Below are 72,089 nucleotides of genomic sequence, written 5' to 3' on the forward strand. Positions count from 1 at the left end.
TGTGCACCAACATGAGCATCAGAAGGCAGAAGGAAGGCAGAGGGCAATACTGCTGGCGAGCAGGGTGATGGGAGACGAGTAGACTGCAGTCATGGCATCCGACCTGCATTTCAGTGGTTGATGACTAGCTTCAGGAGTGTCCGGGGAGATGAGGAGTGCAATGACACTGAGGCATTTCAGAGCCATAAAGATAGCAAGTGCCTTATAACTTGCTCTTAGAGATTGCACACAACTACACTGGCTGTAATTAGTACCTCTGTTTCTCTCCTATTTGGGACCTGGACTTGGTTTGGTAAATGTAAACTCCCTGTGATGCTTCAAAGCACCCATACTTGATGGGCAACTAATACATCAGAGATAGAAAAGGATAGAATATTGACCCCTACACTTAGTAAGTGTTGTGGTGAAATATGTTCGGTGTGTGAGGGGAGAAGTAATTCCCCCACCACAACCACAAAAACAGAAAAACAGAAAAACCGTGGATTCTTGTCCTAAGCTAAGAATAAATATGCATAGTTGGATACTGGCTGAAGATTTAAAGAAGTTTATTAAAAAGATAGAAATACAGGAGATAGTTACAGCCCTGTGCCCAAGAGAGGGGCACAAGGGGGCAATTTGAATGAAAATTCCAAAGAATTCCAGTATACTGTTTTTATCCAGACCAATTCTGTGGCAGGTCCTTTGATCTGTATTATGCTGCCCTATCTCTAGCCCAGTCTTTCTGCTATTTCCAGGCAGATTTGCCCGGAAAGGGGGGACAGTCCTGTCTTCAAACACAGGCCTCTACTTTTGTTCCCCTCCCCAGAAGTGTTAAATTGTTTCTTCTCTGGGATCTGGGATTTTCTCCCATCCCTCAGGCCATTTGTTTTTCCTTAGAAATGTAAAGAAACCTCTTCCCTGGCTTTGGTTTTCTTCCTTCTCTTTAGAAATGTAAATTACAATTCCCTCCTTCCTACCAGTCCTGGTTTTTCTAGTACAAATGATATATTTTTAAAATTGGAAATCTTTCCCAATACTGGTACATTAATATATTTTAAAACCTCTTCCCAATACTAGTACAGTAAGTGCATTATCTGGAGACAGAAAGGCACCACCTGCCTAAGAAATAAGTTACTAGCCCATTGCCTTGGTAATGCTGATAAGAACATACCAGAAGTACACTTTATTTAAGGGCTAGGTTAGGAAAGAAGGGCAGAGATCCATTTTCTGGCTCTTCAGTGTGTCTCCCAGGCACACTGTTTTTCTTCTTTTCCCTCTCTATTTCCCATTGACTTTGTAAAAGATTTGTTGAAGCTACAACTGAGCATTAGTCTTAATTTCCCAATTAAATTATACCTTTTTGAATAAAAAAGAGCCCACAACAATAGCAAATATCTTTTTCCTACATTGGCAATATAAACTACCAAAGCAAAAAAAAAAAAAAAATGCAAGCATAATATGTTACTACATGTTTTTGGAATTTATTTGGTTTTGTTTTTACAAAATATCAAAAAGAAAAAATAAAATATCAATTGAACAAGCAGCAGCACAGATAAAATACATTAACCTGATTCAAGTAACATTTCTAATCTTATTTGTGTGTATACACAACTTGTGCATATTCACCTCACAGGTATAATTAGGAGCATTAAAAATAACTTTAGAAACGTGATCTTTATAAAATCAATCATTATCATAATTTCTTAGTAAATTTCATTGGTGTCTTGAGAGTACATACAGGAAGTTCACATGAACTAGATATCCCTGACTAATTTTCTCTCCCTGTTTATCATTCTAGATATATGCATCTAAAAATTATAATTTAAAATAGTAATAGGGAAGAAACAGGGAGAAAAGAGGTTATTTCAGCTTTCTTATCAAACCTCATTCACAAAATGGAATTTCACTGTTTTTTTTTTTAACTTTGAAAACAATTCTAGAAAGAGTCTGGACATGATCAAATAATAGCATCTTACCAAACACTTCTTTTTGGCAGTCCAATGATCACATTATCCTAATGCTTTGTCAGTGCAAAAAAAAATACTTTATATAAGACATCATATCACACAAAATTTTATTTAGGTATCTATTTATCTGTCTATATACATGTATCTTGTAATATATCCATCTATCTGTTTGTCTTAATAATATGAAGGTCAAATGTGATTGTTATTCTGACAAAAAATATTTAAAATTTTCTATTTAAATCAACAAATCAACTTAATATTTATTCACTGTACAATTATGAAATGATTAAACAACAGTTAGAAGTGTCCCTTTATTTACAAAAGTTGTGAAGAAAGAGAAAAATAAGTTTCTCAGAAGTCTGAATTAATATAAAAATCAGAGCAATTTTCCAATGAAGTCACTTTCATATTCTAAGTTAATCCAGATATACATTTATTTTATAAATGCATATATAAATGGGTATTTTATATTTATTTATTTATTCATTCATTCATTCATTCATTCATTCATTTTGGTGGTACTGAGATTCCTGGAAACCCTTCTCCAGGCTACACTCCCAGACCTATTTTATATTTTTATTTGGAAACAGGGTCTTTTAAGCCAGCGAGGCTAGCTTCAAACCTGCATGATCCTCCTGTCTCTGCTTCCCAAGTGTGGGGATTACAAGCGTGTGCCACCAATGCCCAGCACTAAATAGATATTTTAAACTTATAAAATTTACCTTTCAAATTAAAGTCAGTTGCTAGCTCAAGAAAACAGAGTGTTCTTTAAACAAAGATATCTGCGCTTGATTACCCAAAGTTGTATAATAAAAATACAACTATGTGCTTTTTATTATTTGCTTTCTTTATTCTTTAAATAATTTGTAGTGTTAATACCATTATTATCTTATTTTACAGAGATATAGAAACTGATGCTAAGGGATATTAAATATTTAACCCAAGTTTATACCTCTAATAGAACTGGCACTAAACACTGGTTGATTAAAAAAAAAATACCTGAATCTAAGACTTTAATCCCCACACTCAGAGTTGACAGAAATTCTGCAGAGTCTAAATCTTACGTAATCTTGGGGACATCTTCAAGAGAAAGAAAATCAAAAGTATTAAGAAGAGCTTATTAGGCCCATTCTAGGGCCTTGGAGGAAACCCATACAAAGGAAGAGGTATAAAATAAATTCAATGACATCATGCTGAATCCACCATCATTGAAATATACAATATTCTGAAATTTTCAAATATCTTTAGAAACAATATAACAGTTTTTATTGTCAGTACATGTACCTGATTCCCTCATATAGCACAATTTATATTTTGTGTTTTCATCTATATCTAATTTTAATAGGGTTTTCCCATCTGCATTCAATTATTCTGCTTAATTTTACAAGAATTTTTACAATTGGCTCATTAAATTTTTTCAAAGCTCATAGTTTAATATTGTCAGTCTTAATGTCAACACATTACTACCTATCCTCTGTATCTCCACACTCCCTTAATTCTGCTACTTGAAACAGTGCAGACCATCTAAAACTACCCTTGGCCTGGATGTTGATGTTAGCTGTCTTCTATTCATTCAACATGCTTTGCAAAACATCATTTCTGCCTTAGGGCATTCTCATGATAAATGGCACCATTCTTCCTACAACTTTAAAAATCCATGGCCATGTTGCTATAGTTATCTTTGTTAAAGGAGTGCCTGGAATTTGTCAAGGAAATACAATAATTTTAAAAAATGATTTTAAAAAATGATTTAAAAAAATACAATGATTTAAAAAAAATTTATCTCGAGTTGATTCCCAGCTTCTGGGAAGATAGCAACTGAGAAAAGCAGCATTTACAAGTCCTGCTGACAATCTATCTCTATTGCCACAAAATCAGCACTTTACATAATCAGAAAACACTATCATCAGAGAAGTAAAAACTATAAATACAAGGAACAGAGAAAAAGAAGACTTGAAGAACAACCAGAGAACAGAAAAGAAACCAGCCTGCATTGTGAGGGTGGACACCATGCTGGCGCCATCTTGCCTCACAGCACCAGGCTCCAGAGAGGAAAGGTAAACAAGGAGCTGACGTGAGCAGCTGCAGATCATTAGGGTTTCAGCAAATTTTTTCAGTGCAATGACCATCTAAAACTTCCAGCAGCCAAGCTCATCATGCCCTCCAGGGATTCAGAGTACAGCTCAAAACAGAAAAGAAATACGAGAGCCTCATGGCCAAGCACAAGGCAGTGGTGGCATCATATTGGGAGCAGCAGTGGTGAGTTCACCACACCCACAAAAGCTCCAGATCAGTGTGCACAGCAACTGTAAGTGCAGTTATGGCCCCTACAGAAGAAATCCCAGCACTGCACTCCCAGAAATTTGCACAGCTTTGATAAACTCTGTGAGCCTGAGATCTTGTAGTCCAATCCAGTGAAGGAGTAGCAGTGGCAGAGATACCACACCCTACTTGCAGCTCCCTATGGGAAAACGTCCAGCCCAGTGCCCCCAAGGTCTCATGCAGCCCAGTAAAGAAGTAGTGGCAGCTGAGATTACCACAAACTCCAGAGATCCATAGCACCATAACTGAAGTCATGGTGACCCAGAAAAAAAACAAGAGAAGGCACAAACTTCTGAAATCATAGGAATGAGGAACAATAATGGAGCAATGAGCTCCCACAATCCCACAATCTCAGAATCTGATAACACAGAAATGCAGAGATCCCAAAAAGATCATATCAGGAATGTAAGTATAGAAATAATACAGGACTTTCAAAAATAATTTAGAGAGAATCTGAAAGAAATAAAGGATACAATAATTGAAGTAAAGGCATCAATTCAAACTATAAACAATCAATTAGACCACATAAAGAATAGAATCTCACTCCTAGAAGATGATCACTCCAAAAATGAATGCATAGTTTATAACTTAGAAGAAACAATTTGACAGCAGGATTTGGACATTGAAGAAATATGGGTCCATTTTAAGAGAGCTAACCTCTCTTATAATAATCTGAATAATCAGAATAGATGAGAAAGTAACCTCTCTTATAATAATTGGAATAATCAGAATAGAGGAGGGAAAAGAAGGTGAAACCAAAGGGATTAATAATCTCTTCAAAGAAGTAATAGCAGAAAATTTTCCAAACATAGAGCCAGAGGTCGATACACAGGTACAGGAAACTTATAGAACTCCCTTTAAGCAAGATCAGAGAAAAGGTTCCCCATGCCAAATAATTGTCAAAATGACCAATGTAAAAGCCAAGCAGAGAATCTTAAAGGCAACAAAAACAAAAGGCCAAGTGACATTCAAAAGAAAACCAATTAGAATCACTCCAGACTTCCCAAACCAAATCATGAAAGCCAGAATGGCTTGGAGTAACATATTCCAAACTCTGAAAGAAAACAACTTCCAGGCAAAAATTCCCTACACAGCAAAACTATCTATTAAATTAGATGGGGAAATAAGAAGCATCCATGACAAACAGAAACTGAAGGAATTTATGTCTTCAAACCCAGCACTAGGGAAAATACTCAAAGAGATTAACTACAAGGAAGAAATAGGTAATACACATCAGAACCAGAGAAACAATATTTTCTATCCAGGAGACAACTAAGCAAAGAAGAATAAATAGTATTTCAAACAGAAGAAAAATCTCAACATATTAGAAATTAAAAAATGATCTCTCAATAATCACACTAACTGTAAATGGCCTCCACTCCCCAATAATAAGACACAGTTGTAAAATGGATTAAAAACCAGAACCCATCTACCTTCTGCTTGAAAAAAACACACCTTACAAGTAAAGGTAGTAACAAACATAAGATAAAGGACTGAAGCAAGGTAATCCATGATAACAGAACATATAGACAAGCAGGAGTAGCAACTATGATATCAAACAAGTTAGAATTCAAGCCCAAACTTTTAGAAAAAACAAAGAAGGTCATATTTTACTCTAAAGGAACAATCCAGCAAAAGGAAATAACAATAATCAACATCTATGCCCCAAACATAGGTGAAGCTACTTTCATAAAACAAACTCTTTGTGACATGAAGTTACACATAAATACCAATACAATAATAATGGAGACTTCAACACTCCTCACAACCCATTTGACCTATCTTTCAGACAAAAGGTCAGTAAAGATACCTCAGATCTAAAGAACACCATTGATCAAATGGACCTGGTGGACAAATACAGAATATTTCACCCAACAATAGCAGAGACCAGATTTTTCTCAGCTTCTCATGGAACCTTCTCTGAAACAGATCATATCCTGGGCCATAAAATGAGCACTAGCTAATTCAAAAAAATGTGACATACTTTCCTGTGTCTTTTTATAACATAATGGAATGAAACAAGAAAAAAAACTATAAGTAGACACACAGAAACCATGTGGAGACTGAACACCACACTTCTGAAAGAATTGGTTATAGAAGACATAAGAGGTGAAATCAAGAAATTTCTAGGAACAAATGAAAATAGATATACAATATATCAAAACCTCTGGGACACTTTGAAGGAAATATTAAGAGGAAAATTTATAGCACTGAGTGCTCATATCAGAAAACAAAATCTTCAAGTAAATAACCTAATGACACACCTCAAAGCCCTTAAAAAACAGGAACAATCTAATGCAAAAGCCAATAGAAGAAAGGAAATTATTAAAATCAGAGCATAAATTAACAAAGTAGAGAATAAAAAACAGTACCAAAAATAAACAAAACCAAAAGCTGGTTTCTCAAAAAATTAACAAGATAGATAAACCACTAGCCTACCTAACTAAAAAAAAAAAAAAAGAATCAACCCAAATGATGAGGCTAAGAGATGAAAAAGGAGACATTACTACTGACATTGTAGAAATCCAGAGAATTATCAGAAACTACTTTGAAAAACTATACTCTAACAAAATGGAAAATCTGGAGGAAATTGACAACTTTCTAGATAAATACTCCTAAACTGAGTCAAAAAGATATAGAATAGTTAAACCTACCAATAGCAATCAAAGAGATTGAAACAGCAATAACTATTTTGTGAAATAAAAAAACTGGGATTCCCCAAATACATTCTATGAAGCCAACATCACACAAAACCGAATAAAGACAGTTTGAAAACTATAGGCCTATATCTCTGATGAACTTGGATGCAAAACTACTAAACAACATACTAGCAACATGCATTCAAAACCACATAAAGAAAATCATACATCATGACCAGGTAGGGTTCATCCCAGGGTTGCAAGGCTGGTTCTACATACAAAAATCAATCAAAGTAATTCATCATATAAATACAATCAAAGACAAAAACCACATGATCATTTCAGTAGACATTGAAAAACCATTGAAAAAAATCAAACATCCATATATGATAAAAGCACTGCAGAGAATTGGAATAGAAGGAACATATATCAACATAATAAAGGCAATCCACAATAAGCTAAACGCCAACATCATATTAAATGGGGAAAAACTTTGAAAATCCCCCCTAAAAATAGGAACAAGACAAGGATGTCTATTATCACCACTTTTCTTCAATATAATACTAAAGATGCTCGCCAGAGCAATAAGGCAAGAAAAGGAAATCAAAGGAGTACAAATAGGAAAAGAAGAACTCAAACTTCCAATATTTGCAGATGACATGATACTATATTTAGAAAACCCAACAAACTCAACCAAAAGGCTTATAGAACTGATCAACAAATTCAGCAAAGTGTCTGGATACAAAACCAATCTTAAAAAAATCAGAAGCTTTTCTGTACACCAACCATAAATCCACTGAAATAGAAATTCAGAAAACACTTCCACTCAGGATCTCCCACAAAAAAATAAAATACTTAGAAATAAACTTAACTAAGGAGGTAAAAGACCTCTACAATTATAAAATTATAAAGCATTGAAAAAAGAAATCGAAGATCTTAGAAGATGGAAAGATCTTCCATGTTCATAGATAGGCAGAATAAATACCATTAAAATGGACATACTTCAAAAAGTGATCTACAGATTTAATGAAATGCCCATTAAGTCACCAAGATTATTCCTCACAGACATAGAAAAATCAGTCCTTAAATTCATTTGGAACAAAAAAAAATCCAGAATAACCAAAGTAGTGCTCAGCAACAAAAACCATGCAGGAGGAATCACAATACCTGACTGTAAGCTATACTACAAAGCCATTGTAATAAAAACAACATGGTATTGGCACAAAAATAGATACGTAGATCAGTGGAGCAGATTAGAAGACCCAGAAACAAATCCACACACTTACAGCCAATTGATTTTGACAAAGGGGCCAAAAAACATACACTGAAAAAAAGACAGCCTCTTCAACAAATGGTGTTGGCAAAACTGGTTAACCATATGCAGAAAACTGGAAATTAATACCACTTTCTCACCTGCACAAGAGTCAATTCAAGATTTATCAAAGACTTGGAAATTAGACCAGAGACCTTGAGGCTCCTTGAAGATCTAACACTGCAACACATAGGCACAGATAAACACTTTCTCAACAAGACCCCAAAGGCACAAAAAATTAAAAGGTGAATCAATACATGGGATTGCATGAAACTGAAGAGCTTCTGTTCAGCTAAGGAAATGGTCAAGAACCTCAGTTGAGAGCCAACAGAATGGGAGATTTTTGCCACCTGTACCTCCGATAGAGGACTAATATCTTGAATAGAGAGAGAACTAAAGAAACAAACACTAAAAAAAGAACAAATAATCCAATCAAAAAACAGGCAAGTGAACTAAATAGACACTTCATAAAAGAAGAAATTCAAATGGCCAATAAATGCATGAAAAAATGCTCAACATCATTGGCAATCAGAGAGATGCAAATCAAAACTACCCTGAGATTTCACCTAACTCCAACTAGAATGGCAATCATTCAAAACACAAACATCAACAAATGGTGGCATGGTTGCGGAGAAGTGAGACCTCTAAAAAAATTGTTGGTGGGATTGAAAATTAGTGAAACCACTTTGGAAAATGGTATGAAGAATTCCCAGAAGAATGGGAACAAATTTACCATTTGATCCAGCAATACCACTTCTGGGTATCTACCCAAAAGATAGGAAGCCAAACTACCAAACTAATGAATGTATATTGATGCTCATAGCTGCACAATTCACCATAGCCAAACTATGGAACCAGCCAAGATGTCCATCAACAGATGAGTGGATTACAAAACTGTGGGATATGTACACAGTGGAATTTTACTTAGCAATAAAAAATTACATCATTTACAGGGAAATGGATGGAACAGGAGGACATTATGCTAAGCGAGATAAGTCCGTCACAAAAAATTCAAAATCAGATGTTTTCCTTAATATGTGAAAGCTAAGGAGAAATGGGTCATTGGAAGAACAGTAGATGAAAAAGGAAATCCTATAGAGAAGCAAACAACACACCCTAAATGAGGGGATTGGAGGGGGAAGAAGGAAATTCTCTAAAGCACACAATGTACTTAAACATATTGTTAAACATATTGAAGTCAACCTCTAAACCAAGTATGGGCAGGAGGGATTGGGAGGGAATAGGATGGGACTTGGGTAGGGGCTAAATGGGTGATGCCTACATGTATGTCCACACAAGTTTTTTACCTCAATATGATGTATGAATACAGTGTACCTATGAAAAATTTTAAAATTGAAAAAATTGCTATTGGCTGTGTAAATGCAGTGATGTCATGAACAATGACTTCTTGTGATGATTCTTCCAAGGAGGTGATAGGTAGGTACCTTTATATAGAAAAGTCTTCCAGAGGTTATCTATAGTCCTTTTCATTCTCAGAGTTTTACACATCAATCCAACTATTCAACCACATTAAGGACTTGTTTTATACAGTTGTCTGGTGATCATTTAGACTTTATAGGGGTTTTGACAAATGTTCTTCTTGAGTTTTAAATGCACTGAACCATAGGCACTGAAGCTCAATGGCATCATTTTCAAAGATTTCATGATTTTACATTGCAGAAAGACATTTTTTTCCAAGCATTGTCATGCACGCTTGTAATCCCAGTACTTGGGAGGCTGAGACAGGAGGATTTCAGGTTCATGGCCAGCCTCAGCTACTTAGTGAGGTCCTTTGAAATATAATGAGACTGTTTCAAAATAAATAATAAAAAATAGGGCTGGGGGTATAGTTTGGAGGTAGAATGCCTCTGGGTTCGATCCCCAGTACTGCAAAAGAAATTATTTTTAATTATTTTCTGAAAAAATAAATATGACAACTAAAGTAGTCTATGTAAACAAAGTCCTTGAACCTACACATACAATTGCAACAGAAAGTATGTTCACACATGGCCTAAATTGATATATTTGTATTTCTATTACAAACCAAATCATGCTATTATTTTTCTGATGTTTTATGTTTTATTTTTATGTTAATACTGTGAAAATTTTTAACAAATGGCTCATAAATTGCTTATACCTTAAACATAATTATCACACATTTTAAAATTAAATATAATATATTAATAAAAATTGCATACCAATAAAGGAAATACATTTCTCTTATAGTTTGGCTTAAAATAAAAAAGTTAAAATTTCTCCTTCTTACTTGATATCTTGTAAATAATTTTTAATGAATATGTAATTATTGGTTTTCCTCATTGACTCAATTATTCCAGAAAAAATAGTGGTGTGATATTTATGAAATACTGTGGTGGCAATGTATATTTCTTATTTTGGATACAATCTGGGTAACATACTTTATACCATCTTTATAAATGTTAGTAAATTCTAAATGACAGCAAATTATTTAATTTTTTCATAACTTAAATAAGATAATTTGTGCAAGCAAATACCTAGAAGAATTACGGTGTTTCTCATGACTTTCAATACTTGAAATTTGAGTAGCTACCAGCAGGTGGTAGTGATACTTTGTGCACCTGAAAGCTAATATTAAAACAGTAACAAAACCTACTTGTACATAAAACATGCTTATTGCATTGACCATGTATTACTATGTACAAATTAATTTTTATCCATATACTAAAAACATACAGGTCCTTGGCCAAATTTAAAGCAATATAACACTTTTTAAATTAAAGCATAGTACACTGGATGTTGTGGCATATTCCTACAACTCCAATACTTGGAGGCTGAGACAGAAGGATTGCAGGCTTGAGACCAACCTCAGCAATTTAGCAAGACTCTGTTTCAAAGTAAATATAAAATTTTCTGAGGGTTTAGCTTAGAGGTAGAATATCCCTGAGTTCAATCCCAGCACCACAAAAATAAAATAAAATAATAAAGCATGAGCTTTCCATAAATTTCACAATTATCATGAGATATTTTTAATTTAATTCTAATTTTAACTTCCCGCGCATTAAATTTCTATAATGTCTGTATGAAAAGTCTACTTCTTTGCCATTCATTTCATAATAATTTCTGGTTTGTAGAATTCTTTAGTTCTGTACAGTCTGCATTATCAGAAGAAGGTATCAAAACATTTGTTTATTGGCTAAAATTGGTTAGTGAAGACTTTACACTTAAATCATTTTTTTAGATGTGCCCAGGACTTTCTTTAGTTAAAAAAAAAATCAGGAAATCATGTTGAAAAACTATTGCTTTCCAGGCAGAAATTAATTAATTTCCTACAGCAGTTTGAAAATTCTAATGATTGTACAACTCTTACTAATTTAACATGCTTTCAAAGCAACTCTCTTAAGTAATTCACTTGCTAATTATATGTCATTATCATTGTCTCTTAGTTTGTCTTTAATCTGTACTTACTCTTCTCACTCTGCTCTTCTTTTGCAATGAATCTATTATTATATTGAATGTTCCTAAATGGACAGTCACTCCTGATATTTTTGTAGGTAAACTTGTTTCTGGGAGAAATTATTTCTATTTATTGCTTTCTTAAAATTTCAAATGTAATTTGAACATGTGCAAGAAAAATGGCTTTAAATTGCACTGTTCTTACAAAAATCCTTGACAATTACAATTTGACAAGTAGTTCAGGAACAAACAAGAGCCCAACACAACATCATGACCAATGCTATGTGTCACAAAAACATGAAACTTAATGCCTAGAATGCTAAAACTAAAAATAACGAGAAGGAGTTGCCTTGTTGGAATTCAGAAATTTGTTCTTCAGTTTCCCCATGGCTGTCTTTACATCTTGGTTCCTCAAAGAGTAGATTACTGGATTCAGAATGGGAGTAAAGATGGTATAAAACACAGACAGGATCTTCTCTACCAGGAAGCTGTTTTGTGGCCACATGTAGATGAAGATGCATGGCCCAAAGAACATGAAGACAACAATGAAATGGGCTGTACAGGTAGAGAGGGCCTTAGATGACCCTTTGGAAGAATGATGCTTGATAGTAACCAGGACAATAATGTAGGAACTAAATAGAAGAATAAAGCAAGACAGAGCAATTATGCCACTTGTTGAGATCATAAAGAGGCCCAAAACATAAGTATCCACACAAGCCAGCTGAAATACCACAGGAAGGTCACAAAAAAAGCTGTCTATCTTATTAGAACCACAGAATGGTAACGTGAGGGCATATATAACCTGGCTCATTGAATGCATAATTCCCACAAACCAGGAGGTTATCACAAGGGCAACACATACCTGGGGACTAATAATTGAAGAATAGCGCAGGGGCTTGCAAATTGCAATGTACCTATCAAAGGACATAGCCATTAGTAAAATGATCTCAGTACCAGTGAAAAGGTGTAGAAAGAATATTTGGGTAATACAGCCATCAAAAGAGATGGTTTTGTGACCAGTTAGGTAGTCTGTAATCATCTTGGGAGTGGCAAAAGAAGCAAGAGACATATCAATGATGGAAAGGTTGGTAAGTAGGAAATACATAGGAGAGTGTAGGTGAGTGTCAGCTATCACCGTGATGACTATGAGGCTATTGCCCACCATCATTGCCACATAAAACAATGAAAAGAGCAGAAAGAAAAACATCTGCAGTTCCCAGGAATTAGACAGCCCCAGCAAAACAAATTCAGACACAGTAGACTCATTGGCCACCTCCATTGTCTTTATGGATAGGTAGAAGCCTGCAGAGAAAATAAAAATTAAGAGAAAGCATGATTTAACTGAAGTGAAAGCTCCATTTCCAAGCATATACTTTCACAGAATATTTTCTCTAGAAAAACTTCTCTTTACTATATTTTTCATCTTGTTGGTATGATAGTTTGAAAGAAAATTATAGAACAATATATATAAAGTAAAATACTCTTAAAATCATATGTATTGTGATGACATTCTTTTTTAGTATTTCACAATAATCAAATGGAAATAAGATGAGACATATTCACATATTTGTCTATCTGCCTATCTATATAATTCTAATAATAGCTAACATTTTGTAAGCACCTACTTTCATGTTGACAATGTGTTTAAAAGACACAGAGACACACATGTGTGCACATATACATGTTTAGTAATATAGATTTCATTCATAAAGTTATCCTTGCTAAAAAAAGCATGTAAAATATATAATATATGTAAGTTCTTAAGAAATATTATAGTAAAACTTTAAGTAAGAGTTATAGAATAGTTGTAAATTTCCAGAGTAGAATTGTTAACACATTTACAAATAAAATTCTTTTGGCTGACACCAACAAAAACACACAGAAAATTAGTTTTGCTGAGACTTGTGGGAGAATATTGTTTATCATGTTAACTAAAATATAATCATGCATACAAAAAAAACACTTAACTTCTGTTTGCCACAACTTCTTTTCATTACAAAATGAGCCTAGTGCTCCTATAAATAATTGTAATTTTATAATTTTAAAATATACTCTTGTCTCCAAAGGATATATCACATCATTTTAATGATAAAAAGCTAAAAAATAAATCTCTTGCCCCACCCCTGTTTGAATTCTCCAACGCTATATGCCAATATATGTATAGTTTTATTGATCTCAGCTTCATGGAATAGGGATCAGATGATGGAGTAGAAAGGGAAAACACTTAGTCTTTGAATAGAAATCATTTCATAATGTCTTTACTTACCAGATCTAGAGCAGAATCATGAATTTGGGTTATTCAGTGTTGAGTAGGCTTCTGACATAGATAATAGGAGGTAATTTTAAACATAAATAAGTGACCTACATGAATCATTACTTGTTTAGCAGTTATAGGTTAAATGGATACTGCTGGGACTGGGGAATTGACCAAGAAATCCTCTTGCAATGGGATTTATTAAACAAAGATGATATTCATGAGTTCACAAAAGGAAGATATTTCAAGAATCTTATGGGAATTTACAATGATTGCTTTCACCTGGACCTGAGAGATTCTGGGAGTGAAAATTTTAAAAAGTCATCATTTCAAATGGCAACAGGAAATCAAGTCAATAAATCTAAATAAACAGTCTTTTCTCCTTATCAAACCCTGTACTAGATGTAATGGAGAGTAAAATCCAAAATCATATGCCTCTGCTTCAAGCAATTTAGAGTTTTGGGGGGGACATTAAACATTCACAAATAAAACAATTGATGAAAAATGCAACCAAACAAATCTAGTTTTCAAGGGTCATGAGAACTATACTTTAATTAAAGGAAAACTTATAATGTGATGAATAAATCAAAAAAGAGTTTTGCAGAAGAACTGTCATGAACATACATACCATAGCAAGAGAGGTAAAATATCTTGTCATCCAGTGTCCCTTTCATGTTTCCCAAAACCTAGCCAAATTAGGGAATAAGAACAAGTCTGGGCCAGAATGTCCAGATGTATATGTTGAAGAAAGCTGGCTTTCTCTCATGCACACTGATAATTAGGGCAAGCTAGCATTATCTGTTGAAAGCTACTTTCTTGCATGTATGACAGGATACTTGCTCCTTGGGATGCTGGTCACAAAGGCAAACTAATCATGCTGATGCCAATTATGTCAACTGCTTCTGCAGCCTTGCACACAAAACTCCTCTCTCAGTGGTGACTGGGGTGGAACTGAGGGCACTGTGGAAAGTATATGTGTCACTTGTTTAGAAGGCTGCCACTGAGCAAGACACCATCAGAGACAGGAAACCCTTTTTAGAAACCACCTTCAGGGAAGAAGGTAATATATGTTTAGCATGTCACCACTGAACTCTTTTTATATCAGTCACTAATCTTTATTAAGTATTCACCAAAAAATCATATGACTCACACACCATCTCTGGACACCCACTTTGGCCTCTCTGCAACCTACTCCACAGTGCTAGCACAATTGGGTTGTAAATGTAACAATGATTTAAAATAAACCTAAAATTTTAATTGTAAGAACCATAAAAATAATGTACATGGAGAAAAACAGCATGGCCTTTTGCAGTGAAACAAGATATTTAGTAGAGTTATGAGGAATAAGAATATCATTCTAAAATATATAACTTGATATTAAAGACAAGAACGGACCACCATAAAGATTTTTGGCAGAGTTATGCTTTGAAAACAGTATTTTGTAAAGATTTACCTGGGTAATTTTTCCATATTAGTCTATAAATTTTATGTATGTGTTTATCATCCCAACACATATGCTGCTAGAATTATAGCCAAGTAAATGCTATGGTTATAATATATAATAATTTTCATGTATTCTAAAATAAAGCCAATAGTTTCAAGCTTTAAAAACACATGAAGTATACGACATATGAAATTAAGTTCAAAGACAAAGATTAGATAGCTGGCATATGTATCAATGTAAAAAAAAAAAAAAACTGAGTGAAGGGGCATTGCAGCCTCCATTCTAATCCTTCCACAATGGGATGCTTTCTCTTCCTGCCTCATATTGTGTATTGACAGTCATGTACCCAACCATGTTCTTCAATCTGTTATTATCATAGCATTAGGGAAGCAGCCTAACATTGAGTGACAAGAGTTCACTGTAAAAGTTGAACCAGGCATTTAAGAGAACCTAATCCCAATTTGAACATCAAACTTTTGAATGATGTCATAGAAGAATTAAAGGGTGAAATTATAAAGTTTCTAGAAACAAATGAAAATATAAATGCAAACATAGCAAACCTCCAGGACACCTTGAAGGCAGTATTAAGAGGAAAATTTATAGCACTGAGTGCCCACAAGAAAACAGAAAATCACCAAATAAATAACTTAATCACACACCTCAAAGCCCTTGAAAAATAGGAACAATATAACCCCAAACCTAGTAGAAGACAGAAAATTATTAAAATCAGAGCAGAAATCAATGAGTAGAGAATAAAGACAATACAGAAAATCAACAAAACCAAAAGCTGATTTCTCAAAAAAAAATTAAAAAGATAAACCACTAGCCACCCTAACCAAAAGAAAGAATCAATCTAAATTATGAAAATAAAACATAATAAAGGAGATATTACCACTGACAGCATAGAAATCCAGAGAATTATCAGAAACTATTTTGAAAAACTATACTGTAACAGAATAAAAAATCTGAAAGAAATTGACAGCTTTCTGAATAAATATAACCTTCCTAAACTAAAGAAGATAATAAAAATTTAAACCAATCAATAGCAATCAAAGAGATTGCTGCAGAAATAAAAAGCTTATCATCAGAGAAACAGCCCAGAACCAGATGGTTTCCCAAGTGAATTTGATAAAACCCATATAGAAGAGCTAATTCCAATACCCTCAAACTATTTCATGAAATAGAAAGAAATAGGACTCTCCCAATTACATGCTATGAAGACAACATCACATTCATACTAAAACCAAATAAAGATAGCTCAAATAAAGAAAACTACAGGCCATCATTGATGAACTTAGATACAAAACAACTAAACCAAATACTAGCAACACACATTCAAAACCACATCAAGAAAATCATACACCATGACAAGTAGGCTTTATCACAGTAATGAAAGACAGGTTCAACACACAAAAATTAATCCATGTAATTCATCACCTAAACATAACCAAAGACCAAAATCACATGATTATTTCAATAGATGCTGAAAAATCATTTGACAAAGCCTAATACCCATTTATGCTAAAAGCACTGCAGAGAATTGGAATAGAAGAAACACACCCTAATATCAGAAACGTTTCTAAATAAAAATCAATCTTAAAAAATAAAAAGTTTTCCTGAGTGCCAGCCATAAATATACTGAAAAAGAAATCCAGAAAACAATTCTACTCATAATATTACACAAAAATTAAAATACATAGGAATAAACTTAAACTAGGTGGTAAAATACCTCTAAAAAATAATAAAAAGTTGAAAAAAGAAATCAAAGAAGACCTTAGAAGATAGAAAGATCGTCCATGTTCTTGGATAGGCAGAATAAATATCATCAAAATGGCTATTTTTCCATAAGTGATTGACAATTCAATGCAAACCCATCAAGTTATCAAGGTCATTCCTCAAAGACTTAGAAAAAATAGTACTTAAATTCATTTGGAACAATAAAAACCCAGAAGAGCCAAACATCAAATTCAATCAATCACTAAGCCAAACATCAGAAGGAGGAAGTGGGGAGGGAATGAGGTGGAAGTTGGGAAAGGGCTAAAAGAGTGATGTTTGCATGTATGCCTCTACCATCTTGTACTCAATTAAGATGTATGACTACAATGCACCAATTTTTAAAAATAGAACCTAATCTTATGATGCTTTATTTTCACCTTCAAGTTATCGACCTAATTAAACAGTCTATAGTCTAGTTATACGGAGTTGTTTAATTTCTTCTTTAATTAATTAGATTTACCTCTACTATGCTTAAGTATTTCACAGGTTGTTCTTTTATATGTTCTACTAAATTAAACTAGTTGTAAATATGAGAGATGTAAAACATATAAATAAGTAGTATTACAGATATTTAGTATACATACATACATACATACATACATACATACATACATACATAACAAAACAGATTTGTCTTAGAGTAGATGAGCTTCAAACGTGCATTCATCAACACCAAACTAGGTTCCTGGCATTGAAGATCCTTCAGCCATATTTCTCTCTTTATAGCAAAACCATTTCTCCTGCCTAAGAAATCACTTTCCCTGCTCTTCTTAATGCAGAGAAGGTAGTCAGTAAAGAGGTTTTCCATCTGAGAAATAGCTGGGGATTTTTGAAACATCTTTATGGAAGATATGACAAAGAAAATTTATTTGACATGCCATTTTTTCTGGTCAGTTATAAATTTCTGGTCAATTCCACTCTGCTTCCAGAAAATCTATTTATAAAATGATGTCATAATATCTGCTTCAAAGAATTTCAATGTTTGTAAGACTAAAAGTATGGGTTTGTTATATCACCTTTCAAGGCTTAATCTAAGCTTTATTTCTTCAATTGAAAGTCTCTTAAGTAATTTTACTCACTTCTCTTTTCTTTTTCAGAGCTAATAAACAATTTTTAAGTCTGTGTGTGTGTGTGTGTGTGTGTGTGTGTGTGTGTGTGTGTGTTTAACTATTATTTTCATAACGGACTTGCCCTGGCTTATTTTGGTAAGTTTGTTAATATTGTTCATTTGTTTGACAATTTGTTTTCTTTTTAGTATCTACCACAGTACTTGACTCAGATTACAATTAAAAACATGACTTGTTCACTTTCGGAAGTGATTATCCTTTTGTAAGTATAAAGGTATTATTTGAATATGGAATATCATAATATGGTAAAAAAAAAATAATTGATGTGGAGAGAATTTCAGGAATAACCAAATGTCTCTATCAAGTTCCACCAGTACCCGCAGGGCTTATATAAATCTCTGACTTGATTAGATTCCCTCTGAGGTCCTTTAAAGGTCTAATGAACTAGTGCATATGGCTTCTGATTTCCAATTTATTTGGTTCTGTAGTAAATTATAAGACTTCCTAAAAGACAGTTTCTGAGGGGTAGCTGAAGGAGTCAGAGTTTATTCACTAAAATTATATGACATTTAAAAAGAAAAAATGAGGAAAGGTGGTAATGGTGGTAATGGCAAGAAAACTAATGGGAATTTCCACTAAAGCATGAAAGACCATAAAAATAGATGGAGCAACACCTTAGATCTATGCTTCTTAAAAATCCTATAACCAGGTTTTTACCTGTCATGCTTCTGCAGAACTAAGGAATGCAGAGAAACATTTTCTAGGTTTTGCTGTTAAAAATGTCCATGTCTTTGTTTTCTTGAACAGAGAAGAGCAAACATATCAAGAAGTGTTTCACAGATCCTATGTCATGGTAGTGGAGTGTGTTAAATGAGTGGAAAAGCAAGAGACTCCATCACTCTTAGATTTCAGAGTCACACGACAGGAAAGGGATCCTGGTTTTATATCCCTTAAAGGGTCTTGAAGACCCAGAAGGACAATTAGTCACAGATCCAATTAATGACACACCTTTCTGAGAAAATGACCTATGATGCTTCGGAGGAGAAAGCAAAACAAACTCCCTCAGGATAGAAATTAAAATATAATATCATGCATCACACCCTGCCAGAAATGCTTCATCAATTATATATTAATGCTATGTTTAATTAAATTTGCATGTTGAATATTATTTAATTTTTCAGCAATTATATGAGATATATATCAGTATTATCACATCTGAGACAGGCAAAAATTGAGAAAAATGTAAGTTATTTGACTAAGGTTGCACCACTAATATATTGTGGAGCCAGAATTTTCTTCTTTCCACCATCTCTTCTTTTTTCTTTTTGTATCTATAGTATATTTTTAAAAAGATGACATATTCCCATGTTTAGTATCAGAATGATATTAAAAAATGTGCAGTTGAAATTATTCTTCCCTGCTCCATCTGCCCTATTCTCATTACATGTGTGTGCACACGCACACAGGATTCTCCTTTATTGTTTCTGCCACTATACCTGAGATTCTTTAATCAAATACAGGCAGATTCAAATATAGATTCTTTTTGCATTTATGAAATTTTTGATTTTCACTTAACAGTTCAAGGTGAGGTTTTCATATCAGTATAAAGATTTTTTTATTTTTTCCCATTTCATATTATTGCACTGCCTGGACAATTTAATTTGTAAAAATAAATTTAAATTTGGGTAAAAATTTGTCCTCAAATATATTCTATTAAATTAATGCCATGGTAAATAATATTGAACACATTCTTTTTCTTATGTTGGTAAGCATGTTTATAGGATAAGTCCTCCCTCTGTAATAGAATTTTGTTTCAAAGGGTATGTACTTTTATTTATTGGAACATCTTTTGCCCATTCCTTATCCTATGCAGCAGTCAATTTTTTATTTTATTTTTTTATTGGTGCATTGTAGTCATACATCTTAATGGGGTACAAAATGGTGGAGATATACGTGGCATACATGCACACATCATCCAATTTACTCCTACCTAATTCTCGCCCCATTTCCTCCTTCTCATATTTGGCTTTGTGATTTACATTGATATGTTTGTTAATGTACATCATGTGAATTGGAGAATTTCCCTCTTTATTCCTCCCATCCCCTCAGTTAGGTTGCCTTATTTGCTTATTTGTATTATCTCCTTCATCTAGAGTTCCTCCTATAACCCATTTTCTCCCTAGCTTCTGCATATTAGGGAGAGCATATGATTTCTTATTTTTTGTGACTGACTAATCTCACTTAGCATAATGTCCTCCATCCATTTTCCTGTAAATGACGTAATTGTGTATTTCTTTATGGCTGAGTAGAATTCCATTGTGTACATATCCCTTATTTTTATCTATTCATTCATATGTTGATGGACATCTTGGTTGGTTTCAGAGTTTGACAATGGTGAATTGCACAGCAATTAATACCAAATATATGAGAATGCTTGCTTATTCATAATTGTACCATACTAAGCATCAAACCTTTATATGCATATATCATGGTTCAAAAATTATATATCACTATGATAATTCTTTCCTTTTCTCTAATGCTTAAGCCCATGATATATAGGTATTTTCACAAAATAAAGGTACTTTTCTAAAAATTAAGGTCTGATCATGAAACACTTTACATTCATTTATCTTGGGTAGTATAAAGCTCTAAGTGCTGAGGGTTTTGTTTTGTTTTGTTTTGTTTTGTTTTGCAGTACTAGGGATGGAACCAAGGGGCATTCTACCTCCAAGTAACACCTTCAGCCCTATTTTTTATTCTTTATTTTGAAACAGGATCTCACTGAGTTTCAAGGGCCTCACTAAGTAGCTGAGGCTGGCTTCAAACTTGCACAATCCTCCTGTCTCAACTTCCCAAATGCTGGGACTACAAGGGTGTGCCACCACACCCGGAAAATCTTGAGTATTAATACACTTGGTTATCTGATGTCTACCTCTGTCTAAATTTTCAGCTTTATGTGTTACCACTCTCTCAAACAGCATCAGTTTCCTCTAAAATTATGGATGGGTTTTATTTCTGGGCACACACCATTTTTTCCTATACCCTCACAGTTCACATATACTCTTCCACTTGCTCTTCCTGTTTTAAGCTTAAACTAAATTTTAGCTGCACTTTCTTACATTTATGAGCCTCCTTTATCCTATTATAATCACCAAGTCTCTTCTCTGTGTTACAAAAACTCCCTGAACATAATTCTAATGCACCTCACTTAATCTTTCAAGGTGTTTTCTGAGTGTGCATACATGCCAGATATTATTCTTTGTTGGGATAAAGAGTAAATAGGACACATGCAGTTTTATCCTCATGAAAGTATAATCTAGAGAGGGAAATAAAGGTACTCTAGAAATAACTTCATAGTCATTTATAATTATAATTGTACTGAGTATTATGTGGGAGATGTACAGAATAAAAAAGAATGGATAATGCTGGGGTCTTCCATGATTGATGATGATCATTAGAATACTTCTTAAAGAAATTACAACAAAGTTAGTCCTGAGGAATAAGCAGAATGTGAAGAAGGTGAGCAGGTTAGGTAGGAGGATATTTTTGATCAGATAAAATAGCTTGTGAAAAAGCTCCAACCTGACACACTAGAAGAAAAAGAAAGTTAGTGTGTAATAGGTAAAGGAATACAAATCATGGCTGAGGAGGTAGGAACCAACTGTAAATTAAAATAATTTATTTCCAACCCCACTGCTTGTTTATGCTACCCATAGAGTGATGTCTATCACATCATAGGCTTTCAGAAATAAAAAATTTAGAGTAAATAAATTAATAATCCTCATCTATAGTGAATGAGAATGTCATCAAATCAGAACACTTCACCCTCAAAGAAGCAAATGCCCAGCAATGTGTCCTCACCACAAACATCTAGATCTCTTCTGAATCCCTCCTGTTTCTCTCCAGGTGTCCTGTCACCTGAACTATGGGGCTTCTAGTCACCTGGCACTTCATCCCCCAAGTTAAATGCAGCCATCTTCCATGCAGGACAGTAAGGTCATTTCAGGGTATGGGAAGAAGAGACATCCTGGAAATAGCCTTAAAGTTTGAGGTGATGGGGATAAAAATGCATAAGGGGTATAAGGGAGTCCTTGGTTAACCAAGAAAATTCAAAGTTACTCAGGACGATGGAAAGAGACAACGCTTTTTAAATTTTTATTTTGAAACAAGGTTTCACTAAATTGTCCAGGCTTGTCTCGAATCTGCAATCCTCCTGCCTCATTGGTACAGAAATAACTAGGGGTAGTGAGTGGAGTTATGGGACTGCAATTCAGGGCTCGACTGATTCTTCATGAATTGGCACTATTTCCAGAAATTCTTTTCATTTTCCAACTCGAGGGGTCTATGCCAGGTAAAATGTTTGACTTAATTTTATGATTTTGTGGTTCTAATTTGAACCATGTCCAGAACAGTGCTTTCTACCATGTCTCCCAAAAATTATTTTATATTTTCAAAAGCCAAGGTAGCCTTTTTGCCTATAGTTGAAACTTGTTTACTACTATTTTACATAAAATGAGTAGAAAATACAGCATCACTAATTTCCAGGTAATATTTTAATAAATTATATAGTCTAAAAATTTAAAGTGTTTCAATTATCACTACCTTTTGAAGGGATAAAAGATGAGAGACAAAATACATGAATGACACTTCAGAATTTAACTCCATTTATTTAAAAATATTATCATAATAAAACAAGATACTGACCTATCAAATATTAGTGTATTTTTATTCCTTTTCATTCCATCTTGAAATATATTCAATTTAAAATAAGCAATACCCCAAATACAATACTTCTTTTGAAAAAATACAGGTATACAAAGGAAAAGATTCAAAATAGAAATGTACCAATGATTGCCAGGTGTGGTGGCACATACTTGTAATCCCAGCATTCGGGAGGCGCAGACACAAGGATTGCAGTTCACAAAGAGCCTCAGCTACTTAGCAAGGCCTGTCACAACTCAGTAAGACCCTGTTTCAAAAAATAAAAAGACTAAAAAATAGGGCTGGGGGCATAGCTCAGAGGTACAATGCCTCTGGGTTTCATCCCCAGTACTGCCAAAAGCAAAAGAAAGAAAGAAATGTTTCAATGACTTATAATTGGCAAAGATTCAATTTAGATAAATTTACACATTTTATTATATCATAAAATCAAAAGATTAACAATTTAGAGAAGGAATTCAAATTTTAAAACAATGATAATAATTTCTATTGAAGAATAGAAATGAGGTAACATTACATTTCTACCTTAACCTTTTATTTGACTAAAAGACATCCAGGAAACATTTATAATTTGGTTTAAAATGAACTTGTTTAAAAATTAAGTGTGGTTGTATGCAAAGCCCCGACAGTACATTTTTCATAAATTTTTCCACATTATTTAATTTCAAATAGTAAATATTTGGCTTTGAGGCTATAAAAGTTGAAACACCTTAAAAAGTTCCAGATAAATGTAAGAAACTATTAATGCCTTTACTTTTTACATATGGCAAGCACTGTTTTCCACATGGTACTCACCATTTGAAATCCTTGTGGTAGATTGCTTCCAGAACACTTTCCTATCATCAGTCAACTCAAATAGACACAATCTTAGTACCTCAAAATATCAGACAATCTAACCTAACTTTGTCATCCCACATATTAGTCATGAAAACAAGAGAAATCTCCATTTTTTCCTGCTATATGTCTTATCAAGTCACAGTCTTAAAAACATCCTAAAACTAGAATATAAAATTTTATATGTAGTAGTTTTCCATGAAAAATTTATTCTTTAAAGTCATACTACTTTAAAAAAAAGATACACCTGAGGCAGAAGTACAATGAAAATGGAAATTACATTTTTAAAATCCATTTGTCTATTTCCCATAAAATAGCCATGATAAACATTTAATTTACTATTTATAATCTTCGTGTTAAAGATGAAGAATGTATATAAAGGTAAAGTGAATTTCCTAGGATAACACAACTAAGAAATGAAAAAAAATCTAAGATTTTATTACACCATACACATTTAGTTCAGAGCAGTATTCTTTGTCTCTTATAGTGACTCAACTTTGAACTACTTCTATGGATCCAAGGACCTTTGGTTTTTCAACTGTTAGGAAAATGGATTGGCCACTTGATTCTAAGGTTTATTTTATAATAAAATTCTATTTAACATGACTAGTAATTAACCAAATTAGGAAAAATTATACCACATGTTCTAAATTCTTTTCAGTTTTATCTTCCATAAGACATATTATATTGAAAATTACACACAAACATTATACCAAGGCTAATAATATTTTGGAATATCTTCCTTTGAAAATAAAAAGTATCATAAATTTAATAATTAATAGCTTCCCCAAACATTTAGTCTTAGTAAAAGTTAGTTCACCACACCTATGATTTTTCATCTAAGTTTAAAAGCCAATCAGATTTAGGTAGCTTACTTTTTATAATTTAAACTTTACAAATTATCATTTGATGGATTTTTTTGGTAATACTGGGGTTCCTGGAAACCCTTCTACCTCTGGACTACACTCCCAGACCTATTTTATATTTTACTTGGAAACAGGGTCTCTTAAGCCAGCAAGGCTGGCTTTGAACCTGCACGATCCTCCTGTCTCTGCCTCCGAAGCATGGTGATTACAAGCGTGCGCCAGCATGCCTGGCTAATGGATTATTTTAATATTACTTTTCAAGTGTCAGTGATATACAGACCCATTAAGAAACTGTGTTAGCTGGACATGGATCTGTAATACCAGTACTTGGGATAATGAGACAGAAGTGTTGCAGGTCTGAAGCCAGCCTCAGTAACTCAGCCTCAGCAACTAAGTGAGGCTATCAGAAACTTAGTTAGACTTTGTTTAAAAATAAAAGAATAAAAATAGGGCTGGGACTGAAGCACATATGTAAAATGTCCCTGAGTTCAATCTCCATATCACAAAAAAAGAAATTGTATTGGTAAATTTTAGACTGTCTGAATTATTTACATGTGTTCAAAGTTAACTCCAAACTCAAACAATTCTAGCAATTGAAACAAGAATGTTCAGTATTATTGAAAAGAATTGCTCTACAATGTGAATCTTCTTATGACAATATTTATGAGGTTATGAAAAAGCCTGTTATGTCCCAAACTCTTTTCTAATTAAAGTTCTAATTAACATGAACAACCTTCAAAATAACACAAGGATGTGCAACAGAGTGGGTGTGTACTCGGTTAGAAAACAAGATAGCAATATCTTATCTCAGCCTTCCTTAGTCTTAATGTGAGGTGTGTATATAGGACTCTCAGATATCTGAAGCTCAGATTTTATGCTCATAATTTTGATGATACATGCATTTTTCTATGAAAGTCAATGTTAGATTTTAACAGATTAGCTAAAGGATCCATAATCATGAAAGGTTTGCAAACACTGCACTAACATCTAGGCAAGATATTTGCATTTCTGTCAACCTTGGCTTCTTCTTTTCATAAAATAAAACTAAATAAATGTCTTTAAATCAAGTTAAAATTTCTATTGATCTATGAACAAAACTTAGAATCCACATCTCAGGTAGAATTGTTCCAGTCATTGCACTGGATATCAAGGAGTGGTTTTCCCAAATGTAAAATATGGATCACTTAGTTTCTTCTTTACTGCTGCCTTTACTTCTTGGTTTCTCAAAGTATAGATAAGTGGATTGAGAAAGGGGGTAAAAATAGTATAGAAGACAGAAAGTATTTTGTCTACCAGGAAATTTGTGAAAGGCCACACATAAATGAAGATGCAGGGTCCAAAGAACATTAACACAACTATAAAATGTGCGGTACAAGTAGAAAGAGCCCTCGATGATCGTGTGGAGGACTGGTCCCTGATAGTGACAAGAACAATGATGTAGGAGGTGAGCAAAAGCAGAAAACTTATGAGAGCAATCACACCACTGGTAGAAATCATGAAGATCCCCAGAACATATATATCTATACAGGCCAGCTGGATAACCAAAGGAAGGTCACAGAAGAAGCTATCTATCACATTGGGACCACAGAAGGGCAAATAAAGGGTAAAAGCTAACTGGCTCATTGTATGTAGAAAGCCCACAGTCCAAGAGGTTACCACAAGCCCAACACATACTCGTTGGCTCATAATTATTGAATAACGGAGAGGTTTACATATGGCAATATACCTGTCGAAAGACATGGAGATCAGCAGCACAATCTCTGTCCCAGTGAAGAGGTGCAGAAAAAAGATCTGAGAAATGCAGCCCTCAAAGGAGATGGTCTTGCGCTGAGCAAAGAAATCTATGATCATCTTTGGAGTGGCAAAGGAAGACAGGCACATGTCGATGAGAGACAGGTTGCTGAGCAGGAAGTACATGGGGGAGTGGAGGTGTGAGGTGGATAGGACTGTGAACAAAATCAGGCAGTTGCCCAACAGAGTCATTAAATACAAAATGGAAAACACTACAAAGAAGAATATTTGAAGCTCAGGAGAATCGGTAAGTCCAAGTAACACAAATTCAGATACTCTGGAATGGTTAGCCCCCTCCATTGATCTGCAGAGTCTGCTCTATAATCTTAAAAGAAACAAAATTACAGAGATAGACAAGTGTGTTATTTCTATAACTACATGTGAAGGGTCCCCCGATATCATTTAATAATTCACTAGCCCACCGATTACTTAGAATCCGTTTTAAAATCTTCAGAGTAAAGATTTTTTCGGGGGGACTACTGAACAGTTGCTAATGAATAACATTTGAGAAGAAAAACCTCTTGGTTTGTGCCAGCACCAGTACACACTGGGCTGTACTTATCACATGCCCACACAACAATATGCTTTTCTGAAATACACGTAAGGAGTTTTGTAATGTGTATGTGTTTATTTATAATTTTCATTGGTGTATTATAGTCTCACATCATAACGTAGCTCATAATGACAGTGACATACTTGCACGCAGTACTTGGTGAGTTTTCCCCCTCCCTCACCACTCCCCCTTTTCCCATACAGGACATCGAGACTGACATAGGTATTCTCACATATATACATACTGTCAATAGAAGTGATTACTTCATTCACTCTCCATCTACAACTCCCTTCCCCTAAGCCAAGAAGGAAACAATAAACCTACAGCACATGTATGTAAAGTTTACGTTGAATTTGTGGACTCTACTGAATAAGGCACATATTAGGTTAAAATTTCAAATGTTGACTTACACCATAAAAATGCAATTATCAATTATTATAGAACACTAGGTTTAATTAACACTTTAATAATTTCAGAAGATTTATTTATTTATTTATTATTTTTGCTGGACTGGGGATGTAACTTATATCTCTGAGCTATACTCCTAGCCTTCTTTTTTATTCTTTATTTTGAAACAGGGTCTCACTGAGTTGCAAAGGACCTCACTAAGTAGGCTGTCTGTGAACCACAATCCTCCTGTCTCAGCCTCCTGAATGCTGGGCTTACAAGTGTGTGTCACCATGCCCAGCAAAAGATCTATTTTATAACCTATAAAACTGATAAATTGTTAACTTTTTAAATCCATGAATGAATTGTTGGTGAACAAAAGGCATATTTGTAACATATTAAAGTTATTTTCAACCTTATTGTTTTATAATCTCAAAAAAAATTTTGGAAAATAATTGTATCTTCTTTGATTCTCTTCTTTCTATCCAAACAAAACTATTATTTTAAACTAGGAGGGGAAAGTTCATAAAGAAAAAAATCATTTTTCAAAATTATTTTTTCTACTTATAGTATCTCACAAGTTCTACAAATGTTTTTTCCCATGTGATTTCAGTGTCTATAAAGAGTCATATTTGTGTAACATTTTGTATATGTGTTATACAAATTCCACTAATTTATTACCAAAGATTTCTTAAAATAATCTAAAAATAATAGTAGAAATAAAAAAACATATTTCTTTAGACTATAGATAATACAAATGCAATTTTAACTGTTCTGACAGTACCCTTGTGTTTATACAGTGAAAGGGTAAGTTTTATGACTATATAGTTTCTTTACCCTGAATTATCCAATTAATTCATCAAATTTTTACATCAACTATATTTTTTCAGTTAACAGTTGTGGTTTGATTTCTAATTAAAGAGTAAGTTTTAATTGATTTGTAGTTAAAACTAATACAAATGTTCTAAAACAATTTGACTTTTTTTTTATAACTATCACAAATTTTCCATTGTTTCTACATTCTGACTTTAAAGTAGAAATATTCTAACAGTTTTAAATTTCAGAAAGTGTCATAGATATGTTATAAGTAGAAAGATAATGAAGAGATAAAATTACCTATTTAATTTTGAATGCTGCTTTGCAATAGGAAATGTAATGGAAATAAATTGTACTTTCCAAATTACCATCTACCTCATATTACATTTTTAAATCTATATTTAAACACTCATTACCTAAATTTTGACTGTTACCTTTAATAATATTTTTCATTTAGGCCAGGCATGGTGGCACACACTTATAATCCCAGACTTGGAAGGTTGAGACAGGAGGATCATACAGGTTTGAAGCCAGCCTCAGCTACTGAGTGAAGCTCTCAGCAACTTAGTGAGACCCTGTTTCCAAATAAAATATAAAATAGGTCCTGGAGTATAGCCTGGAGGTAAACAGTCCCTGGGTTCCACCCCCAGTACCATACACACACAAAATATATATATTTAAGTGAATTTATGTTAGAACATGAGGTAGAAAATCTCATTTACCTGAACATAGTCAAATTATTTTTCAATATTAATACTTTCAAAATTTATCAGAGAACATTTCTCAGTAGATTCTCAATGAGTTAGCCTCTTTGCTTGTAAGAATTCAATTAGATTGTCTATATAAAGCTCCAAGCATATTTCCTGAGCAACACTCAAAGAACTAAGTTTCAAATTTTAAATTTTAAAATGTTCAGAAAAACTCAGTTTGGGTTTATTTAATTAATAATAATATTATCTGCGCCAGGCGTGGTGGTGCACGCTTGTAATCCCTGTGCTTGGGAGGTGGAGACAGGAGGATTGCAAAGGTTCAAAGAAAACCTCTCTGGCTTTAGAGGACCTGTTTCCAAATAAAAATATAAAATAGGTCTGGGAGTATAGCCCGGAAAAGGGTTTCCAGGAACCCCAGTACCACTAAAAAAAAAAAAAAAAAAAAAAAAAAAAATAGGTCTGGGAGTGTAGCCCAGAGGTAGAAGGGTTTCCAGGGACCCCAGTACCACCAAAAAAATAAAAAATAATACTATCTACAATAAAACATTCTAATAAGCTTCAATTCAGAAATTTAGAAAAAGATTATAAGCTACCAAAATAATTTCATCTTTATTGGAGTTAAATTACTTCTTATGTAGAAATTATTTAATTTCATTTTATAATAAACTCATTGAAAACTCTCAGTTTTACACATTTGATTATTTCTCTAATTTTTCTGATAATAATTTAATTATTAATTGGAACTATTTTATACCATTGAAAGTGAATAAACAGTTATTGGGTTTTGTCCTTTTTCTTCTCTTCATCTCCAGAAAGGTAGCTTTAATTCCTATGTAATGGAAACATCTTTTTCTTTAAGTTATATATACTTTTTCTTTAGTACCGCTCCATTGTTGTTACTATATATGATTATTGTATAAATGATCATTCTTAGTATCTGAAGATACAAGCCACAATTGCTTCTTAAAACACTATTACATCTAATTTTTAACCTACCAGATATGCAGCCAGAATTAAAAACACAACATTCTCCCAGATGTGCAAGCTACTGAAATCACCGTGGTCTCTTTCAAGCATCAGAAGCCTGGAGTGGGGATATATATTTTCTTCTATCTTGCTATAAAAGCATTTAGAAAGCAAAGACATGTAGGAGATCAGGGATTAGATACTACAACCTACTTGCAGTGGGAGTTATTAAAATGTTGAGCTGGCTTTTCATAGAGTTTCAATAAGAACTGTTGAATGTGTCTTTGCTATTTAAAGTTAGGATGTATGTCCATGAAGAATCATTAGAGAAAAGATTACTCCTGGGACTGGCCTAGAAGAAGACATTTAAGCAACCATTCAAGGAGCATTATCAGGAGCAAAAATAAATGCATCTTTGAATATTGAGATTTCCATATTTTTGCCCCAGTGTGCAAATTCCATAATTGGAAATTGTTCTTTTAGGTTATGATAATTTGCCTCCAGCAAATACTTTACACACTTGAAAGGGCACTACATTAAATATTCCATATTTAAGAAAGGACACTACATTAAAGTTTCTGACAGGGCCTTTAAAGACCAACACATGTTCACATGTTAACAAGTGTAATGAGAGCTGTCTGTATGGACTGGGGAAAAATTCTGAGCAAGGGGATGCTGAAAACTAAAATGTTACTGAAAGAAGTGGAGGCTGGTGTTCTGCAAGTACCTTAGAGGAATTATATTAAATTCAATGATAAAAAGAAATGTGACTTGTCTGGCATAATGCCTTTCACAGAAAAAGTATCCAATAAAATATGGGGAGAATGAATAATATAAATGATTGAGATTATTAACATTAATTTTTGTAGTGTCAATTCATCACCCAGGAAAAAGGTAGATATGGATTCAGAACCTGAAACCATAAACTGAAGGCCTTACCATTTACTCGCAGGACAATCATGCATCTGTAGCTTGCTCTCTTCCCAGATATCTTGAAGCTCTGCATTTTTCACAACTTTCTTGCCTATCCAACATTCCCTACAAAACTGGAAGTGAATCCCAAGAAAATCTTCTTTACCTGACCACACTTCTAGTACTCTTTGTAACAGGAAAACAAGCAAATTTGGCTTAAAGATTTCAATAAATATGATATACATACACAAAGCCAGTCACTGTTCTGAGAACAGGAAGGTGGGGAGGGAGAGGAAGTGGGGTGGGAACTGGGGCAGTGCTCAGCGAGTGCTGTGTGCGTGTCTGCCCCTGTGCCCCTGAACTTCATCAAGATATATGATTACAATGCACCAATAAAATTATTTTAAAAAGGAAGTGACCATTTAAAAATTAACAACAGTTAAAGATTTCATAAATCTAAAACACTTGTCCTAGTGTAAAACAAAAGGCGAGTGTATAATTATCACTACAGTAATCCTAGGAAAAGTCAAAAGAATTAACAAAACAATATATGTAAAGGATAATTCAGAAAGAGAGAGCATGAAGGAGTTCGGGGGCATCATGACACTGATTTTTTGTTGCCATGGTGATTAACTGAATCTCTATATGTGCTAAAATAAATAGTTTATACCAAAGGAAAAGAAAATCAAATTTATCTTTAAGATAACTTTAAAGTAGGATTAAAAAATCAAAACCAGATAATTTAATAGTTATAAAATAAACAAATAGAATAACTTTCTTATAAGCCAATATTATTTGTTTAACATAATGGAAAATAACTCTTCAGATGAAGAATAAGCAATTTAAGGTAAATGAAAATAATCATACTTTAAACTAGGTTTGTTTTGTGTAACAAAAGCTATATATAGTACTCTGTAAAAAATGACTTAAATAAATCAGAATATACATTGTGTTTCTGGAAGGAGGAACTCAATATTGTTCAACACATAAGTCTGAGGATGGAACCCAGGGGCATTCTACCTCTGAGCTACACCCCCTGCCCTATTTTTTATTCTTTTTTATTTTGAAACAGGGTCTCACTGAGTTGCAGAGGGCCTCACTAAGTAGCTGAGGCTGTCTGCGAACCGCGATGCTCTGGTCTCAGCCTCCCAAATGCTGGGATTACAAGCATGTGCCACCATGCCTGGCTTGACACATAAATTTTTCCACATAAAACAATTCAATGACATGTCTGTGAGAAATTTCTGAGTTAAAAACGATCTTCAAAGTTTAAATGAGAATCAGAGGAATGTAGTCAGAAATTATAAATGGTGTTTCTGTATGTAAACGAATTATAAAACCATAATATTTAAATGATATGGGAGAAGCATAGAAATCAAGTGTCATTGCTAAGAAATTGGAAATAAAAATTAGATGTAAAACACATAAGAAGTTACAATATAATATTGTGATTTTGTGATCTGAAGAGGTAAAAAACATTTTGCAGATTAAACTAATAAGATTATACAATATTATCAGAGTGGGCTCAATATAATCATGAGAGTCCATAAAATAAAAAAGGAATCTGGTAGATGGCCACAAACTATTTCTGAAGGCAAAATGATCTAAACAGCTCATATAATATTAAAGAACAACAACTAAAGTGGAGGACTCAAATTGTCTGACTCAAGGACGTACTAAGAAGTTACTGTAATTAAGAAATCATGGGATTAGTGAAAAACATAAGTACATAGATCAATAGAATAGCACCCAGAAATAAGCACAGGCATATGAGGGCAGCTAATCCTCAATAAAGGTACCAAGAGAACACAGTGAGGAAAATATAGTCTTATCAATAAATTATGCAGAGAAAATAATTATTTATTTACAAGAGAATGAAAGTGTACTCCTCTTATCCCATCTACAACCAGTACCACACACACACACACAAAAAAAAATCTATTAAAGACTTAAATATAAGCTCTGCAATCATAAAACTCCTGGAAGGAAACAGGAAAAAAAGCTTCGTGACATTGGCCTTGGTAATCATTTCTGGGATATTACACCTGAAGTCAACATAAGCAAAATGAGATAAGTGTATTTATATCAAACTAACATGCTTTCAGACAGGCATGGAGACACTCAGCAAAGTGAAAAGACTGCATACAAGGGAGAAGCCATTTTCAAGCTATTTATTAAAAAGAACTGTTTAAAATTGTAAGCATAAATGTCATAATTTGCTTATATGTCTTTAGGAGTTACCAGCTAAACAGATAAAATGCACACACCTTTTTTTTTTTTTTTTTTGTGTGTGTGTGTGTGTGTGTGTGTGTGTGTGTGTGTGTGTGAGTCTGAGGATGGAACCCAGGGGCATTTAACATCGAAGCTATAACCCCTGCCTTAATTTTTATTTTTTTTGAAACAGGGTCTCACTAATTTGCAGAGTATTGAGACCATTTCTTCTATAGTTTAAATATTTTTATCATTCGTGGGGTTGATATTAATAGTTTAATATTTATTATTAAAAATAAAATATTTTTAAATTGATAGCAGACTCCCATGCATTTGGGGGTCCTGTTGTATTCTGAATGCTGTCTAATCAACAGACTCATGAAGATTTGAACCTGGATTTTATCCACCAGCTGGGCAGTGGCAAGGGGAGCTTCTGTGTCAATAGGGAAGATCTGACAGGTGCATAGTGGTTCTATATTCTGTTCATCTCCGGCACTACTTTTTTGTTTTTGGAAACAGGGTCTCTTAAGCCAGCATGGCTGGCTTCGAACCTGCACTATCCTCCTGTCTCAGCCTCCCAACCGCGGTGCTGCACTATGCCTGGCCACACACCTATTTTTAAAAGCAAACAATTCACATAAAAATTAGGTACCTGAAAATGCATTTAATCAAGAGATATTACTTCACTGAAAATTATAAAACTATGATAAATAAATAACAGATCTTATATTTAAGACCTTATTCAAGACGGCATACTGTTAAAAGAAAGTAACTATTGGTGTTATAAATAACAAAGATAATTTCATATACTTTAGGTAAAAAATTAAGTTGACAGAATTTCGCAGTATATCAGCGTTTATTTCTTGTGACCCAGTAATTATACTTCTAAATATGTATCCCCAGAATAACCAAATGAATATGAAAATTGTATTCATAACTTTTTACTGGGGATTTTTAAGTAGATAATTATTGAAAATAATAATAATACTGAGTGAGATCAGCCAGCCTCAGAAAATCAAGGACTACATGTTTACTCTTATATGTGGAAGCTAGAGAGAAAGAAAAGTAAAGGGGCTTCATGAAAATTAGAAGAGACCAGTTGAGTGGTGGAGGGGGATGGAGGGAGGGAGGACGGAGGGAAGGGGAAGAAAACAGTGTTGTGTGAGTGTTTGAGTGAATCACTATGAATCTCACCATCATGTACAATTACAGCACACCTATAAAAATTTTTAAATAGTAATTGTATTATCGGGTTCTGATGTTGTGGGGTTGTGGGCATTCATTGCTCCAGTATTATTCCTCTTTCCCATGATTTCAGAAGTTTGTGCCTTCTCTGGGTTCTTCCCTTGGGTCACTATGACTTCACTTAAGGTGTTCTGGATCTCGAGTCAGTAGTATCTCAGACCCCACTACTGCTTTACTGGGTTATATCACAGAGTTTCCGACCCAGAGAGTCGATAGAGGCTGCTTTAGACTGTGGGGGGTGACAGGTTGCACGTTCTCCTATGGTGTGATATTTCTGCCGCCGCCCCTCCGCCACTGGGTCAAGTCCCAGGGAGTACAGTACTGGGATTTCTCCTCTGTGGCCCGCAATTTGACTCACTGTTCTTGAGTACGCAGATGTAGCTGTACTGGATTCAGTGAATTCACTGCTGCTGCCGCCGGTGGCAATATGGCGCCGCTGCCACTCCCTTGGCCGTGAGGCTGGCATATTTCTTCTTAGTTTTGATTTCCACTCTGAATCCCTGCGGCGTGTGCTGAGCTCAGCCACTGGGAGCTTTAGATTTTACCTGCGGTGAGAAATCCCGCCTGGCTGTTCTGCAGCGGCTCACCTCGGCTTGCTGTAGCCGTCTGGTGAATTTGCCGCTGCCACCGGCAGTATGGCGCTGCTGCCGCGTCCTCGGGCATGAGGCCGGTTATCTCTTCTGTGGCTCTGAGCTCTGTTTTCAGTCCACTTTCTCTCTGGAGCCTGGTGATTTTTTTGTTTCTCTGGTGATGGTGTTTTCTGGCTATGAAAGGCGCTGATTTTGTGGTAATGGAGATTGGTTGTTAGCGGGGACCTTAAGCCCCGCTTTTCTCAGTCGCCATCTTCCCGGAAGTCCAATTTCTAGAAGATCAAATCAGGAAAATAACTGTAGAAATAATAGAGGTGCTTCGAAAAGAACTCAGAGAGAGCCAAAAAGAGATAAAGGATGCAATTAATGAAGTAAAGGCCTCAATTCAAAGCACAAACAACCGATTAGACCATATGGAGAACAGAATCTCCTTCTTAGAAGATGATCATTCCAAAATGAACGCATAGTTTCTAATCTAGGAAAAAATATCCGACAGCAGGAATCTAATATTGAAGAAATATGGGCCCATTTTAAGAGAGCTAACCTAAGAATAATTGGAATAGAGGAGGGAAAAGAAAGTGAAACCAAAGGGATCAACAATCTCTTCAAGGAAGTAATAGCAGAAAATTTTCCAAACATAGAGCAAGAGGTCGATACACAGGTCCAGGAAACTTATAGAACTCCCTTTAGACAGGATCGGAGAAGAGGATCCCCACACCACATAATTGTCAAAATGACCAATGTGGAAGCCAAGCAGAGAATCTTAAAGGCAACAAAAACAAAGGGCCAAGTGACATTCAGAGGCAAGCCAATTAGAATCACTCCAGACTTCCCAAACCAAGTCATGAGAGCCAGAAGGGCTTGGAGTAACATATTCCAAACTCTGAAAGAAAACAACTTCCAGCCAAAAATTTCCTACCCAGCAAAACTTTCTATCAAATTAGATGGAGAAATAAGAAGCTTCCATGACAAACAGAAACTGAAGGAATTTTTGTCTTCAAAACCAGCACTAGAGAAAATACTCAAAGAGATTAACTACAAAGAAGAAATAGGTAACACACATCAGAACCAGAGAAACAAGAGTTTCCATCCAACAGTCAACTAAGATTGGTTATCTGTGGAGATTCATTACTGTGGAGATAGGTAAAAGACAACATATTAGTCTTTTACCTATCTCTAAATGGTATTGTTTGCTTTTATTGTTGTTAATTTTTAGGATTTCTAGTTGGAATATTAATATACCTTCAGATATAGCATTTGGAAATATTTTATCCCATTCTATTAGTAACTGTTAACTCTGTTTACATTGTCTTTGGATATACAATATTTTTTTTATTTTTTAGGGAGCTTGTATATTCTTCTGTTGCCTGTGCCATTGAAATCATATCCAAGAAATCACTGCCTATTTCAGTGTTGTAAGGTTTTATGACCCAGATTTTCTCCTAAAAGTTTATAGTCTTAAGATTTATATTTAGGTCTTTTATCTATTTTGAGTTAATATTTGTATATGGGATTAGGTAAGGGTCCAACTTTATTCTTTTCCATGTAATTATTATGTTTCAACAATATTTAGTTAAAAGATTATTATTTCTACCACCAAATGTTTGTGGAAACCTTGTCAAAAATAACTTGACAATATAGGGAAGAATTTAGCTCTAGGTTTTATTTAACTCCAATGGTTTATATATCTGCCTTTATAATAGTACTACACTGTTTCAATTATTGTAGCTTTATATGGTTTGAAATCAGAAAATATATATCTTCTAGCTTTGTTCTTTTTCAAGATCGTTTTGGGTATCTAGAGTCCATATTCCATATTAGGATAGAGTTTTTTTCTGAAAAATAAATATATAAATATATGATAGTTTCACCTAAAAAAATAGAAAAAAAAATATTCTCTGGTAACAAAGAAAGTAAAAAGAAATACTGAAATGTTATCTTTAAGTCATCAAAAGCTTGTATCAGACAAATTAAACTGTTATGTGAGATTATCATTTTTAATTTTGGATAAATTGCTATAATACTAGATGTCAACCACTAAGCCAAGCATGGGAGGGAGGGATGGGGAGAGAATGGGGTGAGTATCGGGTGGGGGCTGACTGGGCGATGTGTGCATGTATGTCTACAAAAGTTTGTATCCCACTATGATGTATGAATACAGTGCACCAATAAAAAAAAAATAGTAATTGTATAAGTCATATTAATTTAAAAATATTTTGCTGGGCGTGGTGGCGCACGCTTGTAATCCCCGCACTTGGGAGGCAGAGACAGAAGGATCGCGCAGGTTCGAAGCCAGTAGCGTTGGCGTAAGAAACTCTGTTTCCAAAAATAAAATAGGTCTGGGAGTGTATCCCGGAGGTAGAAGGGCTACATGAATAATATACATTTTTTTTTTGGTGGTACTGGGGTTCTTGGAAGCCCTTCTACCTCTGGGCTACACTCCCAGACCTATTATACATACTATATATATATATATATATATATATATATATTTTTTTTTTTTTTTTTTTTTTAAAGCAGGGTCTCTTAAGCCAGCATGGCTGGCTTCAAACCTAAAGTGATCCTCCTGTCTCCGCCTCCCAAGCGCGGGGATTACAAGCATGTACCACCACCACGCCTGGCAATGATATACATTTTTATAAAAATGTGCTTATATATTGAATAGCAATAATTTATTAATCATTATTTTAATTATACATATTTATGAGATACATTGTAATGATCAGATTAGGGTAGTTAACTTATCTCCTTAAGTATTTTTATTAACATGTAATAATTATACATATTTAGGAAGTATATTATGTTTCAATATACTATAATGTGTACTGATCAAATCAGGGTAATTAATGTTTCTCTTATCACTATGTTGTGTTCATAGACTTCAAACTCCTCTCTTCTAGTTATTCATAAAATATATAATATAAAGTTATTGTGGAATATAGTCATCTCATTGTTCTATAAATATTTCAATATTATCTATTTCTGAGTTGTGGAATTCGATGAAAGTTTTCACATTATTCTCTTATTCATTTTTTCAATACATATTTACCAAGCACTTTCTTTGTGTCAAGCAGTAGAGGAAAGAAACAACTCTCTCCTTTTCATGGAGGCTACATAGCAAGAAAAGAAGTTTGTGGAATCTGTGCAATGTTCAATGCGGAGAGAGCTGTGGACAGAAGGAAGGCTTGACGGATTGTGGTAGCAAATGTCAGTAAGGTGCTCAGGGACGTTCTTAGGCAGAAGGCGACATGAAGTGGAACCTTGGCTGTGGCATAAGCTGCTGGGTAGAGGAATCCATGGGAAGGACTAAGTAAGTGTACAGGCCATCAATATGCAGGTGGGATTTAAAACCAAGACAGTAGGGTAGCTGAGAAGAAATGAGGGAACAGGGGCTCCCTGAAAGGGCATCTAGGGATAGGAGGCAGTGGTTCAAGGAAGAGGAAGCAATCCACTGTGCCAAAGGCTGCTCACAGACACTCATGTCAGACGCCATGAGAACCAAGCAAAGACCAACGGGTATTATTCATAATCACCTGAGCTGAGGAGAAAATAAGGCAAAATCATGAACACCAGTCTGAAAGGATACATATTGTGTGATTCCCAACTACATAACATTCTGGAAAATGTAAAACTATAACAACAGTAAAAAGATCAGTGGTTGCCAGGGGTTTCAGAGGGCACAGAGAAGAGATAAATTATTAAAGCATATTTTAGGGCATGTAAGCTATTATGTAAGATACTATAATGATAGAAAGCATTTGTTAAAATAGATAGCAATTATTTGTCAAACCTTGTAATCCCAGGGTTTAGGAGGCTGAGACAAGAGAATCCCAGGTTCAGGGCCAGTCTCAGCAACTTACAGAGACACTCAGCAACTTAGCAAGACCCTGTTTCAAAGAAAAAAAACCAAAATAGGAATGAAGATGTAACTTGGAGGTATAACGTCCCTGGATTCAATCCCCAGTGCAAAAAAATGAACAAAACTGCATAACACTAAAATAATTCTAATTTCAGTTATGGACTTTAATGATAATGTGCCAGTGTTTATCAATTATAACAAATGTACTAAAGCAAGATGTTCACAATAAAGGAAACTCATATCAGGCAAGAAAAGAAGGCATATGAGAATTCTGGAGGGGGGTTGTTGTTAAACTACTCTTTAAAAATTTATTAAATTTTAAATAAGTATAGACAAGTCTCAGCAAGCTTTATTGTAATGGGAAGGATAAAGGAGGTAACATGTAGAAGGAGAAAGTGTTATTTTAAGATGAAACATATGGTTCTATGCTGAGGGGAGAAGAAATCAAAATCAGTGGTGTAGAAAAGAAACAGGAGTGTGCTCTTTTAGCAGGAGGAAGAGGATACAGCCCAGTGTACAGGTCAAGGCTGATTTTGTAGGTGCAGCATCAGGTCTCCCATTCTCAGAAGAAAGTAAAGGAAACTGGATCACAAGCAGATGTTTAGGTAGTTGTGGTAGGACCTTGGGCTTCTCTTATGCTCCTTTTCTCAGTCAAACAGTAAGCAAGACAACTGAAAGTGAAAATTGGAAGGACTTGAGGATTGAGATCATTTCTTCTATAGTTTAAATATTTTCATCATCTGTGGGGTTGATATTAATAGTTTAATATTTATTATTAAAAATAAAATATTTTTAAATTGATGGCAGATTCCCCTGCATTTGGGGGTCGGTCCTGTTGTATTCTGAATGCTGTCTAATCAACAGACTCATGCATATTTGAACCTGGATTTTATCCACCAGCTGGGCAGTGGCAAGGGGAGCTTCTGTGTCAATAGGGAAGATCTGACAGGTGCATAGTGGTTCTATATTCTGTTCATCTCCGGCAAAATGGTGTTTTTTTTCCCAGATAAAAAAGTGGCTAAGATTATAGAATAGCCTTGACTAGACTTCCTGTGTTGTTCCAGGAGTCATCTCTGGATGCCCAGCCAGTAGTCTGTCCTTCCAAACTTTTCGACTGCTTTGTCAGCACCTAAGTTTCTACATTAAAACATGTTTTGTTTAAAAGAATATATATGGTTTCTACTATCTGGTACAGAATCTGACTAATCTGTCAGAGGACTATCATGATTATGTTCAAAATAAAATCAATTGGGCATAAGTCAAACTTATACTCAGTCGTAAAATTGCAAGGAGAAATTATGAAGCTCTAGAAAAAAAAAGTAAAATATTCTTCTGATCCTTTTAAATGAAAATAACCATATTTCTTTACCTTAATCTTTCTAATTTTGGAAGAAAAGTTGGTAGTTTAATTTTTCCAAAATATACTCTATAAATTTATTTTAAAATTTACTTATATCGCAGTTGTTTTTCAACTCTGTGATATCTGCAATGAGTCTTGAGAATATAGTCGTAAGTCATTCACAGACCTCAAGTAGAGGAATTATTCTGTTGCTTAAAGGCTTTAAATATCTTCTTTTGCAATGATAATACAATTAAAACGCTACATTCATTTTTTAGACCATGTGTATTTTGGACACCACCAGTAGCTCCAACTTTATAATCATTTGCACATTTACGTACTATATTCCAGACAACTTGAACTTCACTGTGTTCTTTAAATAGATCAAGTTTATTACCATCATCAGGTTTTTCACTACTTGTTCTTCTTGTCTAGATTGCTGTCATACATATTTTTATCATTGTCTATTTCAGTTTATCCAAATAGCAAATGAAATATCAGTTCTCCAAGGAGGCTTTGTTGGGCAATGAAAAGTAAATTAATTGCCCACAATCCAGAGTCCCAGTCAACCAATTCAGTTTTTCTTTTAGATTTTTTTTTTAGAAAAACATCTCCTCCTGAAAACATGCTATTTTTACCTTAATAAATATAAATTTCCACTAAATTACATTCATGGCAGCAATGACATTATTTGTACCATCAATAAGTCTTTCTTCAGTACCTAGAATAATCCTAACCAATTAAGTATTTTGAAAATTAGCAAGTCAATTGTCCATGCTATTCCACAACATTGGTTTTCTTCTTCATCCCCCCAATCCCTTTCAGGGTGTCTGTTGACTAAACAACTTCTTCATGGAAGCTTTCACTTCCTGGTTGCGAAGGGTATAAATCACAGGATTCAACAGTGGAAAAATGACCGTATGAAAGAGAGAAACCACCTTGTCAGCTGGGAAAGCCCGAAAGGGACGAGTGTAGATAAAAATGCCAGGCCCAAACATGAGGAATATAACAATGATGTGGGTGGTGCAGGTGGACACGGCTTTGCTCTTACCCTCAGATGAAGATCCACGTACTCGGCAAAGGATAACAGCATAGGAGGCCAGAAGGCCCAGGAAGCACAGGAGGGTCATGAGGCCACTGTTGAAGACCATCAGGAGCTCCACTGCAAAGGTGTCTGTGCAGGCCAGCTTGATGACCTGTGGCACATCACAGAAGAAGTTGTCCAGTCTGTTGGGACCACAAAAAGGCAAGCGCAGGATGAGGGCCACCTGGATGATGGAGTGGACAAAGCCCCCAAGCCACAGAGCCAGCAGCATCACATAGCAGGCTCTGGGGCTCATGACAGTTGAGTAGTGCAAAGGCCGACAGATGGCTATATAGCGGTCAAAGGCCATCACCACAAGAAGCAAGCCCTCCCCTCCTCCAAGGAAGTGCAGGAAAAACAGCTGGGTGATGCAGCCTCTGTAGGAGATGACCTTCTTCTCAGAGAGGAAGTCCACCAGCATCCTGGGGGCCACGATGAAGGAGTAGGATGCATCCAGGAAGGCCAAGTTGCCCAGAAAGAAATAGAGGGGAGCACTGAGTCCAGGGTCTGACCTTATGGTGAGAATGATGAGAAAATTTCCAGGAAGGATGATGAGGTAGAAAATTAATACTAGCACAAAGACCAGCATCTGAATCTCTGGAGACTGGGTCAGACCAAGGAGGATGAATTCAGTCACCACTGTGCTGTTTTCACTCTCCATCCCCCTGGCCTACAGTACATCAAGGAGCAGAGTTTACTATTACTGTAAATTTATCTAAAGGCTAGTTCTTCTCCAATAAAAAATATTTGGTTTCTCCATACTTCAGCTAAAAACATTTCTCATCCCTCTCCAATATCTTTGGTAACCTCCATTCCCTTCGTTTCTCCAAACATAAAGTGGAAAACAGAAAAAAATACTGCTCTGGAAGCCACAGTCTTACTCCCACTCCACCAAGTGCTTCTATGGAACTGTCTCCACTTGGAAGGTCTGGGATTTCTACCTTCCTAAGTCTTATAAAAAATGTTATAATCAAGAAATAATACACTATCAGTTATCAAGGATTTTGAGTTTTTGTAGATAATTATTCTTGAAGCTTATGGGGCTTTTGGGGGTGATTAGATCTTTTTTCTCCATATTCACACAATCCACTGGTTTTACTAGATACTTCCTTCCTTCAGTTTCTCCATAATTTCCCATCCCTAGCTGCTCACTCTATTGCTTTTCCTCTGCATTCTCTAATTAATTTGCATGGTATTTTATTCTCCCTCATCTGATACTCTGGTATACTATGACCCCAACCCATTCACCAGGACCCAAAACAATAACTCTACTTTCCACCTTAGAGATAGTCTCATAATTGTAAACTTAGTTAAACACTGCTTCTGTGACCACTCCACACCTTGTTCATATAGCTTGATTAGCAGAGTCTCAAATATGTAAACACTTCTTAATCTGTACCCAGCTTTAATCTTATTAATAATTATATTATCTTAACTCACGAAATCATAGTGTAGAAAAGCTATAAGTAATAACAAAGATAATGAAGGAAGTCAAATTCCTTCATTTAAAAAATGAGAGAACAGAAGCTTCTGTGACTATGTTACCTAAGATAAATATATATGCAATTATGTACTACATAACTATGTATAATTATGCACTGAATTATTTTTAAATTATTCTTTTAATATCCATAATAGTGCAATATTGTATGTATACAATTTTAAATAAATATACATACATTTAAGGTACATTGTCAAAAATATTTTATTATAGAGATAATTTTTAAAGTTTGAAAATTGTTGACCTACAACAAAATGCATCATATAAAAGTATCTCTCATGATACTTGCTGAAAATATAACTCTTGTTTAATTAAGTGCTGCAAAACATGTGATGCAGAAAAGGAAGAAAGTATTTGACCAAAAAAGAGTAAAGAGTAAGAGAAAAAGAAAGAGGAGAGAAGTATAAAAGGAAGAAACCGCAACTCACTATAGAGACATCTTGAGACACATATTTTAAGAAACATTAAAATCATCTTTCTTTTCATCTCTAGAGCTGAAGCAGGTGGCTTTACATTTCTGGTGCCCAGACTGTGGTCAGACCTGCTCCTGGAGTGAGGTGTTCAGGGACCAGGATGCCAGGCTTACACACCTGTCTCTCTTTAAAACATTTCCTCCTGTTTTCTTCCTTACTCCCCCTGTTTTCCTTCTCTCCCTTTTCACTCATCAAAAGTAGTTTACTTACTTTTCTATGTTTGTTGCTTCTTTTTTCTTGTATATTCACTGCATTTTCTACTTCTCTATCCCCCATTTTCTTTCTATATCTATTTCTCTTTAGTTCTTGTTCTTCACAATTTCTTTTTTCTCCTAAAGTTTATCTATGTTCTTTCAATATGATATTAATGTGCAAGTCACTATTTTAATACTAATCATTTACTTTTAAATGGCAATCTTCTTATAATTTACAAAATCTAAGCCTCTAGTTATTTATCATATATATATATATATATATATATATATATATATATATATATAATTTTTGTGCTCATAAGGGAAACTGAACTTGATACAATGAGATGATTTACCTTTTAAAGTAAATTTCTATGTCATCCTAATAAGATAAATATCTTGGAAAAAGATCTCCAAAATAGGAATGTAATGTCTTCCAGCATACTGGTTGAAGTTTTTAAGTTATTTAAGTGTGAGGTGTGAATCAGGCTGGACAACATCATTAAATATTTAACTGATAAAAATGCTGATAAAACATTAAAAATAAATATAAACATTCAGCCAAAGGATCCTTCATCAGTAAAATAGAATGGCCAGAATAAATGGCTTCTAAATTCCCTCTGAATGCCAGCTTTTTAGACAATTGAAAAATGCAAAAAGATTCCTGGTCGGGGATCATTTATATGATGCTCCTTCCTGTCTTGGCTCAGCAACCTGCTTCCTGAATTCCTGGGGAGTCATGCTGCCTTCAGAAACTCAAGTTTTCTTCTGTCAAGTAGAATAATGTATTCACTCTTGCAATGAGGTGATAATCATATTAATATGTTAATCATTCAAGTATCCTCAAGCCAAAGTTAAGCCTGAAGATATTTAGATGTTAAAAGGAAGCTCTGTGAAGAGGACACAATGCCACAAGATCTTTGTCAATGACTTTGGGTAACCCCTGGGATGATGGTTACTGATTAACATGAGTAAATAGTATAGAGAAGAAGTTCTTAAGAGTCAGTGAAATATTTCTGTGAAATTGCTGGTCTAAACAGTGGTTTGCCTAGCAAGCTTTCCACTGTTCTAGACCTGTCACTAACTTTCAAAGCCCTGTGGATTAATGATAGACCCATAGGCAACAGAAGTAACTATCATACCTACTAAGTGTGGAAATGAAGAGCTCAAGGGCATATCTTCTGCAATATTGTAAACTCTCTTAACATTTTAGACCTTAACCTAAACTTTATGCATGTTGTTTCTTTCTCCTCTATGCATTATATGAAAAATAATATAGTCAACTATATGATGATTCTTAGCATTAGATGGCAGCTCTCATAATACTATTAATAATTTCACTGAGTTATAACAGAATTAAAGATTTTTTACCATTAACGTATTTCTAGGCATCAAAAACAGTTGGAGATCTATTGGAGGAGAAAGCAGAAGGCACCACACTGCTGAATTAGATGTGAGCCATTGGCTATTCCTACTGAAACTCTGACCTCTAGTCCATCCTATTGTGTCCGGGGGCAGCAAATGAGCTTTTAAAATAGTTTCAGTACATTTTCTATTGTCACCTTTCGCTTGTTTCTTGTAAACAAAAAGATTTCCCAGAAATTTAGGCACCCAGAAATCTTAACTAACTTTCAGAAGGTATCCATTCTTCCCTTCCTGCTAAGGTATTAACTGACCATTCTTGCCATTGTTCATAAATACCAGTCACATAGGGACTGATAGATTTTGAAACCTCTTTGTATTGTATTTTTTAAAAAGTCCTTTGGGGATTTAAAACAATCTTAGCCCACTGAATGAATCCAAAGGGAGTTATTAGCCTAACTGTATTAGTTATCAACTAAATTGGGCAAAGGACAATACCAGAGCTTTGAAATAACTAAATATGTTTAAATGAGTCACATAATGATGCCACACTAAGTTAATTCTGAGTTCTAAAGGCAATTTCCACAAACATATCAAAGTCAGTTACAAAGCCAAACATGAGAAGGAGGGAGAAGGAAGATAAAGGGGTAGGAACTGGGGAAGGGCTGTGTATGTATATCTCTACCATCTGTATTCAATTAAGATATATGACTACAATGAACCAATAAAAAGGTCAAAAACCTAAATAAATAAATAAATAAATAAATAAATAAACTAAAATAACACAGAAACTTTAGTCCACAGGAATGCAGTACACAAATCCATGTAGTTATGAAAATCAATGATAAATAAGGCTACTTAAAAGAGAAAGAAGAAAAATGTGTGGGGATAGATAGATAGATAGATAAATGATAGGTGAATTAAGCCCAATTTTGGAGTAGGTTGATGTTTTGTGATCAAAGATGTTTTTGTGATATGTTCTTCATAACCATGAACATAATCCAGAAACTCTCTCACCTGTTAAGGTCCATCCCAAAATGTAAGTTAAAATTAGTCTGAAAATATAAACTAGTAATTCTCAAAATAGAGACTTGTAATCCATCTTGGAAAGCTTTACTATCTTAGATTTATAATTTAAGAAAACAAACCAAAAAAGAGAATTCTGGGACTTACGGGAAGATGGCAACCAAAGAAAGCAGCACATATCAGTCCTGCTGACATTCAATCTCTATTGCTGCAAAAACAGCATTCTGACAAAAAAAAAAATACAGCATAAATTTGAACAAAGCATGAACAAGTGGAAGGCAGCATGAAAAAAAAGCTAGAAGGCAGAGCAGAGAGCAGAAAAGTATCCCATCCACCTCCAACAGCTGCAGCCATGGATGCCATAGCAGCACCATCTTGCCTCACCATGCCAGGACTGCCAGAAACCCACAGCAAAAATTTTAATAAAGGCAAGGTCTTGAAAGGATCTAAGTGGCTCTAGCTCATGGTAATTGTAAGCTGTCCTCTTTTCCTGTGCAGATCAAAGCTACAATTTGCAGCACTGGCAGCCAAGCTCGACACACCCTTCAAGATCCATAGTGGCACTCAACAACACCATAAGTAAACCTGCCATTCCCAAAGGAGACTGGCCAGCACAGCTGCAGAGACTCACACAGTAAGCCATAGAATTGCTGAATCTGAGACTGTGGTTCATTCTGGCAAAGGTGGGGATAGAGTCTGCTGTTGGTCATAGCAGAGGTGTGAATTAGTAAACAGTCCCCAGGACCAATCAGACAAAATGGCCCATAATATCCAGGGCTCAAAACCCTTGTAGGACATCCAGAGATCACCATAGACCACCCAATTTTGGTGATCAAGGAGAAGTCAGACCAACCCAGCTCTAGCTGTGGAGAACAGGGACTCCTATGTATAAACTTTGTCTGGCCCCAGTAGAACCTGCTGCCTACCCAGGCAGGGAGAGACTCAAGCTCAGCATTGGTGGAAAGCATGGAGACCTGAACTTAAGACTAGATATAGCCCCATTAATACTGGATACCAGCAGAGACTGAAACAGTCTCAAAGATAGGTCTATTCTAAAGCTTCAGAGACCCAGCTTGCAGCAAGAAAGGTGCCAATGGCACTTGGCACCTTCACAAAGAGACTGCAGAGTCCAAGTCTGTCAGTATTCATATATTTGTAGGGTTAACATTATTTTTTCTTGTTGTTTTGTTTTGTTATACTTTGTGTGTTTTTATGCTTGTTTGTTTGCTCTCTTCCCCACCTCTTTCATAAGCCTCTTCCCTTTATCTACTCTCTTCTCTTCATCCCTTTTCTTATTTTTCCTTTCTTTTTCTTGAATTTCACAAGCCTCTTTCCTTGTACATATCTACTTTCTTCTCTTTGTTTCTTTTCTTTTTCTTTCTCATCTTTGTCTTGTATTAAATTTATTTCATATCACTAAATACTCCACATTTGTTACTAGAACTTTTCTACATATTCACTATCTCTAATCTCATTTATATACTACCTTACCAAATTCATACTCTCACTCTATTCACTCCTCTCTGTGACTTTTCCCAACTCTTGCATTTACAACTTCATCACTTTCCCCTTCACTCAAACTTCACCATTGAATACAACACAATTTGTCCTTATATATACCAGCTGACACCTGCAGATTGAGATAACTTTATTAAAATCAAAAAATACAAACTTATGAAATCATGAGGAGGAAGAATAACAAAGAAGCAATGAGCTCCCACACCTCCCCAATAACAGAACCAAACATTACAGAATTGCAGAGATTGCCAGAAGGACAAATCAGAATTTTAACAGTAGAAATGATACAGGATGTTATAAAAAATTAAAGAGAGCCTGAAAGAAATAAAGAATGCAATCATTGAAGTGAAGGCATCAATAAAACTATAAAAAATAGATTAGACCACAGAAGAATAAAATCTCTCTCTTAGAAAATGATCACTCCAAAAATGAATGCATAGTATATAATTTAGGAAAAACAATTTGACAACATGAATTGGACATCATAGAGATATGGAAAAAGAATAGCAAACACTACCTGAAACAGAAGTTTAAACTCAAAATCTTAGGAATTAAAAATCATCTCTTGAGGCCAGACGGGCAGCTCATGTCTGTAATCCCAGCATTCAGAAGGCAGAGACTGAAAGACTACAGATTGTAGACCACTTCAGCTACTTAGTGAGGCCCTTCACAACTCAGTGAAACTCTGTTTCAAAAAAATAGAGACTAAAAAATAGGATTGGGGTTGTAGCTTGGAGGTATAATGCCTGTGGGTTTCATCACCAGTACCAGAAAAACAAAAATATAAATCATGTCTCATTAATCATGCTAAACATAAGTGGGCTCAACTCCACAATTAAAAAAAAAACAGAAGGTGGCAAAATGTATTAAAAACCAGAATCTACTATCTGTCTGTTGCATGCAAGAAACACATCTTACAAGTAAAGATACTCACAAACTAAAGGTGAAGGGCTTGAGCAAGGCAATCCATGCCAACAGAACTCAAAGACAAGCAGTAGTAGCAATGATGATATAAGTTGGACCTAAAGCCAAAGCTTATCAGAAGAGACAAGGCAGGTCATTTTTACTGGTAAAAGAAACAATCCAGCAAAAGGAAATAACAATAGTCAACATTTATGCCCCAAACATAGGTGCAGGTACTTTTCATAAACCAAACTCATTGTGACATTAAGTCAGACATACATCCCAGTACAACAATACTGGGAGAATTCAACACTCCTTTCACATCCATATATTAATTTTCTAGAGAAAAGGTCAGTAAAGATGCCTCAGACCTAAAGAACACCATAAAACAATTGGACATATTACATACATACAGCATATTCAACCCAAGTACAGCAGAGTTCACATTTTTCAGCTGCTCACTAAATCTTCTCCAAAATAGATCAAATCCTGGGCCACAAAGTGAACATTACCAAATTCAAAAAAACAAATGTGACAAACTCCCCTGCATCTTTTCAGACCACAATTAAATGAAACTGGAAATTAACTATAAAAAGATCCAGAGTAATCACATAAACATGTAGAGAGTGAACAACACACTGCTGAATGAGCAATGGGTCATATAAGAAAGGGTAAAATTAAGAAATTCCTAGAAACAAACCAAAATAGAAATACAGATATATCAAAACCTCTGGAACATCTTGAAGGCAGTACTAAGAGGAAAATTTACAGCTCTGAGTGCCTACATAAGAACAAAAAATCATCAAATAAATAACCTAATGAGACACCTCAAATCTCTTGAAAAACAGGAACAGCCTGTGGTGGTGCACAATTGTAATCCCAGCATTCAGGAGGCTAAGTCAGAAAAATCGAGGTTCACAGACAGCCTCAGCTATTTAGTGAGGCCCTTTGCAACTCATTGAGAACCTGTTTAAAAATAAAGAATATAGTTTTTTTTTCAAAATGGTGACTGAGGGACACAGCACTTCTCAGTAGCTAAAACAAATAAAGTTCAACTACTTAGAAAGCAGTCTCAATCAACAAAATAAATACATACCAGGAACCAAAACAGATCCAGGTACCTCAGCGGAATCCTGAACTCGAAGAAGAACAGAGATCGGACACAGACCTGCTGCAGATACAATTGGGATGCCCACCAGTGGGCTGCCTGCATGACTGCCTGCCACCCAAAAGGCACTCCTGAGCCCTACTGAAGTCACCATGGCAAGATAATCCGGGACTGAAAAAGGACATAGGACTTCATCTTAAGCAGCGAGCAGCACCCACGTCAGAATTCTGTGTGCTCACCAGCAACTGGATCACAACAGCACGGGGATTCCCACGGAAGCCTGAACCAAGGAAGCCAGGTATCTGAGTGCGTCCAGGGAAAGTGCAGGTCCTAGCGTGTGCCCCAGCCCCAACCCCACAACTGGACTGGGGCATCTGTCCCATGCCTCAGAATCCAGCACTGTCCTCGTGCACCCTGTCTGCGCCCCAGATCCCTGTTAGTAGTCAGTGCCTGCGCCACTGCCACCCCTAAATTGGAGCCTACCTTGTGTGTCTAGCCCCCAACCCCACTGGAGCCCAGACATCCACCTTGCCAGAGGCCTGCCTTCCAGGCGGCGAAAGCTCTGTGTGCCCCTGAAATCTCCTCGCCCCCCCCCAGCTTCTATGTCCCGCGGGAGGCAGAGATCACTGCTGGGCACTGCACACTGCTTGTACACCCGGACCCTTGTGCACCTATCCTGCACCCCTGGCCCACCGCTGGGACTTCCCGCCCGCCCGGTAGCCCGATGCTTAGTTCTAATCAAGAACACAGCTCAATAAACCTGGGAAAAGCATAGCAGCAGCAATAGGCAGCTGCACCCACTCACACCTGGGTCCAGTAATAGCAGTGCACCCAGCCTGCACTCTTGGAATAGGCAGAGCTCTGGCAGTAAGTGTGGGCATCCAGGAACCAGCATCCCTTTGCCCAGGGTATATCTTGGGACCACACTGGTAAGCCAGTTGGAATTTCCAGAGACACAGGAAAATCCATCGAGACACAATATCTGCACAGGACCTCAGGGGGAGGTTCCAAGTATACTTTGGACATCCACCACCCCTGTTGTAGGGAAGCACAGGCAGGAGTCTAGTGTGGTGAGTGCAGAGGTGCTGACTACAGGTTGGACTTTCACAGAACCTGGGAATTCTACAGAATCTAATAACAGTGAAACCAGACATCCTGACACACAAACCCAAAGCAGTTAAAGGAAAGAAAGGTGTCCAAACACCCAGAGTGACCTAAGAAGATAAAAATAAAGTACAAAGAAAACTAAGAGACATTGGATTATATTCTGAAAGCTACCAAAGCAATCAGATACACAAATATTATATGGACCTGACCCCATATGCGTAAATAAGTAGGACTATTTGTTTTACTTTTATTGTGGATGTTTTGTTTTGTTTTGCTTTTACAGTGCTTTTGTTTTGGTATGGTTATTGCTGTCTTATATTTTTTTCTTCACCCACCCTTCTTTTACTTTAACTTGTTGTTTTTTTATATAAATATTTGATAGTTTGCCTTATTTTCTGATTTCACACAGCTGCTAGTTCCTTTTATTTTATACTTGTCCTTTTTTCCTCTTTCTTTTTCTTTCCTTCTTTTTTCATTCTCCTCCTTTGATTGGTTTTTCCTTTCTTTTTCTTGGATTACATAATAGTCTTGGTATCTTGTGTGGATTTTTTTTAATGTTTGTTTGCTCCTTCCATCACCCCTCTTTACAAACTTTCCCACACTAACCTATATACTCTTCTCCCCCAAAACTTTTCCCCATAATATACCTCCTTGTTTAATACTCAAAGTATTTCATATACCCATACTTACTCTACTAATGACAAGAGTCCTACTAGTTAACTCTCTCATTCTTAGCAAGATATTACCTTATCATACTTAAAGTCTTTCTCAACCTAAACATATCCTCTACCTAATCCGACTCCTTTACCCATTAGCCCAGCTCCTCCCACATCACCCACCCTCAACATTGGAAAAGCTCTGCTGACTTGCTGATACCCCTAAACTCCTAATATTAAGATTGGACTAAGCATAATACTCATGAACAATGGGTAGAAATCAGAAAAACAGGACAGAGAATGCTATAAATATGAGAACCAGGAATTATGAAGAGACAGCAGAAATCACGAATACTGACCTACTAGAAATGCAAGAAGGGGAGTTCAGAATCTTGATGTACAATATGATGAAAGGATTTAAAACAAGCACAGAGGAGGTTAAAGGTGAGTTAGAAACACTAAAAAATAATCAGAAAGATGTCTGGAATGAAATGAAAGAGGCAATAAGAGAAATGAAGACAGCAATAGAAAGAAATTCTGGAAGATTAGATAAAATGGAAAACAGAATATCAATATTAGAAGAAAGTACATCCCAAACCAAAAACACAGTCAGCGATACACAGAAATCTTTACAGCAACAAAACCTAAACATCCAAAATATGGGATAATATGAAGCGTCCCAATTTACGGATAATAGGCACTGAAGAAGGGATAGAGGTACAGACCAAGGGCATCTGTAATATCTTCAAGGAAATAATCTCAGAGAATTCTCCAAATATGGAAAGAGACTTGGACCTTCATGTCCAGGAGGCATACAGAACTCCACTGAGACAGGACCAAAGAAAGACCACTCCACGCCACATAATAACCAAAATGACCAATATAGAGGCTAAGGAAGGAATCTTAAAAGCAGTGAGAACAAAAGGACGGGTGACATATAGAGGCAAAACAATATGAATAACCCCAGACTATACAACCCAGGTCACGAATGCTAGGAGAGACTGGTACAACGTGATTCAGACCCTGGAAGAAAATAACTTCCAGCCCAAACTAATCTATCCAGCAAAACTACTATTCAAGATCAATGGTGAAACCAAAGTCTTTCAGGATAAACAGAATCTCAAAAAATTCATGAATTAAAAGCCAACACTAGAGAAAATTCTTAAAGAAATAAACCATAAGGAAGAAAAAAGAAGCAGACTTCAGAATCAGAGAAGAGAGGAAGTTAATAAGTGGATCATTTAAGTAAAGAAGAAAGACCAAACCACCCAAGGGTAGACAGAACACAAAATGGCAGAAAACAAAAATCATATTTCAATAATATATCTTAATGTCAAAGGACTTAACTCACCAATCAAAACATATAGACTGGCAATGTGGATTAGGAAACATAATCCAAATATATGCTGTCTGCAAGAAACTCACCTCACAGCCAAAGACATTCACAGGCTGAAAGTGAAAGGATGGAAAAAGATATACCATGCCAACGGTTACCAAAAAAGAGCAGGGGTAGCAAACCTGATATCCAACACAACAGACTTTAAACTAAAACACATCAAAAGAGACAAATTGGGGCACTTCCTTTTATTAAAAGGAACAATACACCAAGAAGATATAATGATAGTAAATATTTATGCCCCAAATGTGGGTGCAACCACATTTGTAAAACAAAACCTTCTGGACATAAGATCCAAAGTAGACCCAAATACTATAATTCTGGGAGACTTTAATACGCCTCTCACACCACTGGATCGATCTTCAAGGAAAAAGATGAGTAAAGGAAACCATAAACCAAATGGACCTAATAGACATTTCCAGATTATTTCAACCAGGAACTACAGAATACACATTCTTCTCAGCAGCCCATGGAACCTTCTCCAAAATAGACCACATCCTGGGACACAAAGAAAATACCAGCAAATTCAAAAAATGTAATAGAATTCCTTGCATCTTTTCAGACCACAATGGAATAAAAGTAGAAATCAACAACAGGAAACTCGAAAGAAAGTATTCAAATTCATGGAGAATGAATGATACACTATTGAATGATGAATGGGTAAGAGCAGAAATTAGGGAAGAAATAAAGAAATTAATGGAAACAAATGAAAACAGAGGTACAACCTACCAAAATCTATGGGACACCATGAAGGCAGTATTAAGAGGAAAGTTTATTGCTTTGAGTGCCCACATAAGAAGGACAAAGAAACACCAAGTAAAGAACCTAATGACACAACTTAAGGACCTAGAAATTCTGCAACAGTCTATTCCCAAAGCCAGCAGAAGGCAAGAAATCATTAAAATTAGAGCAGACATAAATGAAATAGAGAACAAAAAAAAAAAACAATTCAAAGAATCAATAAAACAAAAGTTGGTTCTTTGAAAAGATTAATAGAATTGATAGAACCCCTGGCCAACCTAACCAAAATAAAAAGAGAATCAACTCAAATTATCAAAATTAGAAATGAAAAAGGAGATATCACCACAGATAGTGAAGAAATTCAAAAGATTATCAGAAACTACTTGAAAAATTTATACTCCAATAGACTTGAAAACCTGGAAGAAATTGATAGATTTCTAAGCACAGTTAACCTTCCTACACTCAGCCAAGAGGACATAGCAAGCCTAAACCAACCAATAACAACCAAAGAAATAGAAATGGCAATAAAAATTCTTCCACCAAAGAAAAGCCCGGGCCCAGATGGGTTCCCAGCTGAATTCTACAAAACCTTCAGTGAACAACTAATACCAATACTTCATAACATGTTCCAGGAAATCGAAAGAGATGGAATTCTCCCAAATTCCTTCTATGAGGCCAGTATTACCTTAATCCCTAAACCAAATAAAGACACCTCAAGAAAGGAAAACTACAAACCAATATCCTTAATGAACATAGATGCAAAAATTCTAAACAAAATACTAGCTATACACATTCAAAACTATATCAAGAGAATAATACATCATGACCAAGTTGGTTTCATCCCAGAAAAACAAGGCTGGTTCAACATACGCAAATCAATACATGTTATTCACCACATAAATAGAACCAAGAACAAAAACCACATCATCATAGCAATAGATGCTGAAAAAGCATTCGACAAAATCCAACACCCATTCATGTTAAAAACACTGCAAAAAATTGGGATAGAAGGAAAGTACTTCAACATCATTAAGGCAATATACTGTAAACCCAAAGCCAACATTATATTGAATGGGGAAAAACTGCAAGAATTTCCGCTAAAGTCGGGAACAAGACAAGGATGCCCACCATCACCACGCCTTTTCAAAACAGTCCTTGAGACTCTTGCTGTAGCAATCAGACAAGAGAAGGAAATCAAAGGAATTCACATAGGAAGAGAGGAATTAAAATTATCCTTATTCGCAGATGACATGATCCTTTATCTGGAAGACCCAAAGAACTCAACCAAAAGACTTCTGGAGCTGATTGACAAATTCAACAAAGTCGCAGGTTACAAAATCAGCCTAAAGAAATCAGTGGCCTTTCTTTATGCCAACAACGAATCCACAATGAAAGAAACAAAGAAAACAATTCCATTCACTATAACCTCAAAACCAATAAAATACCTAGGAATAAACCTAAACCAAGACATAAAAGACCTCTACAACAAAAACTATAAAACATTAAAGAAATAAATTGAAGAAGACCTTGGAAGATGGAAAGATCTCCCATGCTCATGGATAGTCAGAATAAATATCATCAAAATGGCCATTCTGCCAAAACTGATCTATAGGTTCAATGCAATTGCCACTAAAATACCAGTGAAATTCTTCAGAGACCTAGAAAAATCAATCATGAACTTCATATGGAGAAAGAAAAGACCTAGAATACCCAGAGCAATTCTCAACAATAAGAAACATGCAGGAGACATTACACTCCCAGACTTCAAACTATACTATAGAGCAATAGTAGTAAAAACAGCATGGTACTGGCACAAGAACAGATATACTGACCAGTGGATTAGAAAAGAAGATACAGAAACAAACCCACACATCTTTAGTCAATTAATCTTTGACAAAGGGGCAAAACACATATGCTGGAGAAAAACAGCCTTTTCAAAAAGTGGTGCTGGGAGAACTGGCTAGCCATTTGTAAAAAGATGAATCTAAACCTCTATATCTCACCAAACACAGGAATCAACTCAAGTTGGATCAAAGACTTAGAAATTAGACCTGAGACTGTGAAGTTAGTAGAGGAGAGCATAGGTTCAACACTACAACATATTGGCACAGGCAGTAACTTTCTCAACAAAACCCCCAAAGCTCAGGAAATTAAAGCAAGAATAAACAAGTGGGATAACATCAAACTAAAAAGTTTCTTCTCATCAAAGGAAACTATCAATAACCTAAAGAGGAAGCCGACAGAATGGGAAAGGATCTTTACCAGCCACCATTCTGATAGGGGGCTAATATCCAGAATATACAAAGAGCTCAAAAGACTCTACACTAGCAAAACAAACAACCCAATCAAGAAATGGGCAAATGAACTAAATAGACACTTCACAAAAAAAGAGATACAAAGGGCCAATAGATACATGAAAAGATGTTCTTCATCACTGGCCATTAGGGAGATGCAAATCAAAACTACACTGAGATTCCATCTAACCCCAGTCAGAGTGGCAAGCATAAAGAAATCAAACAACAACAAATGCTGGTGAGGATGTGGGGAAAGAGGAACTCTTTTACACTGAAGGTGGGAATAAAAACTAGTTCAACCACTATGGAGATCTGTGTGGAGATTCCTAAGAAAGATGGGAATAGATCCACCATATGATCCAGCTCTACCACTCCTGGGTATCTTTCCAAAGAGGTTGAATTCAGAAAAATACAGCAACATATGCATACCTATGTTCATAGCAGCACAAGTTGTAATAGCCAAAATATGGAACCAACCCAGACCACCATTAACAGATGAATGGATAGCAAAACTGTGGGAAATACACACAATGGAATTCTCTTCAGCCATAAAGAAGAACAAAATTATATCATTTGCAAGAAGATGGAAAGCCCTGGAGAACATTATGTTAAGTGAGATCAGCCAAGCACAGAAGGAGAAGGTACACATGTTTCCTCTAATATGCCCAAAGTAGGAAACACAAAGGATACCAGTGGGACTCCAGATAATGGAGGGGAAATACCAGCAAAGTTTGAATGGAAAGATAGGAGAGGAGGAAGGCTGATCTTGATTAATGAGGGTCTACATCTGAACATGTGTAAATTTATGAATAAGACATGGTTAACCTAGACAACCATTGGTGGGAGGGGGGAAGGGAAAACGGGGGCGGGGGGGAGAGGGAACCAAATATATTTTAAATGTATACTATTTATGTTCAATAAAAAAATTGTTAAAAATTTTTAAAAAAGAAAAAAATAAAGAATATAAAACAGGGCTGAAGATGTAGCTTGGAGGTAGAATGCCCCTGGGTTCCATCCCCAGTTCTGCAAAAAATAAAAAATAATAAATAATAAAAAGACAAGAAAAATAGGGCTGGGAGTATAATAAATAATAAAAAAACAAGAAAAATAGGGCTGGGAGTATAATAAATAATAAAAAGACAAGAAAAATAGGGCTGGGAGTATAGTTCAGAGATAGAATGCACCTGGGTTCCATCCCCAATACAATGAAAAAAGTTAATAATAATGATTATAATAATAATAATAATAATAATAATAATAATAATTAAATAAAATAACAAGAATCCAAAGGTTCCCCATGATCATGCTTGAGGATATGGAATTACCCCAATCTAATAATTACCCCAAGCTAATAATTACACATTGTACAAATACATTAAATTATCATACTCTGTTTCATAAATATGTACAGATACTATCAATTAAAATTTAATAAAATAAAACCAAAAAGTAACAAAAATAAGTTTAACAAAGTTGCATAACACAAGTCAATATATAAAATCTCTTATGTTGTACATACCAGCAATATAAATGAGAAATTTAAAAGTTAAAAGTAATATTTATAATAAGAGCAAAAGCAGCAACCTGTGGCTAACAGAGGTATAATTTACACACAGAATTTGCATATTTAAGGACAGTTTGGTTTCAAATTCTTAAATATTTACTTAACAAATACTGTATAAATTCAAGGTATAAAGTAATTATTTGGTATGTATATACATATATTTATCATAGTGATTATCACAATCAATTAACCTATTCACCACTTCACATAGTTACCACTGGGGGGAGTGAGGTCATTTAATATCTATTTTCTTAACTAAATTTTAAGTAAACATACAGTATTATTTACTATAATCATTACACTGTACAATAGATTCTCAAAAAGTATTCATCTTATACCTCAAAATTTGTCCCCTTTGACCAACAGCTCCCATTTTATATTTCTAAAATGCGTAACTCTATTAATCAAAATTCTTTTTTTCTTATCAATAATTTATACTTTGACCACATAAGAAACAGGAAAACTGAAATATAATTACAGCAATTTATCGCCATGCAAACAGGTCAAAGCCATAATCTTTCAGAATTATGCTGTTACTTCAGGCTTAATTTTAAAGGTGGAAATGATGTTCTTTCTCATAAATATTTCTTTACCATGAATAGCCTACAGGCCTGTGTCATAGAAGAGAAATGAGGACTGATCCATGGAAAATAAAATGTGGTCCTCCAAAGAAAGGAACCTTAATGGATTATAGAGATGACAATGTCATTCTGCCAGAATAAGGGTGCAGTCAGTGAAATCTTCCCCAGTCAGTCAGTTTTATTATGATGCAACCAAGGTTTGAGAGAGGTAGCTACTAGCTGGGACAACTGCGGACCAGAATCTTTAAAACAAAAAATGCTTGTGTGGTTCAGAAACCCAGAGCTCAGGAGACATCCAGAGATGGTCTGGAGTAGGTGACAGAACAAGAAAGTGTGAGAAAGATACAAGTTTCCTTGCAGAGGAGCCATCCCTAGAGAGGGGCTAAATGGCTGTCAGTTTCTCTTCAAGATGAGGGAACACTGAGTGTCTTCTACAGTTTTCATGTGGAAACTGGAAGGACAAGTCAAAAGTGCAAAGAGAGGTTCTCACATTGTTCAGTATACAGTGGCTGGGCAGTGCAAGGCAGTGGAACAGAGGTCGAGAGGGAAATAAAGTTGCCTGTGATGCGGTTCTAAATCAAGGGGCAATCTTGCAGTGACCTGCACACCACTGGCACCTTCATCCAGTGCTCTGCTTCCTGAGGGCTAGGGCCACAGAAAAAGAAGAAATGATTCTGGATGGCAAGATTCTAAAAGGCTTTCTCCATCCTTTCCTCTCTGTTCTCAGTGTGGTCTTCATGCTTGTATACCTGAGCTAATTGTTCAGCCAGCTCCATTATAAGAACTTACCTGGCTTTTTTATTTTTCTAGGTAGTTTGAGAAGTGGAAGTCCAGGAGACAAGATTCTATTTCACTGGTGCCTAACAAATGTGTGTGGAATGTGTGTTGTAGAAATGTCACTTGATATTGGTCTAGAAAAATGAAAACAATCTTGGAAAAAAGAAAAACTAGATGTTGGAGACATGGGTAAAGTGCTCTAATTGGAAGACAGGGACAAAGATATGCCAACAAGAAAATGCAGTGTGTGTCTGGGGACCTGCAGAAACCTGGGTTAACTAGAAAGGAGAATTTCACTTGGATAGCAGTGGTGATGGTGCAGTTTAAAAGTTAATCATAGGTATACTTTCTTTGGGGGACTCCTTCTCCTTTTATAGGGAACCTGTTTTAATCTTCTATATTTTTTGAATTAAAATAAACTTTCATATTTCTAGACAAAAGAAAGAAAAGTTAATAATAGGTGATAAGGACCTAAATGTCTGGATTTTATATTTAGTCAAGGAGTAACAACTGTAGGTTTAAGGGAGGGGAAGAATTATTTTAAGTTTGAAAAGATTCACCTTGTGGTAAATGAAATGCAGACAGTTTTGAAATGAAGAGAAATTTTTTATGGTGTAGATGGTAGGAAGTGTTAAACTAGAATGGCAGTCATAAGAATCAGGAAAGGAACAAAAGAAGTTTCTCTCGTGTGCAGTGGTGGGATCGAGAAAAAAAGAGTCCAGGATAATTCCTGGATTTGTAGTCCAGACAATATGGAGAGCACCAACAACCAAGAACCTCAAGAAGGCAGTTCCCCAGTTAAATAGTGGAAAGGGGTTGGGGAAGGAGGTGGACTGGGGGAATAAAGAAAATTGATGAAGGAAGCAATCCAAATAATGCTATGTCCGTATGTAAAGTGATCACTAACATGTAGGAAGGAAGAAAAAGAGGAAGGGGAGCAGGGTAGGAGCCAGAGGGAAACAGAACAAGTGCTGTGTGCATATATTTTTGAATCACTTTCAATCTCACAATGATGTAATTACAATGAAAATAATAAAAATATTTTAATGATGTTGAACATTTTTTCATGTATCTATTGGCCACTTGTATCTCTTCTTTTGTGAAGTGTCTATTTAATCCAGTTGCCCATTTCTTGATTGGGTTATTTGTTTTGCTAGTTTGGAGTCTTTTGAGTTCTTTGTATATTCTGGATATTAGCCCTCTATCAGAGTGGTGGCTGGTGAAGATCTTCTCCCATTCTGTAGGCTTCCTCTTTAGGTTCTTGATGATTTCCTTTGATGAACAAAAATGTTTTAGTTTGTTGCCATCCCACTTGTTAATTCTTATCATCAGGGAGATGCAAATCAAAACTACATTGAGATTCCATCTAACCCCAATCAGAGTGGCAAGCATTAAGAAGTTAAATAATAACAAATGCTGGCAAGGATGTGGGGAAAGAGGAACTATTTTACACTGTTGGTGGAAGTGCACACTAGTTCAACCACTATGGAGATCAATGTGGAGATTACTTAGAAAACTAGGAATAGATCCACCATACAATCCGGCTATTCCACTGCTGGATATCTCTCCAAAGGGATTGAAACCAGAGAACTACAGTAACATATGCATACCCATGTTTATAGCAGCGCAGTTCGTAATAGGCAAAATATGGAATCAACCTAGGTCTCTATCAACAGAAGAATGGATTGCAAAATTATGGGAAATAACACACAATGGAATTCTACGCAGCAATAAAGAAGAACAAAATCATGTCATTCGCAAGAAGATGGAAAGACTTGCAGAACATTGTGTTAAGTGAGATCAGCCAAGCACAGGAAGAGAAGGGACATGTGTTTTCTCTAACATGCCCAAATTATGGAGTACTGGGGATACCAGAGAAACTCTAGATAATGAAGGGGAAACCTCAGCAAAGATAGAATGGAAGGGTAGAAGAGGAAGAAGGCTGAGGTTGATTAATGTTGGAGCTACATTCAAATATGTGTAAAAGTATGAATGTAGAATGGTTAACCTGGACACTCATTGTTGGGAGGGGGGAAAGGAGAAGTGGGGGGTGGCACCAAGCACTGTCTGAATATATGCCATTTTTAATATGGTCTACATAAAAAATAAAATAATAAATTTTTTTAAATAAATAAAAATATTTAAAGATAGCTCTGGCTGCTATCTGGCTCCTAATGTTTACAGTATATTAGTCCATAAACTATAGTTAATCTCTTCCTAGAATCTTTAATATTCTAACACAGAGTGAAAATTGTACATACATAAAATATTAAAATAGAGTTTCCTATAATTAAATACAATAAGGCTTTTATCTCAGTGGAAATTACTTCAGGGATTTGACCCTTACTGTCATATAAAATTTAATCTCTACATCTATCACACTTACTTACTGTACTTTAAACACCCTGGGGTTTATGTCCTTCAGAATCCCCATGTTTATGCTCTCATCATGTATAACTCTTCTCCAATACCTACAATAGTACCTAGACAAGTACTCAATGAAAATAGCATTTGTTAAGTAAAAAATGGATTTTAGCCAGAATCTTTCTTCTTGATTTCTCATTATAAAATTTATTAGCAAAGTACCTGCCGAATCAACAGCTTTCTCATGGAAGTCTTTATTTCCTGGTTGCGAAGGGTGTAGATCACAGGATTCATCAATGGAAAGATGACTGTGTGGAAGAAAGAAACCACCTTGTCGGCTGATAAGGCCTTGAATGGACGAGTGTAGATAAAAATGGCAGGTCCAAACATAAGAAGTATAATAATGATGTGGGTGGTGCAGGTGGACACGGCTTTGCTCTTACCCTCAGATGAAGATCCACGTACTCGGCAAAGGATAACAGCATAGGAGGCCAGAAGGCCCAGGAAGCACAGGAGGGTCATGAGGCCACTGTTGAAGACCATCAGGAGCTCCACTGCAAAGGTGTCTGTGCAGGCCAGCTTGATGACCTGTGGCACATCACAGAAGAAGTTGTCCAGTCTGTTGGGACCACAAAAAGGCAAGTGCAGAATGAGGGCCACCTGGATGATGGAGTGGACAAAGCCCCCAAGCCACAGAGCCAGCAGCATCACATAGCAGGCTCTGGGGCTCATGACAGTTGAGTAGTGCAAAGGCCGACAGATGGCTATATAGCGGTCAAAGGCCATCACCACAAGAAGCAAGCCCTCCCCTCCTCCAAGGAAATGCAGGAAAAACAGCTGGGTGATGCAACCTCTGTAGGAGATGACCTTCTTCTCAGAGAGGAAGTCCACCAGCATCCTGGGGACCACGATGAAGGAGTAGGATGCATCCAGGAAGGCCAAGTTGCCCAGAAAGAAATAGAGGGGAGCATTGAGTCCAGGGTCTGACCTTATGGTGAGAATGATGAGAAAATTTCCAGGGAGGATGATGAGGTAGAAAATTAAGCTCAGCACAAAGACCAGCATCTGAATCTCTGGAGACTGGGTCAGACCAAGGAGGATGAATTCAGTCACCACTGTGTTGTTCTCTAGCTCCATCTCATATCTTCCTGCAGAAAATCAGGGAGCATAGCATTTATTTCCATCTCTTCCATCTAGAAAGCAACTCTTCTTAAACTAAAAGCAGGATATGCTTCATCACTCTTATTTCATCTCCCTCCATAAGCTAGGATGTCTCTTCTACCCTTATGCTTCTACATTTCATAACCACCAACACCTTGTGCTACAGTCGCACCTATCTCTGCTTCAGCCCTATGCATCTAGTTAAATGTTCTATCATGAGAGACTCTGGCATGGTACTGCCCTATATTTTCTCCTGATTTTCAGGAGTATATGATTTTTTTTCTGACTGAGAAAAAATTTAGCCCCTTCTTCCAGTATTCATTTGAACCAGTGATGGGATGGGAAGTGACAGCAAAGAGATATGATAGAGCTTTTTAAGGTGACAAAAATGTTTTGCATCTTAATTACCTTGTAATGGTTTTGTATGTCTACTTAATTGTCAAAAACTACAGCAATTGTTATACATTTACTATATGTGAATTATACTTTATAAAAATTGACCTAAAAGTTTAAAAACTGTACTGACAAATATTTTTTTCTATAAAAGAGTAAGCCAGTAACCTAATCTAAATAAAAAGAATCTTGGTCACTCTGGAAGAAATAAGATATGAGGCTTAACTGCAGGTTCTAAATTAGGAATGTGTTCACTATAGGAGATGAACATGAGAATTTATTGGTATGAAAACACTGCTATGGGATTTCTATACATATATTATTGTATATTCCCCTTTTAAGTTCCACTGTAATAACTTTTATACTTTCTATATAATCATAGTTTCATTGAATGTAAAAGATACAAATAAAATACATATGTTTCTGGTGCATGTTAAGTTGCTTTATGGTTGAGACAGAAAAGCTGAAAAGCAGAAGATTCATAAATTAGAGAAATATATCACAATTTAATAGAAAACAGTCATTTTCTGTTTGGTCCTGGAGATAGAACCCAGGTGGCATACTACCAATGCACTACACTACAGCCCTTTTTATTTTGAAACAGGGTCTTGCACAGTTTCTGAGGCTTTTAATAAGTTACTGAGGCTGTGCTCAATCCTGTGGTCCTCCTGCCTCAGCCTCAGCCTCCCACATCTTGGGAATACAGGAGTGAGCCTCCACAGCTGGCCAGAGAGCAATATTTTACATCATGCTTTTAGTTATTTAGTGTGTGTGTGTGTGTGTGTGTGTGTGTGTGTTAATGTTGTTTAATATGTAGTGTAGAGTTGTGGAAAAGAGTAGTTTTGATGTTAACTCAAAGGAGACCCAAGGAAAGAGAAAAAAATGAAAAAATAAAGTTCCATGTCAAGAAATTATAGAAAATATTTATAATGCTATATCTATGCAAAACATCAAAAGATGTATTTTTATAATATATAATTCTAGTAGATGTCCATGTATTATGAAAGTACCTATATCTCATAGGCACATGCATGTGTATACAAAAACATGCACACATATGCAAGCACACATGTTACATCCTAAACAAAAGCAAAGCACAAAAGTTTATATATTGCATCATCAAAATTAGCTTTTCTATTCCCTGCTTTTTCTTCACTTAGGCATTTAAAGTCATAATGTTTATCAAATGGTCTTTCTGTACATTGAAATTATTCTTAGAAAGTAAGTGAGGAATCCCTTTTTACTTACTCTTCAGTTGTATGCGTCTTGCACATGATTGTACAGTGTGTTATTTCACACTCCTTCAAAAGATCGAAGGCATATTTAGGTCATAGGAGAGACTTTTAAGTATCTTTGAGAGGTTTGGTTGCAGATTCTTCCACTGTGCTTTGTTTTATTTCTTGTCATCCACTTTTGTATTGAATCCTTAAAATATAGGACTCATTACCATCTAATGTCTTTAATTCACTGTGTTCCTCTGTATATTTTCCTCTGTGCTCCTTTGTGGGACCTGATATCTCACATTATGTTCGTCACAGATTCAGATAAATTTTCATGAGATGGACATTCCTCTAGGGAAAATCAAGTCCCTGAAAAATAAAAGTACAGAAATCTCTGCAAAGACAAGTTTTCTGTTGAGTGGAAGTTGAAATATAAACTTGAATTCTGGCCTTTGCATTCCAATCGACATAAAAATGCATCAAGAGCTGGTAATGGTAGAGCAGTGCAGGGGCACAAGAGAGGAGGAGTGGATGCAGCTCAATACAGGCCACCCAAAGCTGCACGTGCACTGCCCATGCTGGGAGTCAGGGATGGTGTGAGAAAGTTCATGGAGCAAGTGTTTGAGGTCTTGATCCCATCCATGAACACTAATACTCTTATTTTTCTTTTTTGCATTTTCTCATTTTAAAAAAGAATTATTTTATTATTTTGACTTTCTTCACCCCAAATATTTAATGTCTGTGCTTCACTCACTTAAGTTCTACTTTGACACTTGAGTTGGTTTCTTTTTCTCTTATTTTACCTTCTATCTTTTTCTTTTTCATACTTGCTAGTTCACCTGGCTTTTTTCTCTCCTATCTTATTTATATTTTCTCCTTGTCTTCCTTTGATTTATCCATGTTATTTCAGTTTACAGTATTGTTTGCTCTTTCCTGTTGCCTTCTATTCAATTCTCCTTTAGTAGATCCTATGGTTGCTTTACCCTTACTGCTCAGAAGCCTCACTATTGTCTTCTTTTGAGGCAATAGACAGAATTGTACAATAAGTTCCTATACTACATTTACTCTAAGAATTAAATATATTTAATTTATGTTTCAATAGTAGGTAATTTTTCTCAAGAAGCATCTTTCAAATGTACTCTGACCACTTTTTAATTCTTGCCATTTCCTCAGTTATTTTGTCTGTTACTGATCATAATAAAAGTTAGGTTATTTGCTTTTATGCTTGAAATTTTTCTCATTAAGCCACCCTAGCAGTCAAAATATGTTTAACCAACTTTCCAAACTAAGAATGTGATGTTTATAAATACATGTTACTTAGTTTGTAAATTATTTGCAGATAAAATTTTATTTCACAATCTTCTAAAATATGGATCTAGTTTTAAAAATAATTATTTGACTGATACCAATGTTGATTATGGCTCTTGAAGTGCTACACAATATCTGAATATATTAGCCCCTAAAACTCTTCAATGTCATGATTTCTGGGCAAAATAATGAATGACAGAGAAGAAGCCCTAGTTTGGGCATCTAGCTTAAGTTCTCAGCCCCTCAACTTTTAAATCACAAGATCTTGGATGGTCACCCAGTCTTCCTGAGCCTAAGTTTTTTTTCATGTCTCATTGTCTTAATTTGAGAATTTAATGATATCAATAAGTAGCATATCATTAAGTAGCTCAGCTAAACTAGGAAAAATGTAAATTTTATGAAGTGATTTTTTTCTCTGTTCTTAACTTGGAATGAATATCTGGAGTAATGTAAACTGAATAAATCTAAGATATTGCAAAATGAAAGTTTGTAGATTTTAGTTCAGTCAGCTTCAAAGCCCCTATTGGTGTGTTCTGGGGACATTTGTCAAAGGAGACCCTCTCACCCCAGCTGTGTGTGAGAACCCAGTCAGAGCAAGTGTTCTACAAAATCATGGCATTAGAAGATCTTCTCTGCAACCTTCGGCTTTGCATTTCTTCATTGACCATAATGTCCCCTCACTTACTTCAGTTAATATATTATATGGAAATTTGTAACTAAGTGTTAATATTCTCAAGGCAATTGATATTTTAATAAGTACTCTATATTCCCAATAAAGTAACTTTAAATGTCAATAAGAACTAGAGATGTATTATTGAGAAAAGGTAAAAGTTGCTGCTATATTACTGAGTTTAGACTTCACGTAAGTCTATTTCTGATCCAAGAAATGGATCTGCAGTTCCAGATAGCAGATATCTCACCTCAAAAGTTGTAATAACCTGTTTCCATTTCTTTCTTCTTTTTATTCATTATAAAGAGTGACAGAAACATTTACCTCTCTAACAATCCAACAATCCAACTCTATTCTCATTCAGCAAACATCACCTTCTCTTAACAGAAGGGACAATAACTGATTATTCCCACCTTTGTTCTTAAATATCTCTTCTCACAGAGGTTGTCTTGCACTTTGAAATACCCAACTAATTTGTGATGTACTGATGAATGTGTCTTGGGAATTTAAAGGCTAGCAAAGCTGCAGGAGTTTTTCCATGGGAATAGTGATAATGCCAATAAAACATAAAGAATGAGGCTAGAAATACATTAGATACAAATACTCAAGTGTGTATAAATTACTCCATCACTATTGAGTTTTAAAATCAACATTCCATCAGTTATAGATTACAGACTGAAAAGCATATTTATTATGTAGAAAGCCAAAACAGGATTTTGTATTTTTTACATTGCAATTTTTTTTAAAAAAAAAAAAAAAGAAAGAAAGAAAAGCTGGGTGTGGTGGCTCACACTTGTAATCCCCGTGCTTGAGAGGCCGGAGACAGGTTTGGAGCCAGCCGCGCTGGCTTAACAGACCCTGTTTCCAAATAAAAATATAAAAATGGGTCTGGGAGTGTAGCCCAGAGGTAGAAGGGTTTCCAGGAACCCCAATATCACCAAAAAATTAGAAAAAGAAAGAAAGAAAGAAAGAAAGAAAGAAAGAAAGAAAGAAAGAAAGAAAGAAAGGGCAACATTGATAGAAACTTGTTAATATAACAAAAGAAGAAGCAACGTGTTCAAGTGGATAGTGTGAAAGATTCAACATATTCTAGTAATAAGAGATACACAAAAATACAATAGCTCTTGTTCACAAAGATTCTTTTGGCATAATCATTCTTAGAGATGACATTGCATTCTGTAAGACTAACTCCTTAAGGTAAATTGTCCTCTTCAATACCCTGTTGAAGAATACCCTGGAATTTATTGTTTTCATTTTATTTATTTATTTTTTTCATCTCAACATACTTTATTTTATTTTTTAACAATTTTTTTATTGAACATAAATGGTATACATTTAAACTATAGTTGGTGCCCTCTCCCCCCGCCCCCATTTTCCCTTCTCTCCTCCCACCAATGGTTGTCTAGTTTAACCATGTCTTATTCATAATTTTACACATGTTCAGATAAAGACCCTCATTAATCAAGATCAGCCTTCCTCCTCTCCTATCTTTCCATTCAAACTTTGCTTGTATTTCCCCTCCATTATCTGGAGTCCCTCTGGTATTCTCTATGTTTCATACTTTGGGCTTATTAGAGGAAACATGTGTACCTTCTCCTTCTGTGCTTGGCTGATCTCACTTAACATAATGTTCTCCAGGGCTTTCCATCTTCTTGCAAATGATATAATTTTGTTCTTCTTTGTGGCTGAAGAGAATTCCATTGTGTGTATTTCCCACAGTTTTGCTATCCATTCATTTGTTGGTGGTCTGGGTTGGTTCCATATTTTGGCTATTACAACTTGTGCTGCTATGAACATAGGTATGCATATGTTGCTGTATTTCTCTGAATTCAACCTCTTTGGAAAGATACCCAGGAGTGGTAGAGCTGGATCATATGGTGGATCTATTCCCACCTTTCTTAGGAATCTCCACACAGATCTCCATAGTGGTTGAACTAGTTTTCATTCCCACCTTCAGTGTAAAAGAGTTCCTCTTTCCCCACATCCTCACCAGCATTTGTTGTTGTTTGATTTCTTTATGCTTGCCACTCTGACTGGGGTTAGATGGAATCTCAGTGTAGTTTTGATTTGCATCTCCCTAATGGCCAGTGATGAAGAACATCTTTTCATGTATCTATTGGCCCTTTGTATCTCTTCTTTTGTGAAGTGTCTATTTAGTTCATTTGCCCATTTCTTGATTGGGTTGTTTGTTTTGCTAGTGTAGAGTCTTTTGAGCTCTTTGTATATTCTGGATATTAGCCCCCTATCAGAATGGTGGCTGGTAAAGATCCTTTCCCATTCTGTCGGCTTCCTCTTTAGGTTATTGATAGTTTCCTTTGATGAGAAGAAACTTTTTAGTTTGATGTTATCCCACTTGTTTATTCTTGCTTTAATTTCCTGAGCTTTGGGGGTTTTGTTGAGAAAGTTACTGCCTGTGCCAATATGTTGTAGTGTTGAACCTATGTTTTGGGGGAGAAGAGTATGTAGGTTAGTGTGGGAAAGTTTGTAAAGAGGGGTGATGGAAGGAGCAGACAAACATAAAAAAAAAAATCCACACAAGATACCAAGACTATTATGTAATCCAAGAAAAAGAAAGGAAAAACCAATCAAAGGAGGAGAACGCAAAAAGGAAGGAAAAAGGAAGAAAGAGGAAAAAAGGACAGGAATAAAATAAAAGGAACTAGCAGATGTGTGAAATCAGAAAATAAGGCAAACTATCAAATATTTATATAAAAAAAAACAAGTTAAAGTATAAGAAGGGTGGGTGAAGAAAAAAATATAAAACACTAATAACCATACCAAAACAAAAGCACTGTAAAAGCAAAACAAAACAAAACATCCACAATAAAAGTAAAACAAATAGTCCTACTTATTTACGCATATGGGGTCAGGTCCATATAATATTTGTGTATCTGATTGCTTTGGTAGCTTTCAGAATATAATCCAATGTCTCTTAGTTTTCTTTGTACTTTATTTTTATCTTCTTAGGTCACTCTGGGTGTTTGGACACCTTTCTTTCCTTTAACTGCTTTGGGTTTGTGTGTCAGGATGTCTGGTTTCACTGTTATTAGATTCTGTACAATTCCCAGTTTCTGCGAAATTCCAACCTGTAGTCAGCACCTCTGCACTCACCACACTAGACTCCTGCCTGTGCTTCCCTACAGAAGGGGTGGAGGATGTCCAAAGTATACTTGGAACCTCCCCCTGAGGTCCTGTGCAGATATTGTGTCTCGATGGATTTTCCTGTGTCTCTGGAAATTCCAACTGGCTTGCCGGTGTGGTCCCAAGATGTACCCTGGGCAATGGGATGCTGGTTCCTGGATGCCCACACTTACTGCCAGAGTTCTGCCTATTCTGAGAGTGCAGGCTGGTTGCACTGCTATTACTGGACCCAGGTGTGAGTGGGTGCAGCTGCTTATTGCTGCTGCTATGCTCTTCCAAGGTGTATTGAGCTGTGTTCTCGATTAGAACTAAGCATCGGGCTACCGGGCGGGCGGGAAGTCCCAGCGGTGGGCCAGGGGTGCAGGATAGGTGCACAAGGGTCCGGGTGTACAAGCAGTGTGCAGTGCCCAGCAGTGATCTCTGCCTCCCGCGGGACATAGAAGCTGGGGGGGGGGGCGAGGAGATTTCAGGGGCACACAGAGCTTTTGCCGCCTGGAAGGCAGGCCTCTGGCAAGGTGGATGTCTGGGCTCCAGTGGGGTTGGGGGCTAGACACACAAGGTAGGCTCCAATTTAGGGGTGGCAGTGGCGCAGGCACTGACTACTAACAGGGATCTGGGGCGCAGACAGGGTGCACGAGGACAGTGCTGGGTTCTGAGGCATGGGACAGATGCCCCGGGCCAGTTGTGGGGTTGGGGCTGGGGCACACGCTAGGACCCGCACTTTCCCTGGACGCACTCAGATACCTGGCTTCCTTGGTTCAGGCTTCCGTGGGAGTCCCCGTGCTGTTGTGATCCAGTCGCTGGTGAGCACACAGAATTCTGACGTGGGTGCTGCTCGCTGCTTAAGATGAAGTCCTATGTCCTTTTTCAGTCCCGGATTATCTTGCCGTGGTGACTTCAGTAGGGCTCAGGAGTGCCTTTTGGGTGGCAGGCAGTCATGCAGGCAGCCCACTGGTGGGCATCCCAATTGTATCTGCAGCAGGTCTGGTGTCCGATCTCTGTTCTTCTTCGAGTTCAGGGTTCCGCCGAGGTACCTGGATCTGTTTTGGTTCCTGGTATGTATTTATTTTGTTGATTGAGACACTGCTTTCTAAGTAGTTGAACTTTATTTGTTTCAGCTACTGAGAAGTGCTGTGTCCCTCAGTCGCCATTTTGGAAAAAAAAACTGTCTTTAATTTTAAAAATTAAACACTAAACATATATTTAAATAAATATAATGCACAAACTTTTTATAATTTATATCCAATTCAGAGAAAGAGAATTTCAAGGAGTGATATCTGCACAAAAATATAGATATAAAAAGGGAAAAAATTTAAGACAGTAACAGAAAAATAAAAAGTGAACATAAAGAATCAACAATACAGAAATGTGTGTTTTGAAAATCATACAGTATACCAAATAAACCAAAAAAAAAATAAAAGAACATTATTTATTTAAAAATAAAACAATATTAAAGAAATAAGATATGTGAAAAATACCCCATCTTGAAATATATTACAGTCTCCCTTGATCTCAAGGTCTTTTCATAATTGGGAACCATGATATATAACATTAACAATATTACTGCGATTTCTTCGGAGAAAGATCTGACATCTTAGATTACCTTGCTTTCTAATATTATAAGCCAAGCTGTATTACAGTATCAACAGGGGTACACTGACCAAGATAAAATAGGTCCTTATTTCTGGAATGTGGGGTCACATTCTAATGCATGAATATAGAAAATAAACATACCAAACAGAAAGCATCCCCTTGCTATGAGTTCTGTGATTAAAAATACAAGAGTGATATGTAGGAGATGTGGGAGATGATGGGAGAAGAAACCACTAATCTAGGCAAGCTGGCCAGGGCTGCCCTTTCTGAGGAGTCACATTCCAACTAAATCTAAGTGAATAAATAAGCCAATTCTGTAAAATCTAAAGAAATAGTTGGAAAACGGCCATGAAGCAAAAAGGTCTGGTATATTAAGAAGCAGAAAGGAGGCCAGTGTAGTAAGATAGCTGTAAATAAAATGGAAAAAGTATAAGAGAAGATAGAGGGAGAGGCAAATAGAGATAAAAGATCATCTGGTCATTATTTCTTGTGACATGGAATGAGGACCTTCATCATCTGATTTACATGCTTAAAATTTTATTTTGGTTTTTAAGAATCTAATGATAAAATCCTGTGATTTTTGCTTTTAGTTCTATTTATGTAGTTAATAGCATGTATTGATTTGCTTAGGTTGAACTAGCCTTGCTTTCCTGTTTTAAAACCAACTTGGTCATGATATACAACTTTCTTGATATGGTTTTGAATGCACAGAGCTAGTATTTTGTTTAAAATTTTTGCATCTATGTTCATCAGTGATATTTAACTGTAATTTTCTTTTCTTGAGGTATCTCTGTTTGGTTTTGGTATTAATGTGATACTGGCCTCATGGAAGGAGTTTGAAAATTTTCCATCTCTTTGGATTTCACAGAACAACTAGTGAATTTAGTTCTTCTCTAAAAGTTTTGTAGAATTCAGCTGGAAACCTGTCTGAACATGAGCTTTTCTTCAATGGAAGAATTTTATTGCTGTTTCTATTTCTTTGCTTGCTATTGGTCTCTTTAGGTTTTCTATATACACTTGGTTCAATTTAGTTAGGTTATATGTGCTTAGAAATCTGATTTTCTTCATGTTTTCCAGTCTATTGGAGTATAAAATTTCAAAATATTTTCTGATACTCCTTTGAATCTCCCCTTCTGTGGTAATCTCTCCTTTTTCATTTCTGACTTTAATAATTCTGGTTTATTCTTTCTTCTTGTTAGGTTGGCTAAGGATTTGTAAATCTTGTTAATTTTTTCAAAAACCAGCTTTTTAGATACTTTGCATTATTTCTTATTCTCTATTTTATTTATTTCTACTCTGATTTTAATTATTTCCTGCCTTCTACTAGCTTTGGGATTAGACTGTTTTTGTTATTTTAGGTCCTTGAGATGTGTCATTAGGTTGTTTATTTGGCAAATTTTTGTTCACGTGGGCACTCAGTGCTATAAATTTTCCTCTTAACACCACCTTCAAAATGTCTCATAAATTTTGGTATGTTGTGTCTCTATTTTCACTAAAACCAAGAATTTTTTATTTCTTCCCTTATTTCTGTTCTGATTCACTCCTCATTCAAGAGTATATCATTCAATATCCATGTATTAATGTAATTTCTTTTGATCTTCTTGCTGTTCATTTCTACTTTCATTCCATTGTGACATGAAAAGATACAGGAAATTATATTGTGTCTTTTGAATTTTCTGGTGTTTGCTGGGCATGGTGGCAAACATTTGTAATCCCCACACTTTGGAGGCTGAGACAGGAGGATTGTGCAGGTTCAAAGCCAGCCTCAACTACTTAGTGAGGCTCTCAGTAACTTAGTGAGACCCTGTTTCCAAATAAAATATAAAATAGGTCTGAGAGTATAGCCCGGAGGTAGAAAGTCCCTGGGTTCCACCTCCAGTACCACCAAAAAAGCTTTTAAAAATGAATTTGGCTGGATATGGTGGCACATGCTTTTGTAATCCCAGCATTTGGGAGGCTGAGAT

General features: G+C 35.6%; 3 protein-coding genes across 3 annotated transcripts; all 3 read right to left on the reverse strand.

Moving 5' to 3' along the window:
• Positions 1-11,976: 11,976 nt before the first annotated feature.
• On the reverse strand, positions 11,977-26,702 carry LOC308270904 (uncharacterized protein; the record flags this gene model as incomplete). The annotated part of the gene is made up of 2 exons (XM_080707058.1): positions 11,977-12,953; positions 25,760-26,702. 2 exons carry the CDS (start codon positions 26,700-26,702, stop codon positions 11,977-11,979), a joined length of 1,920 nt encoding a protein of 639 aa, XP_080563184.1.
• A 14,109-nt stretch (positions 26,703-40,811) lies between these two features.
• Positions 40,812-41,735, reverse strand: LOC308270905 (olfactory receptor 4N2; the record flags this gene model as incomplete). The annotated part of the gene is made up of 1 exon (XM_080707059.1): positions 40,812-41,735. The coding sequence occupies one exon, from the start codon at positions 41,733-41,735 to the stop codon at positions 40,812-40,814; it is 924 nt and encodes a 307-aa protein (XP_080563185.1).
• A 19,114-nt stretch (positions 41,736-60,849) lies between these two features.
• LOC308271388 (olfactory receptor 4N4C) lies at positions 60,850-61,776 on the reverse strand (the record flags this gene model as incomplete). The annotated part of the gene is made up of 1 exon (XM_080707685.1): positions 60,850-61,776. One exon carries the CDS (start codon positions 61,774-61,776, stop codon positions 60,850-60,852), a length of 927 nt encoding a protein of 308 aa, XP_080563811.1.
• Between the last annotated feature and the right edge of the window lie 10,313 nt (positions 61,777-72,089).

This window comes from Muscardinus avellanarius (genome assembly GCF_963383645.1).
Source record: "Muscardinus avellanarius genome assembly, chromosome: 12".
NCBI lineage: Eukaryota > Metazoa > Chordata > Mammalia > Rodentia > Gliridae > Muscardinus > Muscardinus avellanarius.